We start from the raw sequence: 72,089 nt of genomic DNA, 5'->3' as shown, positions 1-72,089 counted from the left end.
CAACTCACCGTAAAATCCCCGCAAAAGCGCGCCTCTGCACTCAGAGGACCACCAAAAACATATATATACCTGAATAATAAGTGCAGCAAGTGTAGCATGAGTACGTAAATCAATGCGTACCCAGTAAGTATCTAGCCTAACCCAAGAGAAGTAGTAACGAGGGGTCGACATCGACACTTACTAGTGGTCCAATAAGACAGATACAGTAGAAGTAAACAGATGTGAGGCACAGTAAATAAAAGAAATAAACAAGTATAAATACATGGTACAATCCTCCTCTCGACAATAAACTCAAGATCTCAATTAGCAGTTACCTCCTCAGCTAGAGTATATGTATATGATAGACCTCACCAGATAGGTCATCACAGTTGAAATCAGGAAAACTCATAGATATACTAGCTTTTTGTCAAATATTACGCATGATTCCATAAGAGTATTTTATAGAAATGCCGAGGCGTACGGCCCGATCCGATCATAATGTGTGCATTGCCAAGGGACGAAAGGCACGAACCATAGATACATCTATTATATTGCCGAGGCGAACGGCCTGCTCCCATGAGAGTGTGATACATAATCCTGCCAAGGCGAACGACCCGATCCCATCATATTGTGCGCACTGACAAGGGTCGAACGGCACAAACCATAGATGTATCTATTATATTGCCGAGGAGAACGGTCCAATCTCATTAGAATATGAAGCTTTAACGGGTCTTTGGCCCCACTCACAAATAAACGTGTGAGTTATGAATTTTAAGGAAAACTTTTTGATGAAAACACATAGCGCGGGAGAAATTCGTAAGAGGAGTACAATTATTCCACGGCTAATTATGAAGCCCGTCAAATCTCTACAATAGCAAGTCTATCACTCTACGCAAGTCTAGTCTCAAGTCGTAATGCGAAATAAAGGAATTAAACGAGCAAAGATAACTCCTGTAGTACAATTATAGTATGGTGTGAACCTAAGTCTACCCGGACAATATCATGAATTTAGCTACGTACGGACTCTCGTCAACTCGTGCGTACGTAGCCCCCACAACAAGTAGCACATATCAAATACATCACCTAGGGTAGTTTCTCCCTCATAGAGTTAGACAGAAGACCTACCTCGCTCTAGAGTTCCATAACCGGCTCCAAAGCCTCTCTAACATCTCAAACTGATGCTCGTCGATCCAAAGGTAGTCAAACAATGAGCAAACCAATAAAAATATACTCTAATACCCATAATTAATCAATTTATAACAATTCACATCTCCGCTCGAAAAGTCAATAAAGTAAACCCTCAGGTCCACGTGCCCGGATTCCGAAAATTTTCGAAGATAAACCTTACCCATAACATTACGAACTCAAATATATAATTTATTCCTAATTCCATTTCCAAAATCGTGGTCAAAATCAAAAAATATCAAATTCTAGGTTTTCTTCAAAAGCCCCACAATTTTCCTAAATTTTCCTCTTTAAATCCACATATAAACCATATATTTAGCTTACAATAAGTGAAAAATTACTTACCTTGTGTTGCATGATGAAAACTCCCTAAAATCGCCCAAAATTCGAGCTCCAAAATTTCAAACGTAAATGACGAAATGACCAACTTTTGATCCTTAAGTGTTTTGCATAGTTCGCATCTTGTAACGACCCGGCCGGTCGTTTCGGGAGTTATAGACCCGTTTTCCCCATTTCTATTTCCTTTATTCTCTTAAGCTATATTATGATATACCGGGTTAGTTTGTTCGGGTCCGGAGTGATTTCGGAGTAGAATGACACACTTAGTCTCTTATTTAGAACCTTAAGTTGGAAAAGTCAACCGGATATTGACCTATATGTAAACAACCTCGAATTTAAATTCTGATGGTTCTATTAGCTCCGTTGGGTGATTTTGGACTTAGGAGTGCGTCCGGAATGTGATTTGGAGGTCCGTGGTAGAATTAGGCTTGAATTGGCGAAATTGAAAATTTGGCGATTTCGGTCGGCAGTGGAAAATTTGATATCGGGGTCGGAATGGAATTTCGGAAGTTGTAGTAGGTTCGTAGTGTCATTTGTGACGTGTGTGCAAAATTTGAGGTCATTCGGACGTGGTTTGGTTGGTTTCGGCATTGGTAGCCGAATTTGAAAATTTAGAAGTTCTTAGGCTTGAATCCGAGGGTAATTTGGTGTTTGGATGTTGTTTTGAGTGATTCGAAGGTTCGACTAAGTTTGTATGTTGATATATAACTTGTTGGTATTTTTGGTTGAGGTCTCGAGGGCCTCGGGGTGATTCCGGGTGGTTAGTGGATTTGTCGAAGTTGGAATTTGCAGTTGAAGCTGCTGCTTCTGCTATTTCCACACCTGCGGAAGGATGAGTTGCAGGTGCGAGGTCGTTCGTGCGCAAAAGGGGGTTCGCAGGTGTGGGCAATGCTGGGCTAGGCAGGATGCGCATGTGCGAGAAGGCTATCGCATCTGCGAGACCACAGGTGCGAGACCTAGGGCGCAGATGCTGAAGGAAGGAAGAAGGCTGGCTTCGCAGATGTGGCGCGCCACGCGCAGGTGCGACGGGTTTGCCGCAGATGCGGAGTCTGGGTGGATAAGTGAGTTGCGCAGGTGCGGTCGTGCAGGTGCGAGTAAAAGGCCGCAGGTGCGAGAAGCCTCGGCAGATGGTACATATTGCACACTTCGCGAATTTTGGTGCATTCTTTACCTTTTCTATTCGATTTTGGAGCTTTTGGGAGAGATTTGAAGAGGGAATCAAGGGGGTTTTCATTGAGGTAAGTTACCTGAGCCCTAATACTCGTATATATAGTGATTTCCCGTTGTTTAAACATGTAATTAGTGAAAATGAGGGTTTAGGGCTTGGGATTTTTGGAGGAGTAATTTAAGGATTTGAAGGACCAACGATGTCGGATTTTTATGAATTTGATATGGTTAGACTCGTGAGTGAATGGGCTATCTAGTTTTATAAATTTTGTCAGATTTTGAGACGTGGGCCCGGGGGGGCGGGTTTGAGCAAATTTCGGGTGTTGGTCTAATTTTGTAACTTTTCTTGTGGAATTCATTCCATTAGCGCGTATTGATGGTATTGTACTGATTATGAATAGATTTGAAGCATTTGGACGCTGAGTCCAGAGGCAAGAGCATTGCGGGGTAGAGATTTGACCGGTTTGAAGTAAGTAACGATTGTAAATCTAGTCCTGAAGGTATGAAACCCCGAATTTTGTATCATTCTACTATTTTTTAGTGACGCACATGCTAGGTGACGGGCGTGTGGGCGTGCACTGTTGGGGATTGCGACTTGGTCCGTCCCGTAGCAACTGTAAAGTTGTATAGTTTGTTGAAACTATATGATACTTATGTGTTTTAGAAAGAAATTCTGTAAATTGGGCTGAATGCTATGTTTGGGCCTTGTGCCAGTGCTGTTTGGACCCTTAGGGGCATTTTCTTACTATACTCTCACTGTTTTCGATTGAAAATCTATGTTCAGTCATGATTATACTTGTTTGTTGCATAACTCAGTTTTATTACTCTATTTTGATGCATATAAATGTTGTTTTGGGTCGAATGCCCTGTTTTACTGAAATGACTGAGTGGCTTGAGAGGTTTATGACTGAGTGAGGCCGAGGGCCTGATTTGTGAGGATATTTATGGGATTGGGCTGCACGCCTCAGCATGTTTGATATAGGCCGAGGGCCTGAGTGATTTATGCCATGATTTGGCTTGATATAGAGCTTGGGCTGAAGAAGCCCCTTCGGAGTCTATACACACCCCCAGTGAGCGCAGGTACCTACTGAGTGCGAGTGCCGAGTGCTGAGTGACTGGGAGGCATGAGTGATTGTGAGGTATGCCCGAGTGGCAATAGTGATTGTGAGGTATGCCCGAGTTGCAAGAGTGACTGTGAGGTTTTGCCCGAGGGGCTGTTTATGATTTCATCATTTTTGCTCACCTTTGCATTAAGCCTTTGTTTGAAAAACCGTTGAAAAATATCTTTAAATGATTTTTACTGGAACCGGGTTTAAACGAGAGGATTTGATTCAAACACTGATTTTTAACGCATGTTGTAATTTACTAAATTTTTGTGATATGAACTTGATATACTTTATTGCTCGTCACTACTGTTCAGTCTTTATTTATTATTGTTACTTACTGAGTTGGCGTACTCACGTTACTCCCTACATCTTGTGTGTAGATCCAGGTGTAGCTGGACACCGTAGCGGTTGTTGATTATTCTGGTTGAAGATTTCTGTTTCTCGGGGATAGCAAGGTAGCTGCTTGGCAACCGCAGCCCCTGCTCTTCTCCCTCTTATCTTCCTTTAGTTGTATTTAGCTATTTTCGAGGCTGAGTTAGCCTTGGTATTGTTAGACAGATTGTAGTAGATGCTCATGACTAGTGACACCCTGATGTCGGGCTTTTCTTTTCTGCACTTTTGTTTTCTTTGATTTAAACTCCTTAATGAAGGTTTTATGTTAAATAGCATTGAAATTGTATTTGAAATGAAAATATCAGTTTGTTTGGAAATGAGTCGGCTTGCCTAGTTCCACTATAGGTGCCATCATGACAGGTTAGGTTTTTGGGTCATGACAGATTGGTATCAGAGCCTAGGTTACATAGGTCTTACGAGTCATGAGCGAAGATCGGTACAGAGACGTCTGTACTTATCTTCGAGAGGCTACAGAACCTTTAGGAAGATTCCACATTCTTGAATTCTTGTCATGTGAATCTGTTGATTCTAGTAACTAAACATCTGTTGTTTCATTCTCTCACAGATGGTGAGCACTCGTACTACCGGTCAGGAGGGCCAGCCACCAATACTACCAGCCAGGGCCGCGAGAGGCCGAGGCCGCGGTAGAGGCTGTGGTAGGGGCAGAGGTGCAGCCCGTACCGCAATTGGAGCAGTACCTATAGATCTACCAGTTGTCCCAGATCAGGACCAGATTCCAGTTGTTGATGCACCAACTCAGGCACCACATGTGCCTATTGTGATTCCAGGCCTTCAGGAGGCCCTAACTCAGATTCTGACAGCGTGTACTGGCCTTCCTCAGGCGATCTCTATCTCGACGGCCGTAGCCACTTCTCAGGCCGAGGGGGCACTCAGACTCCCGTTGCTCGCACACCCGAGCAGGTTGTTCAGGACCTTCAGACACTGGAGGCACCACCAGCCCAGCCGGTTACAGTTGCTCAGGATTATGTGGTTCCTGCTATGCCTGAGGATGATCAGCGTAGGTTGGAAAGGTTTGGGAGACTCCAGCCACCACCTTTCAGTGGCACAGAGAGAGAGGATGCTTGGGACTTCTTGGACAGATGTCAGAGGATACTCTATATTACTGGTATTTTTGAGATATGTGGGGTCTCATTTACTACTTTTTAGTTTTCCGGAGCTGCACTCAGATGGTGGGAGACTTACGAGAGGCGTAGGCCTGTTGGCGCAGCACCCCTTACTTGAAAGCAGTTCTCCGTGGTCTTTTTGGAGAAGTTCGTGCCTCGATCCCGCAGAAAGGAGCTGCGCAGACAGTTTGAGCGGCTTTGCTAGGGTGATATGTCTGTGACACAGTATGAGATACGGTTCTCTGATTTGGCCCGTCATGCTATCTGGTTGTTTCCCACAAACATGGAGAGGATCATGAGGTTTATTGATGGTCTCACTTATCATCTACAGTTGCTTATGACCAGAGAGAGGGTTTCAGGTGCTACTTTTGATGAGGTTGTCGACATTGCTTGGCAGATTGAGATGGTTCGCGGTTAGGAGAGGGTTGGGAGGGAGGCCAAGAGGCCTCGTGGTCAGGGTGGATTCAGCGGTGCTCCTTTTGGGGGTCATTTCCAGCATGGTAGAGGTCGTCATTTCAGACAGGCTCAGTCAGCTCGGCCATTTCACCATGGTGCATCATCTGGCCATGGTTCTCACAGTTCCTATCAGGGCCACTCATCACTTAGTGCCCTTCCAGATCAGAGTTCATCCTGTGCTCCACCTATTCAGGTCTCTTCCATGCCAGGTTCTTCTACCAGTTATCCCGATGCTAGGGGTTCCCTTCAGTTTCCGCCACCAGCACCAGGGAGTTGTTTTGAGTGTAGGGAGTTTGGGCACATGTGGAGGCATTGTCCTCGTCGTCATGGAGGTCTATCTTAGCAGAGGAGTCAGCCTCCGACTTCAGCACCAGTTACTTCACCACTCGCCCAGTCAACTTGGGGAGGAGGTCAATCAGCTAGGGGTCGCCCTAGAGGGGGAGGCAGATCAGGAGGTGGCCAGGGCCGTTTCTATGCTCTTCCTGCCAGACCAGATGCTATTGCATCAGATGCTGTGATTACAGGTATTGTCTCAATTTGCCACAGAGATGCCTCAGTATTATTTGACCCTGGTTCCACGTATTCATATGTTTTCTCGTATTTCGCCCATTTTCTGTATATGCCCCGTGAGTCTTTAGTTTTATCTGTACATGTATCTACTCTTGTGGGCGATACTATTATTGTGGACCGCGTATATTGGTCATGTGTGGTGACTATTGGGGGTCTGGAGACCCGTGTGTATCTATTGTTGCTCAGTATGGTTGACTTTGATATGATATTGGGCATGGATTGGTTATCTCCATGTTATGTTGTTCTAGATTGTCACGCAAAGACTGTGACGTTGGCTATGCCGAGATTTTCGAGGGTTGAGTGGAGAGGTTCTGTAGATTATGTACCAAGGGGTGATTTCATATTTGAAAGCTCAGCATATGGTTGAGAAGGGTTGCCTGTCTTATTTGCCTTTTGTGAGGGATGTTGGTGCAGAGACTCCTGCCATTGATTCTGTTCAGGTGGTACCTGATTTTCCGGATGTGTTTCCTGCAGACCTGCCGGGCATGCCGCCTGACAGGGATATTGACTTTGGTATTGATTTGGTGCTGGGCACTCAGCCCATTTCTATTCCGCCGTATCGTATGGCACCGGCGGAGTTGAAGGAATTGAAAGAACAGCTTCAGGAACTCCTTGATAAGGGGTTTATTCAGCCTAGTGTATCACCTTGGGGTGCACCGGTTCTATTTGTGAAGAAGAAAGATGGTTCCATAAGAATGTGTATTGATTACAGACAGTTGAACAAGGTCACAGTCAAGAATAAGTATCCTTTACCTCGTATTGATGATTTATTCAACCAGCTTCAGGGAGCGAGGGTGTTCTCCAAGATTGATTTGAGGTCCGGTTATCACCAGCTGAAGATTCGGGATTCAGATATTCTTAAGACAGCTTTCAAGACCCGATATGGCCATTATGAGTTCTTGGTGATGTCTTTTGGGCTGACCAATGCCCCAGGAGCGTTCATGCATTTGATGAACAATGTATTCCAGCCCTATTTGGACTCATTTGTCGTTGTATTCATTGATGACATCCTGGTGTACTCTCGTAGCCAGGAGGAGCACACTCAGCATTTGAGGATTGTATTACAGAGATTGAAGAAGGAGAAGTTGTATGCAAAGTTCTCCAAGTGTGAGTTTTGGCTCAGTTCAGTAGCATTCTTGGGACACCTGGTGTCCAGTGAGAGTATTCAGGTGGATCTGAAGAAGATAGAGGCGGTGCAGAGTTGGCCTAGACCGTCCTCAGCCCCGGAGATTGGGAGCTTCCTTGGTTTGGCGGGCTATTACCGTCGCTTTGTGGAGGGATTTTCATTTATTGCATCGCCCTTGACCAAATTGACCCAAAAGGGTGCTCCATTCAGGTGGTCGGATGAGTGTGAGGAGAGCTTTCAGAAGCTCAAGACTGCCTTGACCACAGCTCCAGTGTTAGTTCTGCCATCATCTTCAGGTTCTTATACCGTGTATTGTGATGCCTCGAGGATAGGCATTGGTTGTGTTTTGATGCAGGAGGGTAAGGTGATTGCCTACGCCTTGCGCCAGTTGAAGACCCATGAGAAGAACTATCCTGTCCATGATCTTGAGTTAGCAGCCATTGTTCACGCCTTGAAGATTTGGCGCCATTATTTGTATAGGGTTCATTATGAGATCTATACTGATCATCGGAGTCTGCAGTATCTATTAAAGCAGAAGGATCTTAATTTGTGTCAGCGGAGATGGTTGGAGCTTCTTAAGGATTATGATATCACTATTTTGTACCATCCGGGGAAGGCCAATGTGGTGGCCGATGCTTTGAGTCGCCGAGTGGAGAGTTTGGGGAGTTTAGCATACCTTCCAGCAATAGAGAGACCTTAGGCATTGGATGTTCAGGCCTTAGCGGGCTAGCTTGTGAGATTGGATATTTCGGAGCCTAGTCGGGTATTGGCTTGTGTGGTCTCCAGGTCTTCTCTTTATGACCGTGTCAGGGAGCGTCAGTATGATGACCTCCACTTACTCGTTCTTCAGGATAGGGTTCGGAGAGGTGATGCTAGGGATGTGACTATTGGTAGTGACGGTGTGTTGAGGATGCAGGGCCAGATATGTGTGCCTAATGTAGATGGGCTTCGGGAGTTGATTCTTGAGGAAGCCCATAGTTCGCGGTATTCCATCCATCCGGGTGCCGCGAAGATGTACCAGAATTTAAGACAGCACTATTGGTAGAGGCGGATGAAGAAGGATATAGTTGGGTTTGTAGCTCGGTGTCTCAACTATCAGCAGGTTAAGTATGAGCATCAGAGACCGGGTGGCTTGCTTCAGAGATTAGACATTCCGAAGTGGAAGTGGGAGCGGATCACCATGGACTTTGTAGTTGGGCTCCCACGGACTTCGAGGAAATTCGATGCTATTGGGGTTATTGTGGATCGGCTAACCAAGTCTGCGCACTTCATTCCAGTTGGTACTACTTACGCTTCAGAGCGGTTGGCTGAGATTTACATTTGAGAGATTATTCGCCTGAATGGTATCCCAGTTTCCTTCATTTCAGATAAGGGTACTCAGTTCACATCGCAGTTTTGGAGGGCCGTGCAGCGAGAGTTGGGTACCCAGGTTGAGTTGAGCACAGCTTTTCACCCTCAGACGGACGGGCAGTCCGAGCGCACTATTCAGATATTGGAGGATATGTTGCGCGCTTGTGTTATTGACTTTGGGGGTTCATGGGACCAGTTTCTGCTACTCGCGGAGTTTGCATATAACAACAGTTATCAGTCAAGTATTCAGATGGCTCCGTACAAGGCTTTATATGGGAGGAGGTGTAGATCTCCGATGGGATAGTTTGAGCTAGGTTAGGCTAGGCTCTTAGGTACAGACTTGGTCCAGGATGCATTAGATAAGGTGAAATTGATTCAGGAGCGGCTTCGCACGGCGTAGTCTAGGCAGAAGAACTACGCGGATAGGAAGGTCCGTGATGTGTCTTTTATGGTTGGGGAGAAGGTTTTGCTGAAGGTATCACCCATGAAGGGTGTTATGAGGTTTGGGAAGAGGGGAAAGTTGAGCCCCCGGTTCATTGGGCCTTTTGAGGTGCTTCAGAGGATAGGGGAGGTGGCTTATAAGCTTGCCTTGCCACCTAGCTTGTCGAGTGTGCACCCAGTGTTTCATGTTTCTATGCTCTGAAAGTATATCGAAGATCCGTCCCATGTTTTGGACTTCAGCATGATTCAACTGGAGGGTGATATGACTTATAATGTAGAGCCAGTGGCTATTGTGGATCGGCAGGTTTGAAGGTTGAGGTCAAAGGATATAGCTTCAGTGAAGGTGCAGTGGAGAGGTCAGCCTGTGGAGGAGGCCACCTGGGAGACCGAGCGGGAGATGCAGAGCAGATATTCACGCCTATTCGAGACTCCAGGTATGTTTCTAGACCCGTTCGAGGACGAACGGTTGTTTAAGAGGGGGAGGATGTAACGACTCGGCCGGTCGTTTCGGGAGTTATAGCCCCGTTTTTCCCATTTCTATTTCCTTTATGCTCTTAAGCTATATTATGATATACCGAGTTAGTTGGTTCGGGTCTGGAGTGGTTTCGGAGTGGAATGAGACACTTAGTCTCTTATTTAGAACCTTAAGTTGGAAAAGTCAACCGGATGTTGACCTATGTGTAAACGACCTCGGATTTAAATTCGGATGGTTCTATTAGCTCAGTTAGGTGATTTTGGACTTAGGAGTGTGTCTGGAATGTGATTTGGAGGTCCGTGCTAGAATTAGGCTTGAATTGGCAAAATTGGAAATTTGGCGATTTCGGTCGGCAGTGGAAAATTAGATATCGAGGTCAGAATGGAATTTTGAAAGTTGGAGTAGGTTCGTAGTGTCATTTGTGACGTGTGTGCAAAATTTGAGGTTATTCGGACGTGGTTTGGTTGGTTTCGGCATCGGTTGCCGAATTTGGAAATTTAGAAGTTCTTAGGCTTGAATCCGAGGGTAATTTGATGTTTGGATGTTGTTTTGAGTGATTCGAAGGTTCGATTAAGTTTGTATATTGATATATAACTTGTTGGTATTTTTGGTTGAGGTCCCGAGGGCCTCGGGGTGATTCCGGGTGGTTAGCGGATTTGTCGAAGTTGGAATTTGCAGGTGAAGTTGCTGCTTCTGCTATTTCCGCACCTGCGTAAGGATGAGTCGTAGGTGCGCAAAAGGGGGTTCGTAGGTGCGGGCAATGCTGGATACGCAGGTGCGAGAAGGCTATCGCATCTGTGAGCCCGCAGGTGCGAGACCTGGGGTGCAGATGCGGAAGGAAGGAAGAAGGCTGGCTTCGCAGATGCGGCACGCCACGCGCGGGTACGTAAGCGCAGATGCGACAGTTTTGCCGGAGATGCGGAGTCTGGGCGGATAAGTGAGTTGCACAGGAGCGGCTCCTTGGACCGCAGGTGCGGTCGCGCGGGTGCGAGTAAAAGGCCGCAGGTGCGAGAAGCCTGGGCAGATGGTATATATTGCACACTTCGCGAATTTTGGTGCATTCTTCACCATTTCTATTTGGTTTTGGAGCTTTTGGGAGAGATTTGAAGAGGGAATAAAGGGGGTTTTCATTGAGATAAGTTACTTGAGCCCTAATAGTCATATATATGGTGATTTCCCGTTGTTTAAACATGTAATTAGTGAAAATGAGGGGTTAGGGCTTGGGATTTTTGGAGGAGTAATTTAAGGATTTGAAGGATCAAACGATGTCGGATTTTTATGAATTTGGTATGGTTATACTCGTGAGTGAATGGGATATCTAGTTTTGTAAATTTTGTCGGATTTCGAGAAGTGGGCCCGGGGGCCGGGTTTGAGCCAATTTTGGGTTTTGGTCTAATTTTGTAACTTTTCTTGTGGAATTCATTCCATTAGCGCGTATTGATAGTATTGTACTGATTATGAATAGATTCAGAGCATTTGGAGGCTGAGTCCAGAAGCAAGAGCATTGCGGGGTAGAGATTTGACCGGTTTGAGGTAAGTAACGATTGTAAATCTAGTCCTGAGGGTATGAAACCCCGGATTTTGTATCATTCTACTATTTTTTAGTGACGCACATGCTAGGTGACGGGCGTGTGGGCGTGCACTGTTGGGGATTGCGACTTGGTCCGTCCCGTAGCAACTGTAAAGTTGTATATTTTGTTGAAACTATATGATACTTATGTGTTTTAGAAAGAGATTCTGTAAATTGGGTTGAATGCCATGTTTGGGCCTTGTGTCAGTGCTGTTTGGACCCTTAGGGGCCTTTTCTTACTATCCTCTCACTGTTTTCGATTGAAAATCTATGTTCAGTCATGATTATACTTGTTTGCTGCATAACTCAGTTTTATGACTCTATTTTGATGCATATAAATGTTGTTTTGTGTTGAATGCCCTGTTTTACTGAAATGCCCGAGTGGCTTGAGAGGTTTATGACTGAGTGAGGCCGAGGGCCTGATTTGTGAGGATATTTATGGGATCGGGCTGCACGCCGCAACATGTTTGATATAGGCTGGGGGCCTGAGTGATTTATGTCATGATTTGGCTTGATATAGTGCTTGGGCTGAAGGAGCCCCTCCGGAGTCTGTACACACCCCCAGTGAGCGCAGGTACCTACTGAGTACGAGTGCCGAGTGCTGAGTGACTGGGAGGCATGAGTGATTGTGAGGTATGCCCGAGTGGCAAGAGTGATTGTAAGCTATGCCCGAGTTGCACGAGTGACTATGAGGTTTTGCCCGAGGGACTGTTTATGATTTCATCATTTTTGCTCACCTTTACATTAAGCCTTTGTTTGAAAAACCGTTGAAAAATATCTTTAAATGATTTTTACTGGAACCGGGTTTAAACGAGAGGATTTGATTCAAACACTGATTTTTAACGCATGCTGTACTTTACTGAATTTTTGTGATATGAACTTGATATACTTTATTGCTCGTCACTACTGTTCAGTCTTTATTTATTGTTGTTACTTACTGAGTTGGCGTACTCACGTTACTCCCTGCACCTTGTGTGCAGATCCAGGTGTAGCTGGATACAGTAGCGGTTATTGATTATTCTGGTTGAAGATTTCTGTTTCTAGGGGATAGCAAGGTAGCTGCTTGGCGACCGCAGCCCCTCCTCTTCTCCCTCTTATCTTCCTTTAGTTGTATTTAGCTATTTTCCAGGCTGAGTTAGCCTTGACATTGTTAGATAGATTGTAGTAGATGCTCATGACTAGTGACACCTCGATATCGGGCTTTTCTTTTCCGCACTTTTGTTTTCTTTTATTTGAACTCCTTAATGAAGGTTTTATGTTAAATAGCATCGAAATTATCTTTGAAATGAAAATATCGGTTTGTTTGGAAATGAGTCGCCTTGCCTAGTTCCATGATAGGCGCCATCACGATAGGTTAGATTTTTGGGTCGTAACCATCTGTGTGGACAGAATCGCCGCATCAGCATCCTTGCTTTTGCGAGCCAAAACTCGCTTCTGCGAACATCCCTCACCTGGGCCATTTCCGCTTCTGCGTGCTGGAAATGCGCCTCTGCGCACAAGCTGTCGCGTCTGCGGCCTTCTCCATCAGCCCAACTTCCGCTTCTACGTGTCTTTCCTCCGCATCTGCGATCACGAAGGTTTTAAAAATGCTTCGCACTCGCGACCTCTACCCAGTCCCTATCCAGCCGCTTCTGCTATCAGTCCCTCGCTTCTGCGTGGTCGCTTTTGCGATCAGGCTTCCGCAGAAGCGATCGCACTAGCAACAGAAAAATTCCAGCATCTCCTTTATTCCAAAAATCGATCTGTTAATCATCCAGAATCTCCCCCGAGGCCCTCGGGACCTTAACCAAATATACCAACACGTCCCAAAATGCGATATGAACTTAGTCGAGACTTCAAACCATGTCAAGCAACGTTGAAATTATGAATCGCTTCTCGAATCGAACTTATAAATTTTCAAATTTCCAAATTTTATATCTTGTGCCTAAACGTAACAAATCAATCTGGAATGACTTCAAATTTCGCACACGAGTTATAAATGACATAACGAAACTATTCCAAGGCTCGGGACCCCAAACGGACATCGATAACACCAAAGTCCACCTCAAACCAAACTTAGAAAATTCTAAAACCTTCAAAATGCCACTTTCCATAATAAGCGCCAAAATGCTCCCGGGCGACCCGATACTCAACCCGAACATACGCCTAAGTCCGAAATCATCATACGAACCTATTAGAACCTTCAAACCACGATTCTGAGATTGTTTACTCAAAAGTCAAACCATAGTCAATTCTTCCAACTTAAAGCTTCTAAAATTAGAATTTTCCATCCGAATCAACTATGAACTTCCCGAAATTAAATTCCGACCACACGTACAAGTCGTAAAACATGAAGTGAAGCTACTCAAGGCCTCAAACCATCGAACGACGCGCTATAGCTCAAAACAATCGATCGGGTCATTACATTCTCTCCCACTTAAACATACGTTCGTCCTCGAACGTGCCAAGAACTATTCCGGAGTTGTCCAAAATCACTGTTTAACACCTCGTGCCACTACAACCCATGTGAGCACATTAGGTCGAGCCAAACTGAAGATCTTTCCTGCTACCTTAGTCCACAAGCCTTGGAATCACACCCCAACATCAGAAATTTTCCACGAGACTCGATTCCAACATACGAACACTGCATCAATCATCGGACATTGTACCCAACATGACCATGCTCCTCCGCTGAAATCACACCATGTACCACATAAGTTGCTTGACCATAATAACATCCTCCGACCACAATAGCTGCAATTTTACGAACCTGGTGGTCGCAATACACCTCATAACACATCTAAGACCTTATCCAACTCTCGCAATACTGGCACGACGGAAGAGATGTGTAGAAACTCATAACCACCTGCCGAACCAACAAATCATGGAGTCTCTCCTCCTGACAAGAACCATTACCTTATTTTGAACTGAATAACGATATTTGCTCTTTAATATACTTTACACAAATCTGATCGCACTGATTCCAGGTCCAATAACCTCGTCTCACCCAATACAAGCTGCCCAGGCAATAAGCCACCTCAAACATTGCCCAAGATTTAATATGACGTCCTCAATGCACCAATAAGCTACAACTCAAATATGATACATAAGGAAAAACGAACTCTGGAAATGAATTACCCAGCCCGCGTAACGAATAAAATGGTCGAACAGACGCTATGAACCCTTCTTAGAGAATGGGAAACAAAAATACACAGAAATAAGTATATGGGACCGTACTCAACATCTCACTGTTGTGGCGTGCAACCCGATCCACACATGATACTATTGCGGCGTGCAATCTGATCCAAACAACATACCCATGGTGGCGTGCCACCTGATCCACACATAACAATAAATAAGGAAATACCCATCAAGCCATAATGCTTATACCTACGAAATACCGAATATCATCCACAAGCACGCCAAGTGCAAAAATACAACTCTGGGGAGACGGATAGCGCAATACGCTTCAAAACCCAAGCACAACTAAGGTGCGATAAATGACCTACATCTCGAGAGTCATCCTGCTCATATGACACCACAAGATACACGGGACCACAACATGCAAATAATCAAGTCGTCTCAATCTGGAACAAACTCCCACAGTTCACAACCAAAGGAATAGAGTGCCTTCCAGGCATAAACTCTCACATTAACGATAGTACCATAATCTCCAGGCTTGGTTTCAATCTTTAACAATCAAGTGACTAACATGTCACACTTATACATATTTCCCCGTGGGATACACTCCCATGACCTTCCGCACCAGGTAGCAAGGTCTACATTTCCAAACCACCAACAATACTAATGTTGTAAAGCAAATCAAAAATCTGCAAATCAATACACAAAGCCTCTTACACAGGACACCGTTCTCAGGTGACTAGAGAAAATACCAGCTTACTCCGAACATCTAAATTCTTTCCTGCTCATCCAAGCTCGTGACATTCTTGTCAACATCGAACCGTAATCCTTGATCCTCAACTTCCAATTCCCATGCCGCTCACTATGCCTATCATGCCGCTATGCAAGAGTACAAGAATCTCATCATAACTCCTGAACCACCAATAGGATAAATACCTCATCATCTAGAACTCTTTCACTCAACACATTTCAGAGGAACGATGGCAACACACAACCGAATTCCCATAACCGCAGAAAATACAAACCTCAAGTTGTGGTCTAAACCACCATAACTCTTCCGGGATCCATATACATATACCAGGCCACTAAAATCAAATACTTCTAAATCAATCAAATTACGGTGGTTGTCAAGCCCGCACGTACAACCACGAATCACCTGTATAACTTAACATGCCAAAGGAACTGATCATTGCCACAATCACGGTGATTAAAATCATTACTAACCGACCCCAACTTCTTCCAATTTACTCTTGACTTGCCTTAGAAATAATAATAACTCCATTCAAAAACATAACAAACTCAATCAACACTCATCCCGTGTGACCCGAATCACAAGACCACATCGTCTCAATACCCATGAACTATCTCATACCCTCCTCATGCGCACAACAACATCTCCAACTGGTACACCCGTTCTGAAAGATCTTCTATGAATCTGAAGTAGTTCCTCCCATTTCTCCAATATTGCCCTGCATATCCGATGATAACTTAGAAAGTTCCCGAGTATTCCTCACACTCTGCTAAAAAATCCTAGTCTTCCGTCATATAACTAACCCCAAAATCCTTAGACGCTTCATCTTAAATTCTTGAACTCACTAGGACCGTTGTTGGGAGTTACCCACTCTAACCTGGTCCCGAATATAACCAAACTCCAATGCTCTGCTAGCACATGAACACCCTCTCAAAGAAGTAGCCGGCTGAATTCTCTTCCTTGTACATCACATCCATAAGAAGCATAAACTCTGAGTCATCCCAAAATATGAACATGAACCGATAAGGCAAAATATAGCACACATTTAACAAATTCTTTGCTCGAATTATCCCAGATGTTTTCTTTTTCTTAGTTATAATTGATCCATCAATGCACCGATAATCAGAAACCGCACAAGCAGACAACCACGCGATCCAATCATAGATGGTGGGCTCCCCCACTTAGCTTTAAGCTACAATCACATAAATCTAGAACCCACAAAGATTTCTCCTACTCAATTACCGTGATATCGCATCGCTAACCCGCCAAATTTCTCGAAATCTCTTGTTAAACTCTTCATAAAGCATCCTCAATCATCATCCATAATTGACTATCCGACCTCCCGCTGGGTAGTAAGTAGAACTCTACGTAGAAAATTCATCAAAATCGTGCAACCGCTAACCTGCTCACAGGAGATAACCTACCTGTGGAATTCAATACCGACATCTTCCAACGGCGCTGCATTGGGTATAACCACCACAAAATCAGTAAACCCTCCTGAGCCCGTGCTCGTCCACCAGCTGTAAAATTATGTTCATTCCCCATTGACATCAATTGAAAGTCCGACATTACGTTCCAAACTCATAGTCATGTGGCATCCGAAATGATAATCGAGTTTTCACACCCCTCATCATTTCAAGCAAACTCCTTTCTGCCATATTCAATCTCCCTCGGTACAGTAGCCACCTGTAACACCCCGAAAAAAAATAATTCAAAGTACTTAAGTGTAAGGCCTGGTAAAATTTACAAAGAAAATAATGTTTTATGGTGCCGAACTAGGCTTACGTGTTTGAGGGTTATAGAAATTATTCGCACGCGAGCAAGCTCGTCGCGGCTCAGACTTTTTGGGTTGAACAATGCACGAGAATGAAAAGGAAACTTTTTGGAAGAAAAATGTAATTCTGCGGTCCATTATGCGACCGCAGATTCACTCTGCGGGCCGCATAATGGCCGCAGAAGTGAGCAGGAGAAGGGCCAGTCCGGGAAAATTATGCGGTCGATTATGCGACCGCATAACTGTTTTGCGGTGCATTATGCGATCGCATAACAGTTATGCGGACCGCATAGTGATCGCATACACAAACAGATTTTGGCCAACTTTGGACACCAATATGCGACCGATATGCGGTCAGCATAACCATTATGCGATCGCATATGCGACCGTAGAACCTATTCCGGAGCTTCATTTTTGGGTTTTTAAAACCCGACCCTACTTCGTTAAATACACATTTTGGACCATTTTTGAGAGATAATCTGACATTTTAGAGTGAGAGAGGGTGTCCTAGAGTGAAAAGGTGTTCTCCAATCATTGTTCTTCAATTCTTGCCCAAGTTTTGGAAGATTGAGAAGGGAAACTCACTAGGTCTTCATCCCAGAGGTAAGATTCTACACCCTAACCCTCAATTTTGAATTTTGTGTAGAAATGGATAATAAGCAAGATAATTTCTGGGCAAGAGGGTTGGTTATTGCACATGCATGTGTTATCAAGGGGTGTAGAAAGATTGTTGAGCTAAAAATGGTAAAGGTTGAGTTGTGGGATGATGGAATCCTCCATAAAAGGATATTGAAACATTAATGTACATCTAGTGTTTGATAAAATGCTCAAATGAGCTAGAACCATGATCATCTTCCTAATTTTGGTTTAATTTGTTATATTTCTAAAACAGATTGAAGTTGCTAAGAATTTCGGAACATTTAGAGTGTAAGGAAGCTCAAGTGAGGTATGTTGGCTAAACTCTTCTTTAAGAGTTGGAATTCTCATTATCCTTGTGAGTTCCGAGATGTTGATTATAAATCGAGTATTCCGACAAATTTTGTGATGAAGATATATGTTCAATTTGTATTTCAAATGCTCTTATTATATTGCATTATAAATTGAGGATGTGTCCCAAACTATGGATTACGTATCCACATGTTATAATTTCTAGTCGTGATTTATGTGAAAGGTATTATGCCAAGTTGTGTAGAGATTGTGATTATGATACACCTCCACCCACATACATTGGGGTGAGGCGTTATGACCGCTTTGTGTGGGGATTATGGTATAGAGATTGTGATTATGATACACCTCCACCCACATATATATTGGGGTGAGGCGGCATGACCGCTTTGTGTAGGGATTATGATATTGAGGGACTGCACCTCCACCCGTTTACATTGGGGTGAGGCGGTACGACCGCTTTGTGTATAGTTTTGGTATTGTTGTGGCACCACCACCCGTATACATTCGGGTGAGGCAGCATAGCCGCTTTGTGTAAGTTCTTAGTACTGTAGTTATATATCCACCCGCATACATTGGGGTGAGGCGGCAGGGCCGCTTGATTAGAGTTGTGGTATTGTACGTACACCTCCATGTGCATACATCGGGTGAGGCGGCGGGGCTGCTTTGTGTGAAGATGGTTACATAAGATCTCATCTTAAATTCTATAAATGTTGTTCATAGCTTTTAATAAGCTTGCTATGGTTGAGACAGTTATCTATATTATTCTATTGCCACAGGTTTATCATAATTATCTTGTATTTCTAAATTCTTAAATTGATGTTTAGTTTTCATACTAGTACTATTCGACGGTACGAACGTCCCTTTTGCCGGGGGCACTGCATCTTTAAATGGATGCAGGTGGTTCCACAGCAGGAGACATTGATCAGTGATAGCAGTACACCTTCTTCCCAGCTGACTTGGTGAGCCCCACTTCATCCCGGGGTCATGTATCTTTTGTACTTTATGTATTCGGTTTGAGGTATAGCCGGGGCCTTGTTGCCGGCATTATCATTGTACTCTTCTGTATCTATAGAGGCTCCGTAGACATAGTGTGGGTTGTGTTTTGGTGCTGGGAAAGACAAACTACGTTATGTTGTGGTTGTATTACTTGTTCTAGTTAAGACGACTAAAAACGATGGAACTATTGGTAATGAATTGGTATTGTGAACATGAACACCTTTTTGTCTAATTAATGAAAATATGTATTATCTTCATTCGTGGATGAGTTTGGGTAGAAGAAAATATAACAGGCTTGCTCGGTCTGGTTCATTCGGTTGAGCGCCGGTCGCACTCCTCGGTTTTGGGGCATGACACCACCATCCCAAATAAAATCCGTAGACTAAATCACCTTCCATCACGATTCCCAAATCACCCTAAACTTTCTCAACGCACGTGGCTATCCTACCACAGAATCTATACGTTACTCTGCCACTCCCACTTCGGTTAACCGATCTCCTTAAGCAACTTCTCGGCCTCTGCTATGCGTACTTGACCTGCTAACAATTCAATCACCGCGAGACACCTCTCACTATGTCCCTCCTCATCCTTCGCTACCTAAAGGTTGCATCAAATCAAAATCCATCTCTGTAGTACCTAGACTAATAAATTGCTACCAACTCTAAGCCTCCTCGAAGATCATCTCTCTCTATCGATCCATCAGCATTCGAAACATTGATTCGATTCTGAAATCGCTACACACCGCCTTCTCTAACAACCGTTTCTTAGACACTATTTCATCACACCCTGCCCCGAAGGCAAATCAAAGAAGACAATAACACTGGCGAACCTTAATGCGTTCAAACAAGGACGACGACACCGCATCACAATGAAAATTCCACCACGCTCGAAAATATCAAGTCTCGTTACTCCATCAACCAAAGCCTGAACATCCATAGTCCAATTGCCTTTTCTCTGCTGGAATTAAATGCTGAACCTCTAAATTATGCACTGAGAAATCCTCCTTCCAAGTCATTTACTGCCTCGACACATAAACAAGAACCCTACCATTACACCAACACAGTGCGATAATAACACGTGAACATTATAACAATCTGTGCAAAGCCTCGAAACCATAGGAAATACCGATACTGGGCAAAAATGACAGTACACTCTTCCGCAAGGCAATGATAATTGCCTGCCCAAATACGCAGGGAGAAACATCCTGCACCATGTCTGCAGTACCACTACAACTCCTCGATGCCTAATTGATAATAAGTGCTCCACGTCGCATAAGATTGAGTAGGAAGAAAATAAAGGCATAAGCCTCAAAAGAATCAAATTGTACGACGAGAAATCAAGAAGGGAAGTGCTCCTAACAGCCCTGTAGCCTCTCGAAGATAAGTACAGACGTCTTCGTATCGATCCACAAGACTCTAATAGACTCGCTCATGACTCGTGAGACCTAAGTGAACCTAACGCTCTGATACCAAGCTGTCACGATCCAAATTCCACTATAGGTCGTGATGGCACCTAACGCCGCCTTCAGGCAAGCCAACGGTGATCGATCAACTTAATTACTCATTTTGATTATTTTAAAATCATAATTCATGTTAATCACATAGTATAAAAGCTGGTACTCATGCAAAACCCATGATTTTATTTTCCAATTCATGTATAAAAATATAATTTTCAAGCTGAAATATTAATAATTACATGAACTACAATAATGAACAACCAGTAGGAACCCCCAAAATCAGGTATCACAAGTGCATGAGCATCTACTAAGGAGTACAATAATAATACAACAACCATCTGGAATACAAGTTAGACGGGAAAAACAAATAACTCTGATGGAGACTCTATATGCTGCGAATCGTAACAAGGAAATGCAACTCACCGTAAAGTCCCCGCAAAAGCCGCGCCTCTGCACCCAGAAGACCACCGGAAACATATATATACATGCACAATAAGTGCAACAAGTATAGCATGAGTACGTAAATCAACGCGTACCCATTAAGTATCTAGCCTAATCTAAGAGAAGTAGTGACGAGGGGTCAACATCGATACTTACTAGTGGTCCAATAAGACAGATATAGTAGAAGTAAACAGATGTGAGGTAGAGTAAATAAACGAAATAAACAAGTATAAATACGTGGTACAATCTTCCTCTCAACCATAAACTCAAGCTCTTAATTAGCAGTTACCTCCTCAATCGGAGTATATGTATATAATGGACCTCACCAGATAGGTCGTCACAGTTCAAATCAGGAAAACTCACAGATACACTGGCTTTTTGTCAAATATTACGCACGATTTCATCAGAGTATTTTATAGAAATGCCGAGGCGTATGACCCGATTCCATCATAATATGTGCACTTCCTAGGGTCGAACGACACAAACCATAGATACATCTATTATATTGCCGAGGCGAATGGCCTGCTCCTATGATAATGTGATATGCTGCCGAGGCAAATGGCCCGATCCCATCATAATGTGCGCACTGCTGAGGGTCGAACGGCACGAACCATAGATGTATCTATTATACTATCGAGGCGAATGACTCGATCCCATTAGAATAAGAAGCTTTAACGGGTCCTTGACCCTACTCACAAATAAACGTGTGAGTTATGCATTTTAAGGAAAACTTTTCGATGAAAATGCATAGCGCGGGAGAAATTCGTAAGAGGAGTACAATTATTCCGCGGCTAATCATGAAGCCCGTCAAATCTCTACAATATCAAGTCTATCACTCTATGCAAGTCTAGTCTCAAGTCGTAATGCGAAATAAAGGAATTAAACGAGCAAAGATAACTCTTGTAGTACAATTATAGCATGGTGTGAACCTAAGTCTACGTAGACAATAATATAAATTTAGCTACGTACGGACTCTCGTCACCTCGTGCGTAAGTAGCCCCCGCAACAAGTAGCACATATCAAATACATCACCTAGGGGTAGTTTTCCTCTCACAGAGTTAGACATGAGACCTACCTCGCTCCGAAGTTACGTAACCGGCTCCAAAGCCTCTCTAACATCTCAAACCGATGCCCGTTGATCCAAAGCTAGTCAAACAATGTGAAATCCAATAAAAATATACTCTAATACCCATAATTAATCAATTTATAACAATTTTCAACTCCGTTCGAATAGTCAATAAAGTCAACCCTCGGGTCAACGTGCCCGAATTCCGAAATTTTTTGAAGATAAACCTTACCCATAACATTACGAACTCAAATATATAATTTATTCCTAATTCCATTTCCAAAATCGTGGTCAAAATCCAAAAATATCAAATTCTATATTTTTTTCAAAAGCCCCACAATTTTTCTAAATTTTCCTCCTTAGATCCACATATAAACCATATATTTAGCTTACAACAAGTGAGAAATTACTTTCCTTGTGTTGCATGATGAAAACTCCCCAAACTCTTCCAAAAATCGAGCTCCAAAATCTCAAACGAAAATGACGAAATGACTAACTTTTGATCCTTAAGTGTTTTGCCCAGTTCGCATCTACGCGGACAGAATCGCCGCATCAGCGTCCTCGCTTTTGCAAGCCAAAACTCACTTTTGCGAACATCCCTCACCTGGGCCATTTTCACTTCTGCATGCTGGAAATGCGCCTCTGCGCATGCGTTTCTGCGACCTTCTCCATCAGCCCAACTTCCGCTCCTACGTGTCTTTCCTCCGCACCTGCGTGATTCCTGCGTGTCTTTCCTCCGCATCTGCGATCACACAGGTGCGGAAAATGCTTCGCACCTGCGACCTCTACCCAACCCCTATCCAGCCGCTTCTATGATCAGTCCCTCGCTTCTGCATGGTCGCTTCTGCGATCAAGCTTCCGCAGAAGCAATCGCACCAACAACAGAAAAATTCCAGCATCTTCTTAAGTCCAAAAATCGATCCGTTAATCATCCGGAATCTCCCCCGAGGCCCTCGGGACCTTAACCAAATATACCAACACGTCCCAAAATGCGATACGAACTTATTCGAGACCTCAAACCACATCAAACAACGTCGAAATTACGAATCGCGCCTCGAATCGAACTTATAAATTTCCAAATTTCCAAATTTTATATCTTGTGCCGAAACGTATCAAATCAATCTGGAATGACTTCAAATTTCGCACACGAGTAATAAATGATATAACGAAACTATTCCAAGGCTCGGGACCTCAAACAGACATCGATAACACCAAAGTCTACCTCAAACCAAACTTAGGAAATTCTAAAACCTTTAAAATGCCAACTTTCCACAATAAGCGCCAAAATGCTCCTGGGCGACCCGATACTCAACCCGAATATACGCCCAAGTCCGAAATCATCATACGAACCTATTGGAACCTTCAAATCCCGATTCCGAGGTCATTTACTCAAAAGTCAAACCTTAGTCAATTCTTCCAACTTAAATCTTTCGAAATTAGAATTTTCCATCCGAATCAACTCTGAACTTCCCGAAATTAAATTTCGACCACACGTACAAGTCGTAAAAACATGAAGTGAAACTACTCAAGACCTCAAACCGCCAAATAATGCGTTAGAGCTCAAAACAACCGATCGGGTCGTTATAATATTAATGAATAGTAATGGATAATAATATTAAATAATGTGACAAATCAATAAAAGATCCATATGAAAATGTGGTAATATAATATATTAGATAAGGTAATACTAAAATTAGGAAAAATAATTAAAAATCCAGTATTAGAAATGGAAGGGAAGACTACTTGAACTTGAGATTAGAAAATTTTTAAAATTATGATGAGAACGCTCAAACTATGGAGGACCACGAAATTGAAGCTTACTAGATAAAGAAAAATAAAATTTGATAATAAATTAAAAATTTTAAAATACTAATCTCGTTAATTTTACTAGCAAAAAGTCAAATTGTACCTTAAAACTCAAAGCAAAAAAAGTTTAATTGCATGTCATAAAAAATAATAATTATAATATAACTTAATATATTTGAAACATAATAATCAAATAACTTATGTATTAATATTTTAGACCAATTCAAAATTAAAATTAAAATTAAAATATGATATTATTTTGATTATAAGTAAAACATTAATGTAAAAATTAATTACTATTTCATAGTAGGGAAGTGAATGCATATAGAGGAAAATAAAGCTAGTGTGAGGATATTTACAGTTTGAATTAATTTAAAAATAAATAAATAAAATAATTAATAATGTTATTGATAGATTTAAATAATAAAAGAATTCCGAGTAAGAGGATATATGCATAAAAATATACTAAATTGTAAGTATTAAAAATTATATTTATCGTTGATTATTAAAAGGGTAATAAGTAATGAATAATACAAATATTTATCGTTGATTATTAAAAGGGTAATAAGTAATGAATAATACAATAACTATAAGCAAAAAAACAAAAAGAAAAAAAATTGTGTAAAAATATAGAAGAATAGACATATTTGACGAAAAATAAAGTGGTAACAAGAATTTTATTAATATAATATGATCGAATCTGCTCTAACAAAATAGAACACAACATGAAATGTTCAATATTGTTTGATATTTATAGCGAAAACGAAAGGCAAGTACTAAAATTAATGGATTAAATTGTTATTAATATAAAAAAAGAATATATATTATCCACTGCGAGATTTGAAAAATAATTTCATCTTCTGCTTTTTAATTAATTTTAATAATTATATATAATTTTTATCTAAAAGATTTATATTTAAAGTTATTTACACATAATTCAAATAACTCAAAATCATAATTTAATATAATTTGTGTCAGCCATACACGTGTTAGCTCAAAAGATGTCGGGTGTCCTACTCTGTTCTCCCATAACTTTTTGCGGACTTCAAAACTTTTATTAAATCCACCTAATAAATATAATTCTTGCCTCACTAGGTCAACAGTCCAATTGTCGCCGGAGAAAATTGAGAAAGCTATAATACAAAAATGGCAGCGATCGCCGTTGGTGACATCATCCCCGATGGAACTGTATCTTACTTCGACGAGCAAGATCAGATGCAGAGCGTTTCCGTACACTCACTTGCTCAGGGCAAGAAGGTCATTCTCTTCGCCGTTCCCGGAGCTTTCACTCCCACTTGCAGGTCCTATTTTCATTTCTTCATTTTGTTTGGAATTTCTAATGGAAGAATGGAACTTTCGAGAAAAATAGTCTGATATTTGGAATGTGAAATGTTTATATATGCAGCACGAAGCATGTGCCTGGGTTTATTGAACAGGCTGACGAGTTGAAATCTAAAGGCGTGGACGAAATTCTCTGCATTAGCGGTATGTTTCTTCTCCTCAATTATCATCTGTGATGTAGAGTTTTATTTCTTTGATTTTGCTTCACCAAGAGGATTTCTTTGGTCTTTCTATGATTTGTACTGACTTTGTTTCAATTTACGTGACACAAGAAGGAAACCATTCTATATTTAAAAATAACTTTAACTTTAAAATTCTCTTTTTATCCTTAATTAGATTATTTATATCCAAACAAATGTCCATTTCTTTCTTTGGACCATAAGTTTCAAATTTTTTATTCTTTCTTGAAATCCATACTTGTTTCTATGCTTGCAAACTCGTCTTTACTGTTATTACCAAAATTGTGTCTTTGTTCAGAAAATTTCAGTGTATCCAGCACAGGCCCCAACTGTAATTATAAAGTTTTTAGGTGTATTGTTAGTTCAGAATATTTCATCCGGTATCCTTTTTTGAACTGGTATTTTAATTTTGTTTACTTTTAAAAAAATCTTATAGGTATACTGGTATAGACTCACGTTCTTCCCTTCTTCTTCCTCCTCCTCCTATGTCGAGATTTTTTTTTGAGAAGGTAACAAATTTTATAATAAAGATAAAGTAGTTTTTAGCACAAAAATTGTGCTAAGAGTAAAACATAGTTACAAGACCCCACAAAAAGAACAAAAACAAGGGCTCCTTTACACCAAAAGTGAAACAAAAATATATTGCTCAGAATTTGCTCTATCTTCAAAGCATCTTGAGTTTCTTTCCTTCCATATTATCCACCAAATACATGCTGGAATCTTGGTCCACCATCTCTCTGCCTCAGTATAATTCCTGGATCATTCCAACATGCTGGCACTTCCCTAGTTGTCTAGGGAATTGTCCAATTCAATCCACAAGTTGTTGGTTACTTTGCAGTGCAGAAACAGGTAGTTGTTTGTATCAACCTCTTTTTCACACAAATAACATTTAGAGAACTCTTCACTAGACAATCATGTGTTAGAATAACCTCTTTGACCACAAGCCAGCAGAAACATGCCACTTTAAATGGAATTTTCACCTTCCAAATGTGCTTCCATTGCCAGGACCCAATGTGCTGTTGCCCAGAACTGTTAGAAATTGCTAGAAATTGTCAAGTACAGCAAGTTCAATTCTACAACCATTTTGAGTTCAAATAGGTTGTATTTAATGTTTAAATATTAAACTGTTCTAGTAGTACCATAGAATCCCTTGGCTCCACGTTTTCATGCCAAACAAAAAGTATTTTATTGACCAAAATAATTTTATAATTTTTACTTAGAATGGATTAATTTAGTGGTACATGGAGAAAAATGATGAAATGCAAATTAGGAAAAAATATAAAGGATAATACCTTAAATGGAAGACTAAGTATGCTACGTTGAAAATAGTATTTTATTGTGGTATTGAATACGTTTAGTTGCTTGTTTATACTCCCTCTGTCCTAATTTACGTAGCACCGTTCGGATTTCGAGAGTCAACTTTTTGACTTTGAACGTGAATATGGACATAAATTTTTTAACTTTTTTGAAATAAAATTTATACATTTGAAAATTACGTAACAACAACAACAAAAAACCCAGTGTAATCCCACAAGTGGTGTTTGAGGAGGGTAGTGTGTACGCACACCTTACTCCTACCTTCAAGAAGGCAGGGAGGCTGTTTCCGGAAGACCCTCGGTTTAGGATAGGTAAAAGGAAGGGCGGCAACAACAAGCATACCAATTAGAAAACCGAAACAAAAATACAAAACTAAATACATTTGGTACTGCAATCAGAAAGCCGACACGAAAGCGATAACAAGTAATCACAGAAGTCAAGGGATACGAGAATACTAAATCACGTAATAAAGCTACTGTTACCGACAAGGACAATGCTCGGCTACCTGTCCTAACCCTCTACCTTAATTTTCAACATCCACACCTTCCTACTATCCATGGTCATGTCTTCAGTAAGCTGGAGCAATGCCATATCTTGCCTAATCACCTTCCCAATACTTATTCGGCCTGCCTCTACCTCTCCTTAAGCCCTCCAGGGCCAACCTCTCACGCCTCCTCACCGGTGCATCTGTGCCTCTCCTCTTCACATGCCCGAACCATCTAAGTCTCGCCTCCCGCATCTTGTTCTCCACAGGGGCCACGCCCACCTTTTTCCGAATAACTTTATTTCTAATTCTATCTAACCTGGTATGTTCGCACATCCATCTCAACATTCTCATTTTAGCCACCTTCATCTTTTGGACATGGGAGTTCATGACTGGCCAACACTTCGCCCCATACAACATAGTCGGTCTGACTACCGCTCTGTAAAACTTACCTTTAAGTTTTGGTGGCACATTCTTATCACAAAAAACACCGGAAGCGAGTCTCCATTTCATCCACCCCGCCCCAATACGATGTGTAATATTCTCGTCGATCTCTCCATTCTCTTGTATAACTGACCCAAGGTATTTAAAACTCTCTCTCCTAGGCATGACTTGCGAATCAAGCCTCACGTCTTCGTCCACTACCTGAGTTGCACCACTGAACTTACACTCCAAGTATTCTATCTTGGTCCTGTTCAACTTGAAACCTTTAGACTCCAGGGTCTGTCTTCAAACCTCTAACCTCTCGTTAACACCGCCTCACATCTCATCAATCAGCAAATAACATGTACCATGACACCTCCCCTTGTATGTGGTGCGTCAATGCGTCGATCGCTAAGGCAAAAAGAAATGGACTGAGGGTTGACCCCTGGTGTAACCCCATCATAACTGGGAAGTGTTCCGAGTCCCCTCCCACGGTCCTCACTCGGGTCTTAGCTCCATCATACATGTCTTAATAGCCCTAATATATGCAACAAGAATACCTCTAGCCTCCAAATATCTCCACCGAACCTCCCTTGGCACTTTATCGTAAGCGTTCTCTAAGTCGATGAATACCATATGTAAATCCCTCTTCCTTTCCCTATCCTGCTCCATCAGCCTCCTAACAAGATGAATAGCTTTCGTAGTTGAACGTCCCGGCATAAATCCGAACTGATTTTCAGAAATAGTCACAATCCTCCTCAACCTCAACTCTACCACTCTCTCCCAAGCTTTCATAGTATGGCTCCGTGTTGTCAAAGGCGCGCTTAAAGCGCACTTAAGCCCTGAAGCGAGGCTCAAAACATGTTGAGCGCTTCGCCTCGCTTTGGTTCTAAAGCATACTTTTTCTTGCCGATGAGTGTAATCTTGAAAAGGCGACACTAAACAACTGATATTTCATTTTATTGTAATTATTTTTCAATTATTTTTTCTATATGTGTGTTATTCATGCTTATAATTATTGGTCTTGGACTACATATATATATATATATTCTTTTTTTTTACTTTTTCTCCCGTTGCCCCTTTTTTCATTAAATCCCACGCTTTATTTGCGCTTTGCGCTTAAAGCCCCAATAGACCTTAGAGCTTTTTTGCGCTTTTCGCCTTTGATAACACTGGTATGGCTTAGTAACTTGCTGCCCCGGTAGTTGTTGCAACTTTGGATATCACCTTTGTTCTTATACAGCGAGACCATCCTACTCCATCTCCATTTTTCGGCCATTTTCTTCATCCTAAAAATGACGGTAAATAACCCAGTAAGCCACTCCAAGCCCGCCCTACCCACGCTCTTCCAAAATTTCACCGAGATCTCGTTTGGACCGGTCGCTCTCCCCCTTGCTCATCTGACACATAGCCCTTTCAATCTCCTAGACTCTTATACCCCTACAAGTCCCTTAGCTCAATGCTCCTATCCCCCTCTTTGTTCAAACGTTTATGGAAGTAAGTCTGCCATCTTTGTCGAATACGTGCCTCATCCAACAAAACTCTGCCTTCCTCGTCCTTGATGCACTACACTTGGTCCAGGTCACGGGCTTTCCTTTCTTGCACCTTGGCTAGCCTGTACAACTTTTTATCCCTTCCTTTGCCTCCAAGTTCTTTATATAGGTGTTCAAACGCGGCCGTCTTGGTTGCAGTAACTGCTAACTTTGCTTCCTTCTTAGCTATCTTATACCCCTCCTTGTTCGTCCTCTTCACCTCCTAGTCCACGCTCTCTAGAAGCTTCAGATATGCCGCTTTCTTGGCTTCTATTTTGCCTTGAACCTCAGTAATCCACCATCAATCCCCTTTGCGGCCACTAGAGGAGCCCTTCGAGACCCCCTAATACCTCTCCAGCAGCCTCCCTAATGTAATTCGTAGTCGCGGTCCACATACCACTCACATCTCCGCTACTCCTCTATGCTCCCATAGCCATCACCGTATCCCCCACCTCTTGTGTTCTGTCATTAGTCACACAGGGAATGAATGGGAAGATCGAAAAGTTGGAAGAAGAAAGGACTTTTTGGTTAGACGCGTGGAATTGGCTAAGCATTTTATTCGATCAAATATAGAGCGAGAATGGATGGTTTTGTGTCTATTACCAGTTCTTCCTCCTGAGTTGAGACCGATCATTCAGATAGATGGGGGTAAACTAATGAGCTCAGATATTAATGAACTCTATAGAAGAGTTATCTATCGGAACAATACCCTTACTGATCTATTAACAACAAGTAGATCTACGCCAGAAGAATTAGTAATGTGTCAGGAGAAATTAGTACAAGAAGTCGTGGATACACTTCTTGATAATGGAATCCGGGGACAACCAATAAGGGACAGTCATAATAAAGTTTACAAGTCATTTTCTGATGTAATTGAAGGCAAAATGGGAAGATTTCGTGAGACTCTGCTTGGCAAACCAATAAGGGACGGTCATAATAAAGTTTACAAGTCATTTTCTGATGTAATTGAAGGCAAAGAGGGAAGATTTCGTGAGACTGCTTGGCAAACGAGTCGATTATTCGGGACGTTCTGTCATTGTCGTAGGTCCTTCACTTTCATTACATCGACGTGGATTGCCTCGTGAAATAGCAATAGAACTTTTCCAAACATTTGTAATTCGTGGTCTAATTAGTGTGTTCTGTCTTTAGTCAAAGTTCCTTGAAAACTATGTATAAAGCATTGAAATTCACAATAATTAACAATTCAAATTATTTATAAGACACCTGAAAAAATTGCATTGAAAGAATGTCTCAAAATTTGAATGATAACACATAAGTTGGGACAGAGGGAGTAATAGTTAATATTCTGTTTTGGTCTTATTTTTAATTCTACTATATAATAAGGAGTAAGCTATCATGAAGTCAACATGCTAGCATGCCGATTGGGGCTTTTTTGCTATTTTGCATTTTTTACTTTAATACTTCCGCTTCTGGTTAGCATGAACTATTGAGGCTTTTTGTTAAGTTGACATGTGGGAGTTGTGGGTCCATAAATTTGTAAGCCAATTCTCTTTCCGTCCACCAAATATCCTCGAAATTAAATGTAAGAAAAATCCTTCAACTACATGCCATTTGTTATCAGTGGTAATACTGAGTAGCACAGGCAACTTCCAATGAAGTTCTTGAAGAAGATACTTCTATTTTATTTTTTTTACGAAATTTTAAGAGTAATGTTTTACATTAAAGATAACAGAGTGATCAATTAACAAAATCACAAAACACAAATCTTACAAAGACAAATATTTGCACACTTTTAAGTTGACATGTATCTATCTGCAAACACTCAAATTCTTACAATGAATGTCATATAGTGTCTCATGCATTTAGAAAGTGCTATCTTATTTGACCTTTTTGAGGTTTATGTTTTGCTATTTGTTTATTAATCACTCTGGAATCTCTAATGTAAAACATTACTCTTAAAACTATGTAAAGGAAAAAAAAAAAAAAATGAAAACCCATGCTTCAAAAACTTCATCGGAAGTTGTCTGTGCTAATTAGTATTGATATTGATACCACGTGGCATGTAGTTAAAAATTATCAAGGTTATTTCTTACTTTTAACTTTAGAGGGCATTTGGTGGACCGAAAAGATAATGGAGTTAGTATTGATCTCTAGCCCCCACATATTTATTTAACAAACAGCCTTGATAATTCATGTTAACCGGAAGTGAAAGCATTAAAGTTGAGAAATACAAAATTTCATAAAAGTCCAGTAGGCAAGCTTGCATGTGCCTCCTGCTAGCTTACTTACTCTTATTGTGTAGTAGAGAACATGTAACTTCAAGAACACAAAAGTCACTTAGCTATAGAACCCCCTTATAGTTTGAGTTTTTGGTTCTTTTGCAGAAAACTTAAATATCTTTTGGGAATATTCACGTGATTATAGGGAAAATACAATCAATCTCTTCAATCTTAAATTAGTTGGAGTCCACAATATGAAATCTCAAAAGATAATTAAAGTTGAATATTGTGGTGGAGTTTCAAAATTACTTAAAATAAGACTAACCAGAACCATTTGGTATAAAATTTTCTGAATTGTATAAATCACCTCATCTAAAATTTAATTTAAACAGATAGAAATGGGATACTTTTGTTTGTTTCTTATATAAGCATGCAAGGTGTCCCTCATGTGTGGGTCTAAATCTTTTCATGGCCAAGCTCGTGAAATATTTTTAGCTTATGGATGGACTTGATATCACAGAACCTCGGTCTACTCTAGCATTGTATTGAATTGTGTGAATTAGCTCATTTAAAAGTTTAAGCTATTTGACATGGAACATATTTGTATATTTTAGTTCTCCAACAATTTTAAAGATAAAATGAAACCTCGCTAATTCTCCCAATCCTTTGAAAAACCCTTTTGTTTGTAAGGAAAAGGGTACATCCAATCACCTATAGGAAAACTGTCATAGGTACAATCGAATGAAAATGTTTTTTCTCATGGCTTTTCTTCCTTATCCTTCATTTACTATGACAACTTGTGATATTTTTATCCCTCTCAGGGTGCTCGAACATTTTTTTTGTCTTATGGGGTCAATGTAACCCCCCTAGCCCTAAATCCGCAATTCTGCATTCTAAGGAACCCAACAGTGGCTTTTCCTACTTTTAGACCTGAACACCCAACCTAATGGTTGAAGGTGGACGATCCTTGTAACTAGGTTGTCACCCCTTTTCCTGCTGAAGCATATTGGAGCTTCACATGGTTGGTGTCGGATTTGATTGCAAAACTATGCAAAATCACTGCAGATCTAATAGTAGCTTCTCAATTCTTAGGTGATCTGTTCATGTACTTGACTTTCATAAGTTACAAAACTGCCCTCGCGTCCTTGCCTGCTGTGCCAACATCATGCTTCTTCTCTTCTCACCTTTTTCCTTTTACCTGATCTTAATATGGAGTTCTACCAAATTTCCACGCTTCATTTTTTGCATAATTTAAAGGAAGAAAATCACAATTCATTAGAAGGTTCAGAAGTAGGGACAATTTTGTTCTCACAGTTTATTTTGTTCTCAGCTGATAATTGTCCTCAATCCATAAGTAACGAGGGGTAAAGAGTGTAGGTATAGATAGCCAGCAAATATCAGGATCACTGAACTGGCTTGTGGAGATAAAAAATGGGCCAATTAGGACAGTAAGATTAGCAGGTCTTGGTATGTGAGTGCATCGTTATCAGCAAAAATTGATCATATCTTTAGTGCAAGTACCACTTTTTCCAGTGATTATATTTTATCCATGTTGTGGTGTCTGAATAATATGGCAGAGTGGCGCTTTCTTGCTGCTGGTTCAAGCTGACGTTCAACAGGTGGAAACTAATAGGGAAAAGAGGTGGATTGCAAATTTTTAAACATAAAACTAAGTGGTAGCAGGTTTATTAGCCTCTGCTAAGAGCCAATGATTTCTTCTGGTGAACAGAATATAACTAAAGCACCCATTAGAAAGAATGCAGCACGATAGTCATCTCTGCTGACCTTCATGTGCATCTGTTTCTCTATTATGCTTGGTTTATTGTTATGGAAGTTGTTACATGTTTGCTTCCTGCTGCAGTTAATGACCCCTTTGTGATGAGGGCCTGGGCAAAAACATACCCGGATAACAAACATGTAAAATTCCTTGCCGACGGAGCTGGAAAATACACTCATGCTCTCGGGCTTGAGCTAGACCTGTCTGAAAAGGGGCTTGGTGTTCGATCTCGAAGGTATGCTCTTTTGGTTGAGGACCTCAAGGTGAAGGCGGCTAACATTGAATCTGGAGGGGAGTTCACTGTCTCCGGTGCTGATGAAATCCTCAAGGCTCTTTAAGGTTCACCACTGCCTTCCGTGTGTTTTTGGCTGTATTTACCGAGCGTCTGGAATGTATGCCAATAATATTATTGAAATATAAGTACTCGGTTCTGTTCCACAATATCACAGTTTGTATGAAGAATGCTTTAATATAGTAATAAAAAACTTCTTGCTGCTCGGATTACTTGCTCCACTGTGTGTTGGAGGCAATTAAATCCGCAATGTAACAAATTGGTCCAAGGTTGAGGTGGAAACATGTTAATACATGTGTACACCCAAATATTTCGAAATAATATCCTAAAAATGTGGAATATCCTAAAAAGAGTATGCCATATATTAGATGCAAAGGAGGAACTTTCGATAATATTGATGCTACCTTCATTTATCACTGATATTCAGAATTGTCAGTGCACAGCCTTGCTGCTGGAAATGTCACACTCGGGTGTACCCGATAAATTTTTGCCTCCTTCCCGTGTTATCTATATTGCCACAGTATTTTCAATTAACTTGCAATATTGAGTAATATCATCTGTAGGCTGTTGCTTCTCGATTTTCAAGATGCGAATGATGCATTTGTGATAAAGATGTGGGCAAACAATAAGCTAGAGAAAAGTGATGTGATGTTCTTTGCTGATGATTCTGCAAAATACAGGAGAGAACTGGAGCTGGAGTTTGATGCAGTTTGTCTAAACTTTTAAAATCAGCTTATTTTGATATGTGTTATTTTCAAAAGTACTTTTCAAAAAAGAATTTTTAGTGAGAAACATTTTGTGTTTGACTAATCTATATTATTATATTTACTATACTAAAAATGGGAAGACTCTAAGTTGTAAAGTTGATTTACTAAAATATTCATAAAAAAATTAGACGACATTTTTACCCCTCATCTAAATACTACTCATATAATAAATTTGTACTAAATAATAAATTTACATTCCAATAAATAATAAATATATCAATTAAATTTGAAGTCATTGGCTTGAAAGTTCCATGTATCTGCCAAGCACTTATTTTCTTTCTTGAAATTGGAATTACTTTCATCTTCCAGTAATTATTACTATGTCTATTCATTAATGTTTTGAAAACTCTTTCATTTTCAAACAATATTGTCTCAAAATTAGCCGAAGAGTTGTAACAGAACTGGGTAATTAAAGAGATGTGGTATTGGTGACCATTTTGCCATTTATTTTGTAAAGATAAAAAGAAAATAATTTAATAAAGTTAACAGAAAAGTGATAAAATCCAAAGAAAGAGAAACATTCAGATGAGTTCAAGTGGCCAACCTTTAATAGGACAATTTTTTAATAAGACCTTTGATTTTCTTAGGATGTGTGTCAAAGTGCAATAGTGAAACTGAAACTTTTTATAAATTAAACAAGCTAAATGTGGAGAATTATTTCGTCGGCCAGTTGTTGCAGGATGTCAGTTACGTAAATTGTTTTAATTGTTATTTACAAATCTTTTCACATTTCATTCTTTGTTGTTGTTCCTTTCAGCTTGCACTGTAATATTCTTTTTGCACAATCTTGACATTTTTTGCTGCAATCTATAGAAGTGCACAACTAAAAGTTCCTATTTCTCTTGTTTCTGTCACAAATTCCCTTTTCAGGTACTTTTCCCAGCATTATCTGTAGTACATCACAGGTAAATATATTCTTTTCTTATTAGACAAGTTCATTTTCTACTACTGCCTTCTATGTAGGGAGTTGTATTTATTGGGTGACATGTAATACAATATTAACGTTCTACAAATATCATTGGACTTACTTGCCAATCTCGCAGTCAAAAGTTCGACCTTATTGAATACTATTAGTCTATTGAGGGAAAAAACAAGATGTGCTGATAATTTTTAAAAGTAAAGCTACAAGAGTTTCACAAAGACAATACTTACAGGGTTTCTTTTTTCTTTTTCTTTGAGAACTTGAACGTTAAAGTGTCTAAAATGAAATTACCCGAAAGCAGAACATTTAGATTACTTTTGCGAAAAGTCTTGACATTTTATTACAAAGAAGGATATCAAAATTTATCCAAAAAGTTATAAATAATATAGGGGAAAAATTTATACTCTGGATGGCTGCTGCTAAATTTGTTATCTTCTTCCGCTTTCAATAAAATATTTCCAAATAACGAAGAAAATTAGTTCATCACACCTACCTACTGTTATACTAATTGATATGGACACACGTGCAACGTACGTGTTTAGAAACTAGTTATTATAAAAGCACGAATAATTTATACTAAATATTAAACGACAATAATATCCTCGAAATATTAACCGACTTTTATGCTCTTAAAATTTTTAAGGATTTCTTTTAATATATAAGTCCATATTGGATAAAAGGGTAAAATTAAGAATTTGTCTCATACTTGGACTTTAAAATCTTCACCACAAGACGCGGTTACCATACCTAATTTGTGACTGATTCTAATTAAACCCGAACGCGAATCTCTATCAATAAAAACCTTTTGCTTATAGAGTCTCAATTTTAATAGAAAATAATCGTGGATTTACATGTGATCTGCAATTCTGCATAATTGTTGTTTGATATTATGCGCTTTTGCAAGAGATACATGTGAACATTGATCTAGCAAATCCACTGCACAATTTTCATCTTATATATATATATATATATATATATATATATATATATATATATATATATATATATATATATATATATATTTATAGCTTTAGTAGTTGGAATTTGGCTCTTGCTGGTTTTTATTTATTTATTGTTGATGCTTTTTTTAGTTCATCGTTGTGCTCATGAGATTAAATTTTTAATTCGCTTATTTCTCACCTTTTCCTTCTCATAAATTTGATGCAAAAGTTTTAGATGCTAGAAAGAAATTCGAGAAATTCATAATAGGTCATACAAAATATATTGATGTCTGCTACAACTCTTGGTTTGATTGCACAAACATCAGCATCTAAGGTAATGAAGCAATCTTTGTCTTTGCGCATTTGGCAATTGTGTTATCATTGGTTACTATTTGGACGTTTCTTTGCTTTGTCTAATTGATCTATGGGCATGAGAATGTCCCTCTAAAAGAGGGATTCCTGGATAATCATATTGGATGCTAAAATATGCAAAAGATCCAAGTCTAAGGAAGGAGGTTTACCATGCCCAAAAATCGTGGTTCTTAAAGTTAATAATACAATGATAATTAATAAAATTCTTAATGTTGTGTTGGAAGATGATAATTGTATTCTCTTATTTTTGAATTACGTAATTACATATTATTATTATTATTGTTGTTGTTGTTATTATTATTATTAAGTGATGCATTATGATCTTTTTAGGTAACGTGTGAAAATTGAAATAATTGATCGAGGGAGAATATTGAGAGAAAACAATTGTGAGATCCTTCGCGTGGGTTGTTTTGACAGTTCTTCCCCTTTATTCTTAATTAGATTGATTAGTTCTATAGTACATTAAAATAGCTATCTTATTTATTTTGTTTATACAATAATTTCAGTTTCAGAGTCGGCAACTGATCACGCCCAACTATGCCTCTTAAGAGGTCTAGCGGTCGTTGCAAATAAAATCTGATTTACAAGCCCGGAGTCGAATCTCACAGGGAAATAACGTGTTAATTACAACTAGCACGAATTCAAGTAATCAACCTTCAGAAATATTATAAAACAATTTGAGAGTTTACTAACTAAGATCAAAGTAATTAAAAATACAGTAATTTATAACTAACAAGGCAAATATTGTAGACAAGATTTGAAAAAGTCTAAGGTTATGATTTTCCCTATTGCCGGAATCTTCTCCGCTATGTTTCCTATAAATTCGCCTAAATATTTTCTAATGATCATGAGTACTTTAAGTGTCGTAGCTCTCTCTCTCTCTCTCTCTCTCTCTCTCTCTCTCTCTCTCTCTCTCTCTCTCTCTCTCTCGAGTAACTACTACAATTTACTAGACGTATTCTCTCGAACTACGCTAGTTGACACTAATTTACCGCTCACGACGATCGCACCAAGGCTTCATTATCTCTAATCCCGCCTTTAAACCCTCTGTATCGATCTCTCAACTACGTTAGGAGTGGTGTTGTTCAACAACTGCCTAAATGTGCACTCTCTCTCGAGCAGTATACACACTAAATAGGCACAGTTAATTGAGAGCTCTTCAATTAACTACAATGAAAATATAGTTGAACAAGTAGAGAAAAATCAAAGGCAAATCTATATTAAACGCAGTAAAAAATCATCCTCCAATAGGTTCCATCAGACCTTAGATAAAAGAGTTTAGCTACTCATAAATACAACAACAATCAACATAATGTTTAAAGACATGAAACTACAAAGTAAAGAGATAAAGGAAGGGAAAACTCGTTTGATTCTTGCTCCACAGTGCTTGGCAGCCTATTTCTTCTCCAAAATCATGTTCAACCCTAGAATAACTCATTTGGGGAGTATTTATGCCAATCTCCCGGTCCAATTTTGGTTTTGGGTCTTTTAACCCGCGACTTTTAATTACCGTGCTATAGACCTCGCGAAGCCTGGTCTATAGCGCGGTCGACCTGGCTATAGACCTCGCGAAGCCTAGTCTATAGAGCGGTCTACCTGGCTATAGACCTCGCAGAGTCTGGTCTATAGCACGGTCAATCTGGCTATAGACCTTGCAAAGCTTGATCTATAGCACAGTTTGGATACTTGATGCTTTTGTGCTCTTTTATTGTATTTTTGTCCTCTTTTTGTGAAATTTTCATTTGATGATTCCTTCCGATGTTCCTACACATAAAACAATACAATTTAGCTCAAATATCACACAATAACTCATTAGACCAACAAAATATAGGACGAGTAATGTGCTAAAAGTAAAGCATTTTGGCATCACATCACCACCCTACACTTAAACGTTGCTCGTCCTCGAGTCAACGACCAATTCCTAGAGCACTTTTATTTTCTTTTAGCACATCCGAAGCACACCATACCTATGACTATGGTTGATAGCAACAATTAAACTTTAGCATATGTCTTCGACACACATTTTCTTTACTTTATGCCATACTTCAAATCTTTATTCAACAAAAGGACAACATGTTTCTAACAATCCTAACCTCACAAACCGACTCAATATCACAATGCATTCATCGCTTGAACACTTAACATCATAGAGAAATCTAATAACATCATCTATCCCTTGTAAAATCATGTGCCCTCACAACAAGAGCAAGAGAGTAAGTTGAATCCACACATTCGAATCAAATGCTCAAATATATTTTAAGGATGCTCATATATCAAAGAAATTTCTCACTCTCACAAAGAAGTCACATGCATGCACAAAGTACCATAGGCTTGCCCATTATGTAAACCTCTACTAATGTAGGCTTGCTCGATCTAAAATCAATTAGGACTTTTTATGGTTGTAATGTTGGCTTAAGGACATGTAGGATAAATTTAGGAATAGTGACTAACTCCTAAACACTTTAACACATCACATAATTAACTTTAAGCAAAAATGCTTCAATCCATTTCAATTTCACAAACATTATCACCCCTAAAAAATTTCCTCTTTATTTAAGCACCACATTAATTCATACACACTAGCAAGGACAAGATATGTTTATTTTCCTTTGCTACATATTTATTTTTTCTTTTCAACAATACTTTTTTTTCTACCCGTCCTGCTAGTGGTGTATTCCTTACAATACAAGTGCACCTTTCTTTCTTTCATTGGTTCCACTCAATAGCCACCTAAGTTTCATCCTTACTTCTTTTACTGCTCATTTTATAATTAAAGTACTTTAAGAGGTAAAATGATCAAAATAATGATAATTAAGAACAAAGGGGTATAGGTTTGTAATGTGGTTGCCAAATAAAAGTTTATAGGCTAAAAAGGGTTGACTAGGGATAATTTTTATTGTGGTAAGCACTAAGCTCAAAAAAATCAAAGAAAGCCTAATATCATTTTTCAAACCGAGCAAAACCTAAAATTTCGCTTCAACTCACATGCCGGGCAGGTTCTGGACTCTAATGCAATGACAGAGACTATACAATTTCTCACCACACATGGCATATGACTCACTAAGGAGCCACAAAATATTAAGCATCAAACACAAAGTGACATAAGCCAAGAAAATGAGATATAGGCGTCAATAAACATGTTATTACTCAACAAGGCATATCAAACATTTTCAAACCATAGGGAAGGTACTACACATGCTAGAGCCTAAATATCTATCAAATTAGTCAAAAGAGCCTAGCATTTCTCATTTTTTTTTCTTTTATTCCCTAGATTCTATTCTAATCTAAAGACAAAACAAAAACTACTACCTGGTTCAACTACATCTCGTGGAAAAGAACCGATGCACAAAGAAAAATCACAAGGGATTATTACTATCTACAATAATAAAAAGACATATATATATATATATATATATATATATATATATATATATATATATATATATTTATTTATTTATTTATTTATGTGTGTGTGTTAGACTTAAGTACCTCAAGAAAACTGCCTAAGAGATCAATCGTCGGAAAAAGTCCAGTTATTTTATTTTTATTTATTTATTATTTTTAAAAAATATTAAATAAGGGGAAATACGAAAATAAAATAAACATTAAACACACGAACTAATTACTTTATCTAATATTTACAAATGATAGAGAATACCTTCCACCCCACACTTAGATCATGCATTGTCCTCAATGCATATATAAAATCATAAACAACAAAACATGTAAGGTGGTTGGAAAAACTCCTTGATCAGACATCGTCCTCGCCCTCATCATCAAAGGCTCCATCTGCACCTGTCCAGTCCTCATCCTCTTCTCCCTCATCATCATCATCATCATCCTCGTCGGACTGCTCTAGCTCGACCTCAGAACATACTGGTGTGTTGATATACTCATCATCTGGGAGTCGCTTCCCATCGCCAAGCCTAACTAGCTGTTGCGCATGAGGATTTAGCGGATAACGCTCCTCCAAGGTGGTCCTCTCCTCAGTAGTGGCCGGCCTTCCCCCAATCCTGAGCTATAAATCCATCATCCCATATAGATGTGACATAAGGCTGTCATCTCGAGCATTGCACTCGACACCTGTCATTGTGGCCATGGCATTCTCCTCTTTCACCCGTATGTTTGTGATGTCCATTATTCTGAGGGGTGGAGGAATGGCTTTATCAAAATCACGCTTCTCCTCCACCTCCTCTTTGCACAGGTACTGAGTCAACATGTTGGCAAAGGACGATCTGTCAATGTGCTTGCTTTTTCTCACCTGGGACATCTGGTAGCGTATTAAGTGGCCCATATTCACTTTCTGGCCATTCATGAGGAAGTAAAACATGCATATCCTTTCACGGCTTATAAGAGTCTCATGATTGAATGGTAATAGTCGTGTGTTGATCAATTTCAGCCATACCTGAGCTTCCGACTTCATTTGTTTCTTTGGAAATTTCCTATGGCGTTGGGTCTTCTTGTCACGAACCCAAGCAGTCATAGAATTGACACCACAGAGAGTGTGTCTCAATTCCTGATATGGAGGACGTGTGATAAAGTTGTCCAAGGTTCCTGTGGAACATCCGGAGCTCCCAAAAAATTGCATATAGCTGTTGCCGAAAAATCGATCAACCTTCCTCTAATAAGCACCAGCTGCTCAGGATCATTCGGATCAAAACTGGCATAAAATTCCTGAACAAGGTTGACATTAATATCCCCGGTGTTTCTAAATACGTAGCTTAAGCCAAGGTCATAAATACCCTTCCAAATTGATTGGTACTTAGCTTGTAGGCGCCGCTCATGAATAGCTGACTTAAAATGTATATGTCTTGGCTGACAAAGCTTGTACCAATCCTTGGCAGATTGAGGTATGCTCTTCAGTCCAAATTCTCATTGTCCCTCAGGTTGTGGGCATGTGGCTGATATAGCTGCAACTGCTTGCAACCCTTCAACTTGTCTTGAAGTGGCCTCCTCACCTTTTCTCTTTTTCGGTGGAGGTCTGGAAGAAGCCTTGGCCTTAGTTGGAATAGTAGCCTTGCCCTTGCCTTTACCATCGTCTTTTTAGGAGGCATGCTCGTACCTACATAAGTGAACGTTCCTTAGTGATAAAGCAGATGAATCAATTCAAAACATGGTCTTGCGACCCCACACTTAAGAGTTCACTACATGATGTTCAACCATTTTGAGGCTACTCATACTTCACCTCTTTATTTTAGCATGCAAATAAAGCATTGGCAAAATGGTGTTTACCACAATTGTTATGCATGTAGCTGCTGTTGAGCCCAACTAAATTTGTAATTTGGAGTGGTGAAATGCAACTTAGCATAAGTATTATAATCCAGGAGACCAAAACTCCATTTGGGCAAAGAGTGCCTTTGAGGCATTTCGACAAACACTTAGCATGCGCTAGTGTTGTCAAAGTGGTTGTAGAGATGAGGGATTGCCTCATCCTCCCCAAATCGGCTTGGGGATTTCATGTTATCACCCTTGTACCCAACAACAATATCAATCCTATGAGGTTTATGGGATTAGGGAAAGCAAGCAATTTGATGCTATAAATACATACCCAAAATTAGAGGAATTTCATTTCTTAACTCAATTCAAATTTTTGATTGATGAAAGAGTTAGGAACATACCTTAGATGCTTAGGAGGATTGAAATGTTCCTCAATTGATGTCTCAAGTGAGTGAAAGGGTGGATGCAAATCGTCTTGAATGAAATTTGTGTGTGAGGGGAAGGGAAAAATGGACGGGTAGTGTAGTGTGTTTAGTGAGGTGTGTGTCTTTGTGTAGTGTTTTAATATAAAGAGGTTAGAAAAAAAAGTAGTATTTTAATATAAATAAGTTAGAAAACAAAGTAGTGATTTAATATAAAGAAGTTAGAAAACAAAGTAGTGTTTTAATATAAAGAGGTTAGAAAACAAAGTAGTATTTTAATATAAAGAAGTTAGAAAAATAAGCTTAAAAAATATTAAAACACGTTACCTGGCGAGGCGAACTACTTAGAGAGCTTACAAGCAGGAGACGCGAGCTCCTTAGCGAGCAGAAAAACAGGTGGCGCGAGGGTTGCCGCGAGGTGGACCTTGCTACAACCCATGCGATGTGAGGTCCATAGCGAGCTGGTGGTCTGGCTGGGCGAGGTCTGATGCGTGATATTGAAAAGCAAAGAAAACTGACCTTGCGATAACCTGCGCGACGCGAGGCAAAAATGAGCTCTGTCTCGCTATAACCCGCGCAATGTGAGGCTAACGCGAGGTACTGCTTAGCGAGCTGGTTCATTTGCGACGCATGGTTTAATGCTAGGTTTTGCTCACTGTATCCCTTGCGACACGAGTTTAATAGCATGCTTAAGACCTGGCGATGCGTGGTGTTTAGCGAGAAAGGGAGTGGTTTGTTGTGCTTAGGTTGGGCAAGCTCCCAAGCAAGCAATGGACAGTAGGTTTACAACAATGGACAATAGGTGATGTGGGGTGCGTGCATGGGGGCTGGCCATCTGAGTTTTTACAACGAAAATGGGAGATGGCCAGGCGAAACCAATAGCGAGCTAGAAACATGGTTGGCGAGGATTTCAGCGAGTAAAGGACCGTGCGAGGCGATCTCTAATGCGTGCTAAAAATCTGGCGACGCGAGATCCCAGCGAGAAACTTACCTGGCGAGGCAAGCTCCTTAGCGAGCTGCGAAGCTGGCGGCATGAGGCATAACGCGAGGTCCTTTCCTGGCTATACGAAGTCTGCTGCCAGATTTTGCTCGCTGTTTCCCTTGCGACTCGAGGCTGCCACGATATTGGTCTCGCTATAACCCTCGCTGGGCGAGCTCTATAGTGCGCTGAAGACTGGGCGACGCGAGCTGAAAATCACGTTGGGCAGCAGGCGATGCAAGCTATGCCGCGTGGTGAAATGTTTGCAATGCGAGGTTTGCTTCCAGGTGCACTGTGCATTAAACTGGGTGACGCGAGGTACGCAACGTTGTTTGGAGCGTACGCATGTAATTTTTATTTTGTTTTGTGAACGACTCCTAGCGCCATGACTTTCCATCATGCTCCATTACCTGTTCAGATACCAAGATTTAGCTAAAAACTTGTTAGTGCAAAAAAAAAAAAACGAAAATTTATAGTTAAGCTAAAATAAACTACGAATTGGGTTGTCTCCTAACGAGCGCCTGATTTAATGTCGTGGCATGACGCATGCAATCAAACTTAAGGTTCACTCAACAATTGAGGCTCCTTCAAATGAATCACCGATACAACATTTTCCTCATCCATGCTAAGGTAATGTTTCAACCTTTGCCCATTAACTCTAAACCTGTTCGTTCCATCCTCAGATTCAATTTCTACAGCTCCACTTCAGAGTACTTGCACCACTCTAAATGGTCTCGACCATCTAGATTTCAGCTTACCTGGAAATAGTTTCAATCTTGAATTATACAACAACACGACATCTCCGGGTTTGAAAATCCTCTCTTGAATATGCTTGTCGTGCATGATCTTCATCCTTTCCTTGTACAACCTGGTGCTTTCAAAAGCATGGTAACAGAACTCATCGAGTTCATGAAGTTCTGTGACTCTACTCGTACCAGCGGCCTCTATGTCAAGATTTAATTGCCTTAATGCCCAAAAATCTCTATGCTCTAGCTCCACCAGTAAGTGACACACCTTTCCGAACACCAATTAGTACGGTGACATACCAATCGGAGTTTTGAATGAAGTGTGGTAGGCCCATAGTGCATCATCCAATTTTTTCGCCCAATCAGTCCGAGTAGCATTTACAGTTTTGGTCAAAACACTCTTGATTTCTCGGTTTGACACCTCAACTTGACCACTTTTTTGTGGGTGATACGGAGTGGCAACCTTATGGCGTACGCCATATTTTTCCAGCAACTTTGCGAAGGCTCGGTTGCAGAAGTGAGTTCCTCCATCACTAATGATCGCTCTTGGAGTTCCAAATAGGGTGAAGATATTTTTTCTTAGAAAACTAATAACTCCCTTTGCATCATTTGTTGGGAGTGCTACAGCTTCTACCCATTTCGAGACAAAGTCCACTGCTCCTAGTATATACTTGTTGTTGTATAAGCTAACAAATGGTCCCATAAAGTCGATTCCCCATACATCAAATACTTCCACTTCTTGGATTGGTTCATGGGCATCTCATGTCAACGGGAAATATTCCTCGTCCTTTGACACTCATCACAAATCTTTACCCAAATGTGTGCATCTTTAAACAACGTCGGCCAATAGAAGCCCGACTCCAAAACTTTAGCAGTTGTCCTTACTCCTCCGAAATGACCTCCATAAGGCAAAGCATGACATGCCTGCAAACTAGAAGTCTATCTCGGGAATACATCTCCAGATCATGTTATCAATACAAATCCGAAACAAATATGGTTCATCCCAGAAATAGATGCGATAATCACGAAAGAACTTTTTTTCTGCACAGAAGACAATTCATAAAGAACAATATTGCTTGCCATGTTGTTTGCAATGTCGGCATACCATGGCACTTCCTCAAGTCTCGTGGCTAACAGTTGTTCCTCCGGGAAAGTCTCCATGATCTCTTCCACCTAAACCTTCATTTCAGCTCTTTTAAGCCTGTACAAGTGATCAGCAACTTGGTTTTTCGTTCCTTTTTGGTCACGAATTTTCAAGTCAAACTCTTGCAGCAGTAGAACCTATCGAATCAGGCACGACTTTGCTTCCTTTTTATCAATTAGGTACCTGAGAGCAGCATGGTCAGTATAAACAATTACCTTCGAGCCTATCAAGTAGTACCGGAATTTGTCAAATGTGAACAACACTGCTAGCATCTTTTTTTCTGTCACTATGTAATTCAATTGGGCGCCATTCAATGTTCTACTTGCATAGTAGATTGTATGCATGATTTTATATTTTCTCTGTCCAAGTACTGTTCCCACGACATGGTCACTTGCATCACACATCAACTCAAATGGTTGCTCCCAGTCAGGTACAACTATGATAGGTGCAGACACTAGACTCTTCTTTAATCCTTCGGAAGCTATCCTACAGTCATCAGAAAACACAAAAGAGTGATTGTTTTCAATCAATTTACACAAAGGATTAGCAATCTTGGAAAAATCTTTTATAAACCGCTTGTAAAATCCGGCATGACCAAGGAAATGTCTTATTGCCTTGACGAAAATGGGTAGTGGCAGCTTCTCTATTACATCAATCTTGGCACGGTCCACCTCAATGCCCTTACTTGACACTAGGTGTCCCAAGACTATACCTTCCTGTACCATAAAATGGCATTTTCCCAGTTCAACACCAAATTAGTCTCCATACATCTTCGCAACACTCTTTACAGATTTCTAAGGCAATTATCAAAAGAATTTCCCACCACTGAGAAATCATCCATGAAAACCTCCATTATATCCTCAACTATATCTGTGAAGATGGCCATCATGCACCTTTGGAATGTGGCGGGTGCATTGCATAGACCAAAAGATATTCTCCGAAAAGCGTAAATGCCATATGGACAGGTGAATGGCGTTTTATCTCTATCCTCCGGGGCAATAGATATATGGTTGTACCCTGAGTATCCATCCAAGAAGGAAAAATGGGACCTTCATTCCAATCTATCTAGCATCTGATCAATGAACGGCAAGGGGAAATGATCATTTCGGGTGGCCTTGTTCAATCTTCTGTAGTCCATGCAAATTCGCCATCCCGTGACTATTCTTGTTGAGATTAATTCATTGTTCTCATTTTGCACAACAATCATCCCACCTTTCTTTGGCACACACGGAACTGGGCTAACCTAGTTGCTATCTGAGATGGGAAAAATAATTTTCGCATCTAACCACTTGATCACTTCCTTCTTTATAACTTCCTTCATGTTAGGGATCAACCTTCTTTTATGTTATCTTGAAGGTTTGTGCCCATCTTCCAGTAGAAGTTTATGCATGCAGAAGGCCGGGCTGATACCCTTAATGTCTGAAATGGTCCAACCAATTGCATTCTTGCACTCTTTCAACACCTGCAAAAGTTGTTTTACCTGCACATCTATATAACCAGATAAGATAAAAACATGCAAAGTTGAATTAGGTCCCAAGAAAGCATACCTGAGGTGAGATGGTAGCGGTTTCAGCTCCAATTGTGGTGGTGCTTTGATCGATGGCTTGGCTGGAGGGTTCTTTCTTTCTTCCGAGTGTAAAGGCTCGAATTCGAGCTCTCTTTTTCAGTACCCTTGCCCTTGAAGAAACAACACCCATTCCGCCAAGTCCTCACCATTTACTTCTTCTAAGTTCATAAGGCAGGCTGTTAGATGGTCTTTTGCATTAAGTGCCTCATCATCTTCCTCTATGATTACATCCACCGTGTCTAACAAAGAGCAATTTGCAAACTCACTGGGTCACTGCATAGACTTTTGCACATTAAATGTTATTTCTTCATTATTCAGCCTCATCTTCAGCTCCCCCATTTCACAATCAATCAGAGCTCTCCCTGTGGCCAAGAATGGCCTTCCCAAAATTATAGGAATCTCCTCATCAACCTTACAGTCCAGAATGATAAAATTTGCTGGAAACACGAATTTTTCAAGCTGCACAAGTACATCGTCAAGTATACCTGATGGCCTTTTCACCGTTCGGTCAGCTAGTTGCAGTAACACGGATGTAGGCCTTGCTCTTCCAATGCCTAACTTTTTATATATAGACAATGGCATCCGATTTATACTTGCTCCCAAATCACACAATGCTTTGGCAAATGCATAGCTATCTATGGTGCATGGAATTGTGAAGCTTCGAGGGTCGGATAACTTCTCAGCTATAGGTCTTGACACAACAGCACTACAAGTCTGTTTCAATGTGATAGTTTCCAAGTCTTGGAAGTCGAACTTGCGAGACATCAAGTCCTTCATCATTTTTGCATAACCGGGCATCTCCCTCAAATCATCAATTAGAGGAATGTTTACCTGAATTTGCTTCAGCATTTCCATGAATTTTTTGTACTGTTCATCCTTCTGATATTTGGCCAAGCTCTGCGGGAAGGGTGCTGGAGGTCGCTTCTTTTCTTTGGCTTGAGTTAGATCCTGCTCAGGCACTTTTTCTGAAAACCTTCTCTTGCATTTTCTCAGTCTCTTCCGCAACTTCTTTTTCCTTGTTTATTTCCATGTGGGCTGGTTGCATTCTTACTTATGTTAGCCCGGTTGACTCATCTAACTCAATTGGCACTGACACAAGTGTTTCAGTTGACCGGCTCTCACGAGCAATTTCTTGCTTTAAATCAAGATCTCTACCATTTCTCAAGCTCACCGCCATAAGCGGCTTTGGGCCCTGCTCTTTTGGATTGACATGTGTGTCCGCAGGTAACGTCCCTTGAGGACGATTGTTAAGGGACATGGATAATTTCCCTAGTTGAATCTCAATGCCCTTGATAGCCGAATCATGTGACAATACCTTTTCTTGCATTTGGTGGACCTTTTCTTTCATTTTCCTGCTGGCCCCAATGAGTTGTTGCAACATTCCTTTAATTTTTGATAACCCATCATCCTGCCTCACTATCTGCCGTTGTTGAGGTTGTTGATAAGTTAGCTGCTGAATTTGCTGGTTGTATCCTTGTTGCCTTTGGTAAGGTACACTACTTGACCCTATGGTCACATAACTCTAGGATTTTTGGTATTATTGTACTGTTGTTGTGCCGGTCTATACTGCTGATTTTGCTGCCCCCAATTCTGACCATCTTGTCTCTGTCCTCCATAGTTGCACACATAGTTCATGTTCTCTTAATAGTTCTGGTTGTCACTTTCACCACTCCACGAACACACGTATGGTTGGTTAATGCATGGTGTACATAATCCCTCATTAGTCATGTCAACTATGTGTACCTGCTTTTGGCCTGATTCATCAATCTTCTTGGTGAGGATACTCATTTGCGTCATCAGAGTGGCCATATTTTCGGCTATGGAATTGTTCGGGTCCAATGCTACTGAGTGAACTATAGGGGGTGATTGTGGAATCTCTTGTCATCCATCCCGAGTTTTGAGCCATTTTATCTAGCAGGACCTTACACTCTCTAAATGACTTGCTTAAAAATGCTCCACCTGCTGAAGCATCAACATTGGCCTTCAAGTTGTCCGCTAATCCCATGTAAAACCGTTGTCCCAACATCTAATATGGAATGCCATGATGTGGACACTTAACCATCATACCTTTAAATCTCTCCCACGTTTCTTATAATGTTTCATCTGGTTTCTGCCTGAAGCTCAATATCTCATCAACCTGCTTGGCAGTCTTATTGGGTGGGTAGAACTTATTCAAAAACTGCTTGACTAATTCCTCCCAAGTTGTGATGAAATTTATGGGGAGCAAATTAAGCCAAGTTTGGGCTTCTCCTGCCACTGAGAATTGAAACAACAACAGTCTTATTGCTTTCGGTGTCACATTTAGTTGACTTTGCGTGACACAAATTGACAGAAAATTTTTCAGATGCTACTGTGGATCTTCAATGTAAGACCCGTAGAACAGTCCCTTATTTTGTAGCAGATGTAGCATGTTGTTTGTGATTTAAAATGATTCCTCTTGTATCCGAGGGACTGCAATTGCAGTTGCCAAATTTTCAGCAGTGGGTTGTGCCCAATCATACAAAGCTGCTTCACGCACAAGAGGTGCCACACCTTGATTTTTTGGGTCATTCACATTGTTTCGATTGTTTTGATTATCCAAAGCATCGTCCATGTCTGGTTCAATTTGTTCTCTTGGATGATGATGTTGTTTGTCTTTCTTGTTTGCATGATTTAATGCCTTGAAAGTTTTTTCAAGATCCGGTAATGCTTCAAATAATTTACCAGTTCTTGAAGAGTTTCTAGGCATATACCTATAACACACAAGACCACAAACATTAGAATTTCAATGTAATGAATAAAAATGAAGAAAATTGACTAAACTAAGAATCCTAACAATTCTTATATCTGTAATTAGTAACACTGTTGCTTCCCCGGTAACGACGCCAAAATTTGATCACCCCCAACTATGCCTCCTAAGAGGTCTAGCGGTCGTTGCAAATATAATCCGGTTTACAAGTTCGGAGTCAAATCCCATAGAGAAATAACGTGTTAATTACAACTAGCATGAATTCAAGTAATCAACCTTCAGAAATATTATAAAACAATTCGAGAGTTTACTAAATAAGATCAAAATAATTATAATGCAGTAATTTATAACTAACAAGGCAAATATTGTACACAAGATTTGGAAAAGTCTAAGGTTATAATTTTTTCTATTGTCGGAATCTTCCCCGCTACGTTTCCTATAAATTCGCCTAAATATTTTCTACCGATCGTGAATACTTTAAGTGTCGTAGCTCTCTCTCGAGTAACTACTACAATTTACTAGACGTATTCTCTCGAACTACGTTAGCTGACACTAATTTACCGCTCACGACGATCGCACCAAGGCTTCGTTATCTCTATTCTTGCCTTTGAACCCTCCGTATCGATCTCTCAACTACGTTAGGAGTGATTTTGTTCAACAACTACTTAAATGTGCACTATCTCTCGAGCAATATACACACTAAATAGGCACAATTAATTGGGAGCTCTTCAATTAACAACAATGAATATATAGTTGAACAAGTAGAGAAAAATCAAAGGCAAATCTATATTAAACGCAGTAAAGAATCATCCTCCAATAGGTTCCATCAAACCTTAGATAAAAGAGTTTAGCTACTCATAAATACAACATCAATCAACATAATGTTTAAAGACATGAAACTACAAAGTAAAGATATAAAGGAAGGAAAAACTCGTTTGATTCTTGCTCCACAGTGCTTGGCAGCCTATTTCTTCTCCAAAATCATGTCCAACCCTAGAATAACTCATTTGGGGAGTATTTATGTCAATCCCCCGGTCCAATTTCAGGTTTGGATCTTTTAACCCGCTACTTTTAATTACCGTGCTATAGACCTCGCGAAGCCTGGTCTATAGTGCGGTCGACCTGGCTATAGACCTCGCGAAGCCTGGTCTATAGCGCGGTCGACCTGGCTATAGTCCTCGCGAAGCCTGGTCTATAGCGCGGTCTACCTGGCTATAGATCTCGCAAAGCCTGGTCTATAGCACGGTCAACCTGGCTATAGACCTTGCAAAGCGTGGTCTGTAGCACAATTTAGATACTTGATGCTTTTGTGCTCTTTTCTTGTATTTTTGTCCTCTTTTTGTGCAATTTTCATTTGATGATTCCTTCCGATGTTGCTACACATAAAACAACATAATTTAGCTCAAATATAGGGCGAGTAATAATGTGCTAAAAGTAAAGCATTTTGGCATCACATCAGCAACTCAAGAGTTTCAAATCCTCTGAAGTATTTTTAATTTCTAAATTCACTTAGTTATATTATTTAGTGCTTTTGATGTAGGTTTTGACTCTCAGATTCCTATTAAATAATTATTATTAATAGCTACAGTTCAGCTACTTTTATTTTTAGTACGAGACAAATACTAAAAAAATCCAAAGATTATGGATACTTAAATACATATTTTTGAACGATCTTTATATTTAATTTCAAATATTGATAAAATTTCAGTGAAAGTATTTGAAAATTTATTGCAGAAAATTTAGAATATGAAACGATAACGACCGAAATAATTGGAGCGGAAAGATCTAAGTGATTTACTCAATAATTAATATTTTGATTTTGTAACAGTTTGGTTATATTCTTTCTGCAAGTTAAGTGTCTTACTGCCCTATTCGTAGCCGATATGATCGTATTCAAGTGAAAGTTATATTTAATTTTTTTTAAAAACAAGGAATTAAATATCCATATAATATACGATAGAAATTATCACATTTGAGAAATACTCTTTAAGTACATAAATTTTTAATCAGTATCATTAGTTTGGGTTGAGTGTCTCTGCCAGCTTGGTGAGTATTCATGGGTTTAAAATTTAAATCCATTAGTAGCATCCTTTACCTCTTTCCCTCTCACTTCACTATTGTAATAAATGTTTTTAAGCAAAATAAAACAAAATTGGTTATATAGAGTCGTGTGGATTGTGTGGTTTAGTTGGAGAAGGATTACATACTTAGGATGGGATTTGGCATGGACTTTAATTTCCCATTCGTGGGATAACATGTATTATGTGGTAAAATGGTTACTTTACTATTTGGTGTTATTTTCTTTATAGTGATGCTATTAAATGATAGTGAATGATTGTCATTCGTATCATACATGTATTTTCTTGTAGTGATGCTATTAAATGATAATGAATGATTGTCAGTCGTATCATACATGTTAATACCAAGATTACCTTAAACAAATCATTTTTGAAGTATTTTTTTTATCAATGTTTAAAGTAGATAATAGCAATTAATTAGGAAGCAATACGAAGAAAAAAAAGATAAACTTAAGCAACCAATTTTTATACTTGAAATTGTTCTTCCAGATAGATAATTCATATTAGATAAGGTTATGATGTTTAGGTTTTAAAGTCAACTAATATTCTTATTTAAAAGAAAATGACGGCAATAATTGAAAATTTGTTGTTTAACTTGGATACATTTAACTAATATTCTCATTTGTATTGCTGATAAACTGAGATTGCAAGGGTGAGGATCAAAATTTCTTATTATTGACTACTTGGCTAATGCTAACTTTAGGACCTTTTTCTCCTTTTATTCACTCATTAAATTGCTCCCTAAGGATGATATTAGGTACTTGCTGAGCTAAATGTATACGCATTGGTAATTATCTTCGGAAATCGATTGAGTTGTTCTAAGATCATCATTTAGGCCTATTTAAGTTGTGTTACTTCCTAACTATTAATTCCGACTCTTTAAAAATAATATTTTGATTTGAAACACTTTTCATTTTTCAATCATTAATATGATTTCCTAAGCAACGTCTATATCTCATTTTGTTATTTGATTTTACTTTTTGTCAATGTTCTATGCACGATAAATTATGTCTTTTCATATAATATTTTAATAATTAACTACGTGCAACACACATATATAGAAACTAGTTAATTTGATAAGTACTTTTGAGTAGCAATTAATGTTTGGTCATTCTTTTAAAAGTACTTATAAGTATAATTGTTTTCAAAAATGCTTTTGAAAAAGGTATTTTTGGATAGAAATTATTTTTTTTCTTTTCAAAAACTGCTTCTACTTCTACTCAAAATATTTATTTTTCTTTCTAAAAGTTTGGCCAAATACTTTAACATAGGAAAAGCAAGCACTTTTGGCTCAAAAATTCAGTTTCGGCCAAAGGAAGCTTGGCCACATTATGAAAGAGTTTTGGAATATCTTTGCAGAAGGTTACCGCTCTTGGTTCAGGATCTTGTTGTTAAAGTGGTAATATTGAGTCCGTAACTAAAGTATGGTTCATTTGGACTCAAGAGACATAAATAGGTTAAAAAAAAATTGCGCACCATTTTATATATAGTGTTGTTATTCATCGCGCTATACTTTGACGTGGGGTACTCACACTAGTAAAATTGATTCCCAATTGGCATAACATGTTAGAACCAGTATTTTAAAAGGCGTAGGCGTAAGGCGAGGCATTTTACATATGCCTCAGCAGGGCGTAAGCCCCATATGTATTTAGTTTTTAATATTTTATAAAATAATATAATGACAGTAAATATTTAAAAACAGGTAAAATTGCATAAAAATTGAAAGAAACTATATATATGTGTGCTCCATCCCACAAAAAACTAATCAAAACAATCTATTATACGTTACTTACAAGCACAAGTAATTTGAGTTTAAAAGAATAAAGTTTTCTATATGGAGGAACAACAAGGATGATTAACCTGCAATTTGAACTTTGAATTTGCTGCTATGAAGAAGAATGTAGTTCTCTTTGTATTTGTAAATCTTTTTTAAATATTCGTTGCTTTTGGGAGATATTAGCAGACTAGCGGACAAGATAAAAAATTAAAAAAAACCATGAATTAGGGCTTAAAAAAATAAAGAAGATCTTTACTTTTACATTTAATACTTTTGAGTTCCTTTTTAAACCTTTTGAGTAATTACCAAACTGACTTTTGAGAATTTGGATATTATATGAAGGACTAATTCAACAAATTTTGTTTCAATTTGAAAAAGTCTCTGGGGCTTACTCCTTACTAAAAAAATGCGCCCCGAACGGCCGGGCGTACACCCCAAATTGCGGGACGTACGCCTCTTGAGACTTTCGCCCCACACCATCGTCCCGGGGCATTTTTGGTACGCCTCGCCCCGGGGCTCGCCCCAGAAATGCCTTTTAAAATAGAAGTTAGAACCCTAGTGTGTTAATGATTCTCTATGTTTGACTTAATTATGTATACCCTTTTTGGGAAGAAGATCTTGTATGAAATCAATGTGATTAGACACTTATTTCTCATATGATGAAACCTTATGAACTTACACACGCTAAGGCCAAATGTGCCAAATGGTTGATTTGAAAGGGAACTCTTTTGTACAAACTATTATTGTTTTGGGAATCTGAAGTGTGGCATTGTGAATACACCTCCACCCGCATATATCGGGGTGAGGCGGCGGGATCGCTTTGTGTAGAGTTGTGGTATTGTGAATACACCTCCACTCGCATACATTGGGGGTGAGGCGATAGGGCTGCTTTATGTAGAGTTGTGGTATTATGAATACACCTCCATAAGTTGGGGTGAGGCGACAATGCTGCTTTGTGTAGAGTTTCTGGTATTGTGATTGCACCTCCACCCCATACATTGGGGTGAGGCGGGAGTGCCGCTTTGTATAAAGGTAGTTCCAGAGGATCCTCGACTTAAAAATTTATAAATATTATTGAAAGCTCTTAATAAATTTGCTATGGCTTTAACGGCTATCTAAGCCCTTTTATTGTTACTATGATTCATCATATTCATGTTGTATTTACAAGTCCTTGCATAGGTGTTTGGTTTTCATACTAGTACTATTTGACATGTACTAACACCCCTTTTTCCGGGGGCGCTGCATCTTTAATGGATGCAGGTGGTTCCACAACGGAAGGCATCACGCATCACAGGGATAGCGGTATACTCTCTTTCCAGTTGACTTGGTGAGCCCCACTTCATTTCGGAGTCGTGCATCTTTTGTTCTATGTGTATTATATTTTGAGGTATAGCCAGAGCCTTGTTGCCGGCACTATCATTGTACTTTTTTGTATATACTAAAGGCTCCGTAGATATGGTATGGGTTGTGTATTGGTATTGGGAAGGTAAAGATAGTAATGTCATATGTGTATTACATGTTCCACTTTAAACTATGAAAGTGTATGTATTTTGAGACTTTATAAATGAAGTAACTAATGGTGATGGAATTAGTGTTATTCATGAACCCTCTTAGTGTAAATTAATGAAGTTTATCTTCTCTTTATTTATGGGTGAGTTGGGTAGAAGAAAATCTAGCAGGCTTGCCGGGCTATCTCGGTTGAGTGCCGGTCGCGCTCCCCGAGGTCGGGGCGTGACAAATTTGCAATGGTTGCCCAGTTCCAGAAGCACAAGCCAAGCGACAAGGGTCAATTGCACCTGTTGCCTGTGGTACAATAGCATGCTGAAGTTCTTCTCCATTTGTCTCCTTCATCACAAGTGCATTTTGATCTCCAGCTCCCAAAGATTGCTGCAGCATCCTGAATTGCAAATCATAGATGGATTCCATGCTAGGGTTCACTGTAGCTCCAGGTACAGAAATCATTGTTCCATTGAGATCAGCTGCCTTAGCTGCAACTAGGGGTGTACAAATAAAATCGATAAACCGCACCAAACTGATAATCCGAGTCTATTAGTCAGAAACCTCTTTCTTGCTTCTTTCTAGGAGGAAATCATAACACACAACACGTTTCGTACATAGGTAGAAAATATCCGGTTCAAACCATAGTAGAACCCATCATGAACACTTTGAAATCCATTCGCACATAACCAAGCTGTCCTATTTCTCCAAGTTCTTTCTAAATTGCTACTTTTTCCTTGTTAGAACACTACTATACTTAACTAAAACTTACCCCACGAACTATAGCATAGAATCACGCTGCCCTAAGGCTTATAAGCCGCCAAATTCCCATTTTATATATCCCAAAGGTTCCACAACCAAAAATGCTTTCTCCGAAGAGACTTTATATGAACCTAAAACTGTTTTCTTCACCTTCTTGATACTAAAATGCATAATTCACAATGATATAAGATGCCACGAGTCTCAACACCGTTCAATGCAACTCCCAGTTTTCTATCCATATTTATAAATCTTGAATCCATTGAAACCATTCTCGAGAGTCATCCACTCTACTCAAATCTCGAATTAACTGACCAAACGGACCGAAACGACCTGCGCCCCATTAGCACACCAACACCCAAGGGAATAAAGAGTAACCCACACTCCTATGCAACCGAGCAAATTCCCGCTCCATGTACACTACATTCTCTGTGAATAACCACTCAATTATTTTATGGTCCTCCTATAACCATAGAGTGTAATACAACTTGTGTCCAGAAATTTGTTTACCCGAGTCATCCTCGATCTCGACCTCTGCAAGTCATAACTGATTCACCGGTATACTCCGAACCGAAACTAATACGACCCATAATCGTGCAATCAACTCGCCGATAGCAGACTCCCCCACTTAGCCTTAAGCTGTAATTATATAAAATTAGAACCCGTAAGGATTTCTCCTTCTCAATTACCAAGGTCTCGTACCGTTAACCTACCAGACTTCTCGAAGTCTTTTATTAAGCCTTTCATGAACATTCTTAATCTCCAACCAAAATCACACACGTGACCTCCTACCGGGTAGCAAGTAATATTCCTCGCAAAAGCTTCATCAACATCACGCCACCGCTAGCTACACACAGGAGATAACCCACATGTGGAATTCCTTACCGACATCTTCCAATGACACTGCACTGAGTGCAACGACCACTAAATCCGTAAATTCTCATGTGTTCATGCTCGCCCACCATTTGTATAAGTCTGCACTTTCCCTATTGACATCAACTATACGTCAACAATACCTTTCGAACTCAAGTCATATTTCACCTGACACGATAATCAGATCTTCACACCTCTATTCATTTCAAACACACTCCTTTCTGCCATATTCAATTTTCCTTTGTACACTAATCATCACTCCAAATAGAGTCTACAGGCCGATACACATACTAACACGATTCCAAACCATTCTACACTTTCTCAAGGCGCACGACTACCCTACTAGTGAATTCATATGCTAATCTGCTACTCTTACTTCGGTTAAATCATCTCCTTTAAGAAACTTCTCAACCTCTACTTCTCCTACTTGACCTGCTAGTACTTCAACCACCGCGAAACACTTCCCGTCATGTCTTCCCTCATACTTTGCTACCCAACTGTTGCATCAAATCGAAATGTATCTCTGTCGCACCTGAACCAATAAAATGTTACCGACTCTAAGTCTCTTCGAAGATCATCTTTCTCGAGCCATCAACATCAAAAATACCCATTCGCAACCACAATTACTACACAATCACTTACTCTTCTTGAGTCCAAACTCATTGACAAGACATGAGAATTTAATTTTTCCCAAAATTTAACAACGTGAAAGATCCTTCAAAACATTCACACTCGAGACCGTACGCCACATCAAAACGAAAATCAAGCGCCCAATGGCCTTCCTTTAAATTTCAAGGAAACACTTCTCATCACATTCAAATTGTCTTAACACATCCCGCAGTTACATCATACTCATCACAATGCCATTCCACCGCTCATCGATCCATGAATTCCATTTGTATGGGCATTACCGGACATATGAGTCAAAATGTACAGGTTACAACTGAAGCTACCGAGCCAAAACTATGGTTTAAACCTGGCCTCAAGTCTTCCAGACTAGCCCATCACCAAAACACATAATACACATCTCGAACCTCGTTCATAGAATCACAAGCCGACGATGCACAACTGATACCGAGTGTTCATGTGCGCATACGAATGCGTGGAAGGAATTCAAAGAGTTATGTTTCAAGATGAATCAATTTTGCATGATAGAATACAAGAAAGTGAAATTTTCCTAAGGGTTCTGCAGCCTCTCGAAGATAAGTACAGACGTCTCTGTACCGATCCGCAAGACTCTACTAAACCCGCTCATAACTCGTGAGACCTATGTAACCTAGGATCTAATACCAATCTATCACGACCCAAACAAACCCCTGTATGGTGCCTATCGTGGAACTAGGCAAGCCGACTCATTTCAAAAACAAACCGATATTTTCATTTCACTGATTATTTCAGTGCTATTTAACATAAAAACCTTTGCAAAGGAGTTCAAATCAAAACAAAAGTGCGGAAGGAAAAGCCCGACATCGGGGTGTCATTAGTCATGAGCATCTATTACAATCTGTCTAACAATATCAAGGCTAACTCAGCCTGGAAAATAGCTAAATACAACTAGAGGAAGATAAGAGGGAGAAGAGCAGGGGCTGCGGACGCCAAGCAGCTACCTTGCTATCCCCGAGAAAATCTGCAACCAAAATAATCAACAACCGCTACCGTGTCCAGCTACACCTGGATCTGCACACAAGGTGCAGGGAGTAACGTGAGTACGCCAACTCAGTAAGTAACAACAATAAATAAAGACTGAGCAGCAGTGACGAGCAATAAAGCATATAACGTTCATATTAGGAAATCTCAGTAAAATACCACATGCTTTTAAAATCAGGGTTTGAATCAAAATATCTCGTTTAAACCCAGTTCCAGTAAAAATCATTTAAAGATATTTTTCAACAGTTTTCAAACAGAGGAAAAATGCAAAGGTGAGCAAAAATGATGAGATCATAAACAGCCCCTCGGGCAAAACATCACTCATATACAGCCCCTCGAGCAAACCTCACAGTCACTCGTGCCACTCGGGCATACCTCACCATCACTCTTTCCACTCGGGCATACCTCACCATCACTCTTTCCACTCGGGCATACCTCACAATCACTCATGCCTCCCAGTCACTCAGCACTCGACACTCGGCACTCGCACTCAGTAGGCACCTGCGCTCACTGGGGGTGTGTACAGATTCCGGAGGGGCTCCTTCAGTCCAAGTTCTATAATCTGCACGGACAACTCACGTGCTGCATGGACAACTCACGTGCTATAATAATAAAGTATGCTGCAGGCGGGCATCCCCGATCCACACTCATCCTCACAATTAGGCCCTCGGCCGATATCAACATGCTGCGGCGTGCAACCCGATCCCATAAATATCCTCACAAATCAGGCCCTCGACCTCACTCAGTCATAAACCTCTCAAGCCCCTCGGGCATTTCAGTAAAATAGGGCATTCGGCCCAAAACATTTATATTCATCAAAATAGAGTCATAAAACTGAGTTATGCGGTAAACAAGTATAAACATGACTGAGTATAGATTTTTCAATCGAAAATAATGTGAGGATAGAAAGAAAAAACCCCTAAGGGTCCATACAGCACTGGCGCAAGGCCCAAACATGGCATTCAGCCCAATTTACAGAAACTCTTTCTAAAACATATAAGTATCATATAGTTTCAACAAAGTATGCAACTTTACAGTTGCTACGGGACGGACCAAGTCACAATCCCCAACAGTGCACGCCCACACGCCCGTCACCTAGCATGTGGGTTACTAAAAATAGTAGACTGATAAAAAATCCGGGGTTTCGTACCCTCAGGACTAGATTTACAATCGTTACTTACCTCAAACCGATAAATTCTCTACCCCGCAATGCTCTTTCCTCTGGACTCGGCCTCCAAATGCTCCAAATCTATTCACAATCAGTACAATACCATCAATATACTCTAATGGAATGAATTCCAATGGAAAATCTACAAAATTAGACCAAAACCCAAAATTGGCTCAAACTCGGCCCCCTGGCCCACGTCTCGAAATCCGACAAAATTTACAAAACTAGAAAGCTCTTAATTTAAAATCCAACATCGTTTGGTCCTTCAAATCCTTAAATTAAACTCTTAAAAATTCCAAGCCCTAACCCCCTACTTTCACTCCAAAATCCTACTAATTAATGATGAACAAGGCCATAGATTCACGAAATTTATACCATTATGGGTTAGAATCACTTACCCCAACGTTGCTCCTTGAAAACCTTTGAAATATCGCCTCTCTCCCGAGTTTGTCAAATCCAGAAATGGAAAATGAAGACAAAACACACGAGCTAGGGCTTTTCTACCCAGCACAGTCGCACCTGCAGCCATATGTCCGCTCTTACGGAACCGCACCTGCGGTCGAATCCTCGCACATGCGAGAACCACTTAAGCCCTCAATTCCGCACCTGCGACCCCAGGTTCCGCATCTGCGGGTGCGCACCTGCGTAACATTTCCGGTTCTGCAGAACCGGCCCAACTCTTCCTTTCCGCATTTGCGCTCAAGGCCTCGCACCTGCGGGTGCGCAGATGCGGCCAATTCTTTGCACCTATGTTCCAAGACTTGGCCTTCTATTTCCGCATCTGTGGCTTCCCCAAACGCACCAGCGGCCTTGCACCTGCGACTCTTTCTTCCGTAGGTGCGAAAATAACAGTAGCAGCAGCTTCAGCTGCATTTACCAACTTCGACAAATCCGTTAACCACTGAAAATCACCCCGAGGCCCTCGGGACCTCAACCAAAAATACCAACAACTCATATATCAACATACAAACTTATTCGAACCTTCATATCACTCAAAACAACATCAAATCATCAAATTACCCTCGGATTCAAGCCTAAGAACTTCTAAATTTCTAAATTCGGCAACCGATGCCGAAACCAACCAAACCACGTCCGAATGACTTCAAATTTTACACACACATCACAAATGACACTACGAACGTACTCCAACTTCTGGAATTCCATTCCGACACCGATATCAAATTTTCCATTGCCGACCGAAATCGCCAAATTTCCAATTTCGCCAATTCAAGCCTAATTCTACCACGGACCTCCAAATCACATTTCGGACGCGCTCCTAAGTCCAAAATTGCCTAACGGAGCTTACAGAACCATCAGAATTCAAATTCGAGATCGTTTACACATAGGTCAACATCCGGTTGACTTATCCAACTTAAGGTTTTAAATAAGAGACTAAGTGTCTCATTCCACTCCGAAATCACTCCGGGCCCGAACCAACTAACCCAGTATATCATAATATAGCTTAAGAGAATAAAGGAAACAGAAATGGGGGAAACGGGGCTATAACTCCCGAAACGACTAGTCGGGTCGTTACACAAACAAGTCAAAAAGCGCCTAAGAATTTCATCTTCCTTCTTTTATTCCCTAAATTCTATTCTACTCTAAAAATAAAAAACATAATAGGAAAAACTACTACCCGTTTCAAACTACATCCCATGGAAAAGAACCGAGGTATAAAGAAAAACCACGGGGGATTATTACACTACCTACAACGAAAATATTTTTTTTCTTTAGACTTAAATCCCTCAAGAAATCTGTCTAGGTGATCCATCGTTGGGAAAAGTCTAATTTTCCTACTTTTGTTTTAGGAGCTACTAACATACTACACAACTACGAAAAAAAAAGAAGTTAACATTTTTCTATCATACTACTACTAATTATCTAGAGAATTCTCCCACCCCACACTTAAAAGAGTGCAGTGCCCCCAATACACAAATAAAGCAAAACAATAATGAGGGTGGACAAGAAACTCCCTTTAAGGCCAAAGGCCGATGCAATAGCGGCTCACGGGTACTCAGACTCCCCCCAAGCATGGTCCTTTGTGTGGGCACCCCACACTTAGTTCTCACTATCTAACTCGCTTTTGCACTCTTCCAATGGCTTTGCCTCCCATGCTTATAATCCTACAAAACAAAAACAAACACTACAACAATAATAAGATAAAATAAAAATAAAAATAAAGAAAGCAATAAAGATGGGTTGCCTCCCAACAAGCGCCTGATTTAACGTCGCGGCATGACTTGAACTACTTTTTGCCTCCACCTTGAACTTATGAATTGGACCCCAAGTTTTGATTCTGCTCTATGATCATGCTCTTGGGGCGATACTAATTGTTGCGATCCAAAAATTAAATGATTCTTTATGCACTTTTTGGCTTTCAACCGAGGAGTGTCACTTTGCCTAGACGGCCTTGAAAATTTCAGAATATAGAGCTCATCTACGTCTTCCTTTGACTCTTGCATTGGCTCATACAGATCAATTTCCATTTCACCATCTAAAAATAATATAGAGAAGTGTTTGGAATGAGATCCAACGCGCTCAAATACATGACCTTCAAGATTTTTAACCTCCTCAACACCAATCACACTAGAGTCAACTAAATTTGTATCTTCAATATCCTTGGCTGACTCTAGTCTCACTTCTTCAACATCGACATCCTCAAATTATAGTTGGCTAGGTTATTGATGTTCTACTCTGACCTCCTCAATTAACACCTCAAATTCACGCTCTTCTTGGATACTATCCCCAAAATTGGTTTGCTGAGCATTAAAAGCTTCAACCACTTGACTCACTTGAGCCTCCTTGATCTCTTTCAGGTTCGCATCCCCAGGTTCTTTGTTCCTATTAACTTCACAAGAAAAAATAGAACCATCATAGTAAGGGGTTGGATTAGGACAAGAAATATAAGCACAACCATGAAAGTGACCATTTTGACCACTACACACATCACACACATTCCACAAATAAGATTGAGTTGGTGCACATAACTCGCTCTCAGGAACATTTTGAAAATTTTTCTACTGGTGGTTTCCTTCACAATATGTATACAGATCAAAAGTAAAATTACCAACACCTAAACTTACATAATTCCAAGATGTCATGTTTCTCAAATCTATAAGTAAAATAAAATAAAATAAAATAAAATAAAAGAAAAGTTCAAACTTGAAACCTAGCAATATGTACAGCTACAACTACACACCGTTAGTTCCCCGGCAACGGCGCCAAAATTTAATCATGCCCAACTATGCCTTATAAAAAGGACTAAGCGGTCGTTGCAAATATAATTCGGTTTACAAGTCCATAGATGAATCCCACAGAGAACTAAGGCTTAGCTATAGTTTTTCAATATCGCAAAAAAAAAACACAAGTTCAAATAATTTCCTAGTTATAAAGATTTGATTTTTATTTCTACTAATTAACTAACAAATATTATAAAACAGTAAAATTATCAACTAACAAGGATGAAATTGGAGACAAGCCTAAGGAGTTATAGAGTTATGATTTTCCCAATTGTCGGAATCCTTCCCGCTATGCCTTCTATAATTTTGCCTAAGTTTTCTCTACCGATCATGAGCGCTCTGAGTGTCGTAATTCTCTCCCGAGTAACTACCATAATTTACTAGACATATTCTTCCGAATTACGCTAGCTGGCACTAAGTACGGCTCACTCGGATCGTACCAAGGTTTCGTTATTCCTAATCCCACATTTAAACCCTCCGTATTGATCCCTCATATATGTTAAGAGTGATGTTGTTTAACAACTACCTAATTATGCACTCTCTTCCGAGTAATACATACTAAATAGGCACAATCGATTGAGAGCTCTTCAACCAACCAAAATAATAACGTAGTTGAACAAGTAGAGAAATCCAACGGCTCAATTATATAAAAACATAACAAGAATTTATCCTATAAAAAGTTCTATCAAAGCTCTAGATAACAAATTAGCTATTCATAATAGTATGCAAAAACTACAATACTAGAATTCATAACCAATAATGGAAATAGGAAGAAGGAAGTGAAAAACTCGTAGAAGAATTCCCCGCCTTGCTCCTAGTGTGTTCTTGCCTCCTTAGGTCAAATCTCGGGTCTAATGTCGGTCTCTTCTGTCCAATCCCGGTCTTCCTCAAAATTGATGTTTAATGACTATTTATATATGTAGGAAAAAGACCCAAACGAAATAACCAAGTCCAAAACCAAATATGAGACAAAATAGGTTTTAAAAATTCGGAACACGCTCGCCACGGGCCGTGCCTCGCGAGGCAAAACGCGCAGAAGCTCTCTCGCTGCAGACCTGGCGTCGCTGCCTTTAACGCTAGGAAATTGGCTCGCGTCGCCAGCTTCTTTGCTTCGTTTCTCATTCTGCCTAACTTTTCCATTCTTTGCATTAGCTTCTATTCTTTTATCAATTCTTCTTTTGTCTTTTTCTTTGTTTCTTTCTTTGTCATCAATAATTATTTCATCATTAGATAATCATAAGCCCATTGTTTTAGTGCATGAAATACACTTTAAATATTTACTTTGCTCCAATTTCATCTCCAATGTACCTACAAATAAAATAAACTCAATTAAACACAAATATAGTATAGTTTATCATTAAAGCACCTAAATATAAGGTAAGTAATGCACTAAAAATATATAATTATAGCCAAATATCACTACCCCACATTTAAACGTTGCTCGTCCTTGAGTCAACCAACACTTTACACTATCTTTGAGCACTTAACATATTTAACACTTTTGAGGCACACTATACCTATGACTATAGTTAATAGCAATAATTAAACTTTAGCATATGCAATCTCATACACTTCCCTTTTCTTATTCCATACTTCAAAACATTCACAACAACTACAACATGCTCGTAACAATCCTAGCCTCAAAAACCGACTCAGAAGTCATAATGCACTCATGGCTTGAACACCCAACATTGTTGAGAGTCTAATAACATAACCTATCCCTCTTGAAACCATGTGCCCTCACAACAAGGACAAGAGAGTAAGTTGAATCCATACATTCAAATCAAATGCTCAAATATATTTCAACGTCTCATATATATGAAAGAAAATCTCTCACTCTCACAAAAGAAGTCTCGTGCATGCAATTTGTACCATAGGCTTGCCCATAATGTAAATGTCTACTAATGTAGGCTCACTCAATCTAAAATTAATTAGGACTTTTTTTTGATTGTAATGTGGGCTAAGGGATGGGTAGAATATATTTAGGAATAGTGGTTCACCCTCCTAAGCATTTTAACACATCATATGATAACTTAAGCGCAATTTTCTCAATCCACTTTAGTTTCACAACTTCAATCACTCCCAACAATGTTCCCTTTTTCTTTAAGCACTACTTTAATTCATACTTACTAGCAAGAACAAGACAACAATTTATTAATCTCTATTTGTTCTTTTTTTTTTTCTAGATTGTTCTCTCTTTTTTCCCAACTATTTTATTTTTCAATTTCCGCTAGTGGTGTATTATTTTACAAAACAAGTGCACTTTCCTTCCTTTCATTGGTTCCACTCAAAAGCCACCTCACACTTAGTCCCTTCTTACTTCTTTTAGTGCTCATTTCACAATTAAAGTGCTTTAAGAGGTAAAATGATTAAAACAATGTCAATTAAAAATAAAAGAGTATAGGCTCGTATTATGGGTTCCAAATAAAAGTCTATAGGCTCAAAAGGGATAAATAGGGATAAATTTTATTTATGGTAAACAATAAGCTGAAAAAGATCAAAGAAAGCCTAAAATCATTTCTCAAACCGAGCATCGCCTAAAATTTCGCTTCAACTCACATACCGGGTAAGTTCTAGACTCAATCACAAAAACATGGACTACACAATTTCTCACCTCACATGGCACATGACTCACTAAGGATAGTTCCATTTTGATTCTCAAATAATTGCATGTATTCACGGAGCAACAAAATATTAAGTATTAATCACAAAGTGAATATAAGTCAATAAAGTGAGACATAGGCGTCACAAAACATGCTATCCAAATAACCAAGGCATCATAAGCACTTTTAGCACATAGGGAAGATACTACGCATGCCAAAGCCTAAATATGTTACTATCAAACAAGTCAAAAAGCGCCTAAGAATTTCATCTTTCTTCTTTTATTCCCTAAATCCTATTCTACTCTAAAAATAAAAAAAGTAATAGGATAAACTACTACCCGGTTCAAACTACATCCCACAGAAAAGAACCGAGGCATAAAAAAAAACCACAGGGGATTATTACACTACATATAACGAAAATATTATTTTTTCTTTAGACTTAAATCCCTCAAGAAAACTGTCTAGGCGATCCATCGTCGGGAAAAGTCCAATTTTTTCTATTTTTTTGTTTGTTTAAAGAGCTACTAACATACTACACAACTACGAAAAATAAATAAGAAGTTAACATTTTTCTAATATACTACAACTAATTATCTAGAGAATTCTCCCACCCCACACTTAAAAGAGTGCAGTGCCCCCAATACACAAATAAAGCAAAACAATAATAAGGGTGGACAAGAAACTCCCTGAAAGGCCAAAGGCCGATGCAATAGCAGCTCACGGGTTCTCAGACTTCCCCCAAGCATGGTCCTTTGTGTGGGCACCCCACACTTAGTTCTCACCATCTAACTCGCTTTTGCACACTTCTAATGGCTTTGTCTCCCATGCTTATAATCCTATAAAACAAAAACAAACACTATAACAATAATAAGATAAAATAAAAATAATAATAAAGAAAGCAATAAAGATGGGTTGCCTCCCAACAAGCGCCTGATTTAACGTCGCGGCATGACTTGAACTACTTTTTGCCTCCACCTTGAACTACTTTTTGCCTCCACCTTGAACTACTTTTTGCCTCCACCTTGAACTTATGAATTGGACCCGAAGTTTTGATTCTGCTCTATGATCATGCTCTTGGGGCGATACTAATTGTTGCGATCCAAAAATTAAATGATTCTTTATGCACTTTTTGGCTTTCAACCGAGGAGTGTCACTTTGCCTAGACGGCCTTGAAAATTTCAGAATATAGAGCTCATCTACCTCTTCTTTTGACTCTTGCATTGGCTCATACAGATTAATTTCCATTTCACCATCTGAACATAATGTAGAGAAGTATTTGGAATGAGGTCCAACATGCTCAAATACATGACCTTCAAGATTTTTAACCTCCTCAACACCAATCACACTAGAGTCAACTAAATTTATATCTTCAATATCCTTGGCTGACTCTAGTCTCACTTCTTCAACATCAACATCCTCAAATTGTAGTTGGCTAGGTTATTGATGTTCTACTCCGACCTTCTCAATTAACACCTCAAATTCACGCTCTTCTTGGCTACTATCCCTAAAATTGGTTTGCTAAGCATTAAAAGCTTCAACCACTTGACTCACTTGAGCCTCCAAGTTGCGAATAGTTGCCTCTTGCCTTTCTATTTGCAGTTGCTTCTCATTATTTATTTCTAGAAAGAACTTTAACATATCCTTGATCTCTTTCAGGTCCACATCCCCGGGTTCTTTATTCCTATTAACTTCACAAGAAAAAGTAGAACCATCATAGTAAGGGGTTAGACGGGGACAAGAAATATCAGCACAACCATGAAAGTGACCATTTTGACCGCCACACACATCACACACATTCCACAAATAAGATTGAGTTGGTGCACATAACTCGCTCTCAGGAACATTTTGAAAATTTTGCCACTGGTGGTTTCCTTCACAATATGTATACGGATCAAAAGTAAAATTACTAACACCTAAACTTCCATAATTCCAAGATATCATGTTTCTCAAATCAATAAGTAAAATAAAATAAAATAAAAATAAAATAAAATAAAACAAAAGAAAAGTTCAAACTTGAAACCTAGCAATATGTACAACTACAACTACACACCGTTAGTTCCCCGCAATGACGCAAAAATTTGATCACCCCCAACTATGCCTTATAAAAAGGACTAAGCGGTCGTTGCAAATATAATCCGGTTTACAAATCTGGAGTCGAATCCCATATAGAACTAAGGCTTAGCTATAGTTGTTCAATATCGCAAAAAAAAATACAAGTTCAAATAATTTCCTAGTTATAAAGATTTGATTTTTATTTCTACTAATTAACTAACAAATATTATAAAGCAGTAAAATTATCAATTAACAAGGATGAAATTGGAGACAAGCCTAAGGAGGTCTAGAGTTATGATTTCCCTAATTGTCGGAATCCTTCCCGCTATGCCTTCTATAATTTTGCCTAAGTTTTCTCTACCGATCATGAGCGCTCTGTATGTTGTAATTCTCTCCTGAGTAACTACCACAATTTACTAGACATATTCTTCTGAATTACGCTAGCTGGCACTAAGTACGGCTCACTCGGATCGCACCAAGGTTTCGTTATTCCTAATCCTACCTTTAAACCCTCCGTATTGATCCCTCATATATGTTAAGAGTGATGTTGTTCAACAACTACCTAAATATGCACTCTCTTCCGAGTAATACAAACTAAATAGGCACAATCGATTGAGAGCTCTTCAACCAACCACAATAATAACATAGTTGAACAAATAGAGAAATCCAACAGCTCAATTATATAAAAACATAAGAAGAATTTATCCTACAAAATATTCTATCAAAATTCTAGATAACAAATTAGCTATTTATAATAGTATGCAAAACTACAATACTAAAATTCATAACCAATAATGAAAATAGGAAGAAGGAAGTGAAAAACTCGTAGAAGAATTCCCCGCCTTGCTCCTAGTGTGTTCTTGCCTCCTTAGGTCAAATCCCGGGTCTAATGTCTGTCTCTTCTGTCCAATCCCGGTCTCCCTCAAAATTGGTGTTTAATGACTATTTATATGTGTAGGGAAAAGACCCAAACGAAATAACCAAGTCCAAAACCAAATAGGAGACAAAATAGGCTTTAAAAATCCGGAACACGCTCGCCACGGGCCGTGCCTTGTGAGGCAAAATGCGCAGAAGCTCTCTCGCTGTAGACCTGGCGTCACAGCCTTTAACGCTAGGAAATTGGCTCGCGTCTCCAGCTTCTTTTCTTCGTTTATCATTCTGCCTATCTTTTCCATTCTTTGCATTAGCTTCTCTTCTTTTATCAATTCTTCTTTTGTCTTTTTCTTTGTTTCTTTCTTTGTCATCAATAATTATTTCATCATTAGATAATTATAAGCCCATTGTTTTAGTGCATGAAATACACTTTAAATATTTACTTTGCTCCAATTTCATCTCCAATGTACCTACACATAAAATAAACTCAATTAAACACAAATATAGTATAGTTTAGCATTAAAGCACCTAAATATAAGGTAAGTAATGCACTAAAAATATATAATTATAGCCAAACATCACAATCCCAATCTATTTTGAGATATAACAAAATTGAACCATAATTAGGAAGATATTCATGGTTTCGGTTCATTTGAGCATTTTATCAAACAATAGGTGTGCAAATTTGGCTACAAGGTTCTTCTACAAGATTTTCTTCATTCTACATCCCAATCTTTACTTATTTGAGCTCAATAATCTTCCCACAAACCTTATTGGTACATGCATGTATAAATAATACTCTTACACCCAAGAATCATACTCCCAATCACCCATCTTTTACCCAAATTTGAAATTGAAAACTTGGGTATGGAACCTTACCTCTTAGATGAAGAACTTGTGAGATTTCCTTGTTGGATTTCAAAGCTTGGACAAGATCTTGATGAACAAAACACTTCATCTACTTCCTCTATCTAGAACACTCTCACTTATCTCTAAAAAACCTCATATAATTACCCCAAAATAAGCCCAAAGCCTATTTATCAAAATGGGGCCAGGTTATGAAAATAAAAAAATTAACCCTCCGAAATCAGGTCTGCGGTCGCATAATGGACCGCAAAATGGCTATGCGGGTCGCACAATGCACCGCAAAATCGGTGCCAAAACTTGGGTTGTACTGGTCCATTCCGCGACCGGTTTTGCGGTCGCAGAAGCAATTTCGCGATCGCATAATGATTGTACGGTCGCACTTTTGACCGCAAAATCACATTTTTCCAGCCTTTGGTAATTGGGTCATAACTTCTTGTAGGAGTGTCCAAATGACGAACGGTTTGAAGCGTTGGAAACTAGACTCAAAGAGATTTAATTTGTTAAGTAGATCACCTCCTAAGTAGTTATAGTTTGGTAGAAGAATGCATTTGAAGTAGGATCTTGTGCGAACTCACTTGAAACTTTATCCCATCATAAATGTTTCAACCTGACTTAGCCTTGGGGCTCTTCTTAGACCATAAACCATTCTTAATGCACCTCATACATATATTATCATGATCAATTGATATCATTCTTTTAATAGCCCTTGTCTACACACAAAATAATATAATTAGTGCACATCAACTTTCTTTATAGCGCTTAAGAACTTCGAAATTTTTTGGGGTGTTACAATAGTATCCCTTACCACAAAAGTACACTTTCCCAGAATAACATAAGGGCACACATACTACATTTTGATACCAAATGAACAATACAGATATAAGGTAAATCTAAAGGTCAGATTTTGAGTGCATACATGAGAGAAACAGGAACATTATAACATATTATTAAATTTCTAAACATTAGGGAGAACACATTCAAAAGAAAGGCAAAGAGCACTCAGTTCAGGCATGCAGCAACACAGGAAATACAGAAACTCATGCCCTCGCAGACTAGTTATGAATTGATTAGCTTGCTACCAGCATATGCATGTATTAATAACACTACTTGGAACTTTAAAAGGTGTTAATAAAGGTTCAGGAAACAGTTATAACTAACACTTTTTACAGAAGTTACCAAAGATATCAGAAACATGATCAAAACTCTCAATACGATTACAGGTTCACAGATTTGGACATGGAATCCCTGGGGGAGAGGGGGTCAACAGGATTATATTCATAATAGTATTAATCTTAAACAAGCCATTATGCTCAGACAATAGTAATGGAAAACTTCTCACAGGATTAAAAATCAGATTCAATTTCAGAATAGCAGAAGAGAGAGGACTGAGTGCAGTTCAAAACAAGCATGGGATCAGGAAGCCAAATAGGGGAACATACAACATTCAGTCAATTATCCATAGACACTTCAAGTGAGGTTGTAATCTTATACAGACAGGGGAGCTTTACACGTTATAGAATCAATTTAGCCATGTCATGAAGGGAGGGAGTTATAGACAAATGAGCATTATACCAAAACAAGTTTAACTCAGGTGTATAGTCTAAGTTAGTATCTAAATCTGAAGTAATCATACCCAGCTTCAAAAATTATCACTTAACTTATAACTAGAATCATTAGGTCTTCCTTTCATGAAAGATAACTTAATGATAATTAGATATAAGTTTCACAGAGTCAACAGTGTCACAAAAGAGGCTAAAGACAAGAAAGCACTACACCTAAATAGGTCTTGACTTAAACATGCAACTGAAGGTTACATCTAAACATGAGACAACTAAATTTAACTAAACAACAACTACCAGTCAACTATAACAAACATGATTATGACTTACTTTTTATGAGAATGAGATGACTTAATCTTAGTAGAATATATACAGTAGTGTCATTGATATTCATAAAAGTTCACCTCAACAAGATTGTTTCAACAGATGCAATCAATAACTAGATGAAATCATGAGAATGTCATAGTGATAACCTAGAAGTTGCCTTCAGAATTGGCAGATACAAGTATAGAGAAGGAAAACATCTAAATACTTAGATTTTCATGCTTCAGTTAAATGAAATGAACTTATGAACTTTCATATTCATCTCATTTAGGATTATCAAATAATAAACTGTCACGCCCCAAAACTGAGGAGTGCGACCGACGCTCCACCGAGTGAACCCGGCCGAGCAAGCTTATTAGATTTCCTTCTACCCAAACTCATTCATGAATAAAGAGAATATATATTTTCGTTGATCAAACAATAAAGTGATCATGTCTGCAATACCAATTACTTTCCATTAGTTACTTCATTTTAAAGTCTCAATTTCACATACATTTTTCATAATCTGAAGTGGAAATAGTAATTCAAACACAGCATAATGAGTTTGACTTCCCCAGCACCCATACACAACCCACATAGTGTCTACGGAGCCTCTAAAAGATACAAAGAAGTACAATGATAGTGCCGACAATAAGGCCCTGGCTATACCTCAAAACGTGATAACAAAATGTATAAAAGATACATGACCTCAGAATGAGGTGGGGCTCACCAAGTCTGCTAGGAGGAAGGTGTATTGCTATTGCTGATCAACACTGCCTACTATGGAACTGTTACAACCCAAATTCGCATACCATAGATCATGCCGTAAGTTAGTCGACGTAAATCCAAGAAGAGATTATCTTTGAGATGATAAGAAGTTAATCCTATTGGTCTTAAACGATACAAGGGTGTATAAGAGTGGTTAACAAGTATTAGAAGTTAAACGAATCAAGGATGTTGTAACCCGTATTTTCGGGTAACACTAGAGGTGATTAACTGTCCCAAGAGGTCTTGTTTTAATGTATTTGAATCATATAATATCCGTATCATAAGTCTTGAAGTCAAGCGAGTTATGAAACAAAAGTCGATAAAAGTTGTCGCAACTTAGGTTTATAATTTTACTTAAACTTTAGGTCAAATGTTACTACATTTTTCTCCCAATGTGCTTGGAATTATGGGGTGATCTACCTATCAAATTGAAGATCTATGAGTCTAGTTTCCAACGCATTAAACCGTTCATCGATACGATCTCAGAATAGATAGATATTCGCATTTTCGCGAGAGTGCGCCAAGCTGCTCTCTATGGGGCCCACAAAGGCGGTTTAAGACATATGGACATATATAAGATACCTCAACCCCGTTTTAAGTCATTATTTTTCAGTATATTCAGACCTTATAACCCTAAAAACAGTCTCTCAAGGTTCTCTCATGATCCAAGACCCAAACAAAGGGCAAACAACACAAATCAAGTGTCGGGAATCCCGTGGCGCTAGTAAGTTTCTTGTTCTTCTTGTTGTTGCTGATTTTTGTGTTGTTCCAGATCGTGTGGGAGGTTTTTTTAAGTGTTTTATGTCCTGTAAATACACCTTCAAGTTTTTAATATCAACCCTAGGTGATTTCAAGTTTTCTAAAGTAATTCTAGTGCCGAAAAACCCGAATTAATTGCTAGTTTCGCTTCCTTGTTCTTGTGGCAGAATTGAAGGGATATTTCGTGGAAAATTAAGGTCAAATTGGAGTTGTTCTTTCTGTTTAAAGGTAAGGAACCTTTTACTCTATATATATTTAAGATTATCCAAGTTGTGGCTAAGTCGTTGATGCTAGAACT

At 39.4% G+C, this 72,089-nt stretch overlaps 2 protein-coding genes and 1 non-coding gene across 3 annotated transcripts; 2 read left to right on the top strand and 1 right to left on the bottom strand.

The window, feature by feature from the left end:
• Positions 1-24,640: 24,640 nt before the first annotated feature.
• On the top strand, positions 24,641-33,373 carry LOC104111824 (peroxiredoxin-2B-like). Its single transcript, XM_009621594.4, has 3 exons — positions 24,641-24,940; positions 25,045-25,124; positions 32,957-33,373. The coding sequence occupies exons 1-3, from the start codon at positions 24,786-24,788 to the stop codon at positions 33,208-33,210; spliced, it is 489 nt and encodes a 162-aa protein (XP_009619889.1). The 5' UTR covers positions 24,641-24,785; the 3' UTR covers positions 33,211-33,373.
• Positions 33,374-46,511: 13,138 nt separating this feature from the next.
• Positions 46,512-47,096, bottom strand: LOC104111825 (uncharacterized). Its single transcript, XM_009621595.2, has one exon. The coding sequence runs from the start codon at positions 47,094-47,096 to the stop codon at positions 46,512-46,514; it is 585 nt and encodes a 194-aa protein (XP_009619890.2).
• Positions 47,097-48,277: 1,181 nt separating this feature from the next.
• Positions 48,278-48,384, top strand: LOC117280464 (small nucleolar RNA R71). Its single transcript, XR_004510997.1, has one exon. It is a non-coding gene; the product is annotated as a small nucleolar RNA R71 (small nucleolar RNA).
• The last annotated feature ends 23,705 nt before the right edge of the window (positions 48,385-72,089 follow it).

The sequence above is a fragment of the Nicotiana tomentosiformis genome, chromosome 11 (genome assembly GCF_000390325.3).
Source record: "Nicotiana tomentosiformis chromosome 11, ASM39032v3, whole genome shotgun sequence".
NCBI classification, from domain to species: Eukaryota; Viridiplantae; Streptophyta; class Magnoliopsida; order Solanales; family Solanaceae; genus Nicotiana; species Nicotiana tomentosiformis.
Note: the sequence above shows the minus strand (reverse complement) of the source record. Positions and strands in the feature narration are given on the sequence as shown.

Excerpts from the sequence above, each read along its gene's own strand:
- LOC104111824 (XM_009621594.4), top strand. The coding sequence starts at position 24,786 with ATGGCAGCGATCGCCGTTGGTGACATCATCCCCGATGGAACTGTATCT. Across the intron at positions 24,941-25,044 it reads GCTTTCACTCCCACTTGCAG|CACGAAGCATGTGCCTGGGT; the intron begins GTCCTATTTTCA and ends TTATATATGCAG. Across the intron at positions 25,125-32,956 it reads CGAAATTCTCTGCATTAGCG|TTAATGACCCCTTTGTGATG; the intron begins GTATGTTTCTTC and ends TTCCTGCTGCAG.
- LOC104111825 (XM_009621595.2), bottom strand. The coding sequence starts at position 47,096 with ATGGAAATGCTGAAGCAAATTCAGGTAAACATTCCTCTAATTGATGAT.